The 60,981-nt window shown below is 51.6% G+C and overlaps 1 protein-coding gene across 1 annotated transcript; it reads left to right on the forward strand.

The window, feature by feature from the left end:
* Window positions 1-14,465: 14,465 nt before the first annotated feature.
* Window positions 14,466-45,277, forward strand: COL2A1 (collagen type II alpha 1 chain). Its single transcript, XM_032646645.1, has 54 exons — window positions 14,466-14,707; window positions 18,580-18,786; window positions 20,265-20,281; window positions 20,491-20,523; window positions 20,625-20,657; window positions 20,756-20,809; window positions 20,974-21,075; window positions 22,104-22,181; window positions 22,818-22,862; window positions 22,969-23,022; window positions 23,586-23,639; window positions 24,420-24,473; window positions 24,851-24,904; window positions 25,033-25,086; window positions 25,372-25,416; window positions 25,967-26,020; window positions 28,707-28,751; window positions 29,222-29,275; window positions 30,681-30,779; window positions 31,092-31,136; window positions 31,233-31,331; window positions 31,496-31,549; window positions 31,911-32,018; window positions 32,420-32,473; window positions 32,555-32,653; window positions 32,805-32,858; window positions 33,304-33,402; window positions 33,797-33,850; window positions 34,240-34,293; window positions 34,634-34,687; window positions 34,873-34,926; window positions 35,148-35,192; window positions 35,352-35,450; window positions 35,652-35,759; window positions 36,098-36,151; window positions 36,454-36,507; window positions 36,932-36,985; window positions 37,334-37,387; window positions 37,664-37,771; window positions 38,371-38,424; window positions 38,859-38,912; window positions 39,606-39,767; window positions 40,010-40,117; window positions 40,324-40,431; window positions 40,719-40,772; window positions 40,917-41,024; window positions 41,173-41,226; window positions 41,368-41,475; window positions 41,753-41,806; window positions 42,262-42,369; window positions 42,751-43,039; window positions 43,492-43,679; window positions 43,997-44,239; window positions 44,696-45,277. Exons 1-54 carry the CDS (start codon window positions 14,623-14,625, stop codon window positions 44,840-44,842), a joined length of 4,464 nt encoding a protein of 1,487 aa, XP_032502536.1. The 5' UTR covers window positions 14,466-14,622; the 3' UTR covers window positions 44,843-45,277.
* The last annotated feature ends 15,704 nt before the right edge of the window (window positions 45,278-60,981 follow it).

A 60,981-nucleotide genomic window follows, 5' to 3' on the forward strand; every position in this document is an offset into this window, starting at 1 on the left:
AGATATCTAGATTTTTTTTCCTTTAAGTATTGGACTCTGACGAACACCAAGAACCCTCCTTCCCCTAGGCCTATGTATACATTTGCAAATCACTGCAGGGGTTCAGGGAACATCTGTAAATTGAAAACCTCTGTTATATAGGATAATCTCCATCTCCAAAGGAAAACTTTCCTTTTGATATCTTGGAACTCTCAGCTGTTCCTTCTAAGGAGATGTACTTACTTGTTTTATTTGCAATGGCTGTTTATTGAGTGCAGGGGAGCATGCTGGGTAATTGTGGGGAGAGGTGAAAGAAGCCAGGGCGGGGCAGCTGCCTTCCAGGTGCTTTCAGTCCAGTGGTGGGGTGGAGAGGGGGAGCCGCGGGAAGGAGCCCCCAGGCTGAGGGAGCAAGAACTCTGCCTTGAGAGGAGGAGGAACCTCTTCTGCATAATCTCTCCTGGGGGGTTGTTTGTTGGCCAGCATCAGTTAGGTCTCTTAGTGGCTGTTAATGTGTTTGTTTAGGGTCTGTTGTAATGTCTCTGAGATAAGGACCAGCTCAGTTTACACTCCACCTTCAGGAACTGGGCTTGGGGCCTAGGGTACCTGTGAGGGAAGCGAGGCGGTGACCAAAGGCCTTCCTGGGCTCCTGAAATTGGCAAGGAAGACACTGAGAGGATCAGCCAGTGCACAGGGGAGAAGGGCTTCCCTCTGGGCTGGACACATAGCCAGGTTTTTTAATGAGGAAACAAACTTTGTTCTCTTTTTGATTTTCTTTTGAGAGGAGGTATGGGAGCAAAGACATTTTTGATGCGGGGTTCTTTGGAGAGCGCTTAGAATCTTTCTGATCTTTTTTTTTTTTTTTTTTTTTGTGGTACGTGGGCCTCTCACTCTTGTGGCCTCTCCCGTTGCAGAGCACAGGCTCCGGACGCACAGGCTCAGCGGCCATGGCTCACGGGCCCAGCCGCTCCGCGGCATGTGGGATCCTCCCGGACCGGGGCACGAACCCCTGTCCCCTGCATCGGCAGGCAGACTCCCAACCACTGCACCACCAGGAAAACCCTTTCTGATCTTAATAGCCAACTTTTTGCTATTCCCCCACCCCCATCCCATCCCACCCCAGTGTCTGCGAACCCAGACACCTGCAGTCAAGTCCAAGTGGCACCTAAAGAAAAGACAGGCTGTGGTGCTGGTGTACGGGGACCTAGGCCAGTGGGGCAGCAGGTGAAGCACTGAGACAGGCACAAACATGCTCTGGAAGTGACAATATAGTAAAGATGGCATTTGCACCAGTGAGGAAAGATAGACTTCTCAATAAATGTCCTGGAACAACTGGGTACACACTCGGGTAAAAAAGTTAAAGTCAGATTTATACCTCACACCTTAAAATGAAATAAGTTGCGTATGGATGAAAAGTTTAAATGTAAAAATTAAACTCTGAAAAAAACTCAAAGAAACCATGAGGAAAAATTTAAATCTATGAATTAAGCCAGAAATCAAAATAAAAATAATTTTGACCATAAAAAATAAAAGGTTTTTGCATGGCAAAACAAAAAAATCACCATAGGCAAACTCAAAAGACAAAATGTTAAACCGTGAGAAAATACTTACCACTATTACTGCAGCATCATTTCATCAAAAGACTAGAAATGGCCCAAATGTCCACCAAAAGAGGATTGGTTAAATAAATTACGGTTTATCCACACAGTTGAATGCTTAGCAACCAATAAAATAATGAGGCCATTTTTAATGTGTTGATATGAAACCATCTCCAAGATACACACAAAAAAAATGAAGTCCCATGTAGACCAGTGTGTAGAGTATGTTACTATTTGTGTTAAAATGATACTTACCATTTGTAATGCGAGGGGTGGGGGAACAGTTGCTGAGCTATGCTTGGAATCTCTGGGGAAGGAGACCTGAGAACTTGTCATGTTGGTCTCTTCTGGGAGGGGAAGTAGCTGACTGGGAGGGAGACTTCACTTTTTGTAACTTTGGAATCTTGAATCATGTGAATGAATTACCTATTAAAAATAATAGTAAAGTTATGATAGTTTTTCTTTAAAAAAAAAAAAAAGAAGAGAAAAGAAAGAAGAAAAACCAAGAGTACTTTCCTTTCTTTGTAGATGATGCAAAGCTGACCCAACCTGGTTCATGGTGAGATGGCACCTCACTGCATTCTCCTCTCCTTCTTTATGGGCTCTCCCAGCAGCCACGCTCACAGAGATTTTTAGGGAACAGTTGTCTGTAAAAGCTTACCACCAAACCACGATTTCCATAAACTTGGGTTTCCAAGCCTTTCTTTTGAGTGGGGGACAGTTGATCCTATAGCTAGAGGATGTGACTCACAAGCAGCACTGATTCTGGGCAGGGACCATGTACTCTTTCTAAGAAAACTGTGTGCTTTACATGACTGCAATGGAGAACCCTGGAGAAAAAAAAGTGCGTTATCCCCAGTCAAAAAGTTAGAGGGGAGAGAGAAAGAGAGATTGAGAGAGAGAGGACGGGAGGGGAAGGAGAGAGAAAACAAAAGGAAGCAACTGAGTGTCCATCGACCTGTGACCGGTGCTCCATGGTGCATCCGTGCAGAGGAACGCCGTGTCACATGACCACACAGCGAAAGAGGAGGTGCTTCATCTGTGCCCAGCTGTTGCATGTTGTTCACGCTTTACGTGCCTAAGGCTGTGCTTTATGCCGTGAGCGTGGGGTGAGGAAAAGAACCACAGGTATGGTGAAGCTTTATCGAAGAAACAAAACTATTCTGAAGAATGTCAGCCTGGGTTTGGAAAGGATGGAAGGGGCTTCCTCACTTCCAAAGTAGTACAGGTGAGAGAGGGTTGGGCAGGGGAACTGGCCCACATTTTAGCCCGTGTTTCTACATCTCTTGTTACCTCACTGCAGTATCACTATTCTGGTACTATCGTCAATAGCAATCTGTTATTTAGGGAATAATTTTGCCGTTTCTCAAATGTGCAAATACTGCTTCTCTGACTGGACAATAACAAAGCAAGGGTGTTATTATTCCGCAAGTTCAGCTCCCTGCCTGTTGAAGCGCTCCACGTACTTGGAGAAACAGGATCTCACACTTGAAGTCGACAGAGAAGAAGGGGGTAGACGTAGTTGGAAGGCCCAAGCTCTCCTTTTGCCTCTGGTCAAAACTAGCGCTGCTTTGGTCAAGTCCCTACCCTTCCTGCCAGGGCCAGCCAGGCCTAGGGTGAGAGGCACGTAAGGCACTTGCTTTGGGTGCAAACTTTTAAGGACACACACAAAAAGCCTTAATAATCAAGATAAAGAGTATTTTAAGGTAATATTTTAAAAATAAAAATTAATACCAAAAATCCATGATGAACAGAATGTCCACCTTTGACATTATGGCTCCCAGCTCTGCTCCCTAGGTCTCATTTCTCCACCTCTAAGTCAAGAGGGTTGGACCATTTGACCTTCCAGTAGCCTGCTGGGCCCTAACGATTTATGGCTCAGTAATGAAGTACCGTTGAAGAATTAGAGAGCATTTAGCAAAGTGCTAATTGTACAGCCTAGATAACAGTACAGGTGGGTGACAGGGAGTCTTTGTCAAGTCAGTGGGACAGCAATAAAGTTAAGACAGTTGGAGGAGATAACATTTAGCCAGCTTTCTTTCTCTGTTCTCACTGGGCATAACCTACCTACGCAGCCACGGAGGGAAGAAAAATCCTCCCACTGCCTCTTTTCCTGATTCTCCCCTTAGAATTAGGTTCACACCCAGTCGGAGCAAAGAGACAGCTTCATTCAGATGTGGCTTGCGTCCAGGGGCCTGCTGGCTAACAAAACCTCCTAAGGATGTCTGGATGTCTGCAGGATGCTTGGTAACCTGCAGGTGGAGGTGGATTTGGAGGAGGCAGCAGCAGATGTCCTTGCTCTGGCTGTCCTAGGACACTCCCAGTGTTGGCCCTTACTCTTCCCTTGCCCCAAATGGGCAAAGCATCATAGCTTGTTCCCTTGTTTCTGAGGTCACCCTTGTCTTAACAGAGTCTTCTAAGGTCGACATGGAGAAGAGTTATGGATAGAAAGCTTAAGAAATTCTCTGGACACGTCAAGACAAAGGGGCAAATAATCATATCGTTGTGGATCCCATTTCCACAGTGGATCACTTGCATCTCCAAATTACCCAAGTCAAGGATGAAATTCCTCAGTGAGACTCTGGAAATTGACGTTCCATACAGGGGCTGCAGCTGCATCCCTTGGGATAGCCATGCTGTTCACGGGACCCAGTTTTCTCAGAGCCTGATTTCAGATATGCTTTTCCCGAGTCTTTGCCAGCTGGAAGATGAAGACTCATCTCCTAAAATGTCATTCATCACTAGAAAGTGACTGGGGCCTTTGAGGTCCTGTTCGAATCAACAGGATGAGAGAGTCCAGCTCTTCAGGAAAATCCACCTTTTCTCTTTGGCTCCAGTGACCCTCGGACATTTGCTGAGCTACAGGGAAGGACAGCTGAAGAGAGTGGCATTGGAAAAACCAGCCGTCTCCACCCTGGATGGGAAGAATATCTCCCTTCATGGGCCTGCTCTGGGATGCCAGTGTTATCCAAGTCCCAGAGTAAGCAAGTGAATGAGCCCCTCCCGGCCCTCCAGTCATCAGGCCTGTTCAGTACCCTCTGGTGGTGTGGCATTTGGATGTGTTTTGTCAAAAACTTATGAACATCTCACTCAGGCGTTGGAAACAAATATAAGCCCCAGCCAGTTCTTTTACTTGCTGAGGATGAATAACTCCCTTTGGCTTCCCAGCCAGCCGGGCCCAACAAGTGAATTTCGAGGCTGAGAGATGAGGCACTGGCCCTCACACACACTCATCCATCAGAGTGTGACCCAGGCTGGCTGCGTGGCCCAGGAGCAGCCATTCTCAACCTTGGGAGCACACTGGAGTCACGTGAGGAGGGGGCTTAAAAAGCACTGGTGCCTGAAATTCGGATTTAACTTGTCTGGGGTGCAGTCACAGCTTTGGGAGTATTAAAAGCTCCCCTTATTAGGAATTTGAATACACAGTCAGGTTTGGGAAGCACTGGCCCTGGACTAGTACTTCTCCAACTTCATGTGCAAGCACATGACCCTGGGATATTGTTAAAATACAGATTCTGACTCAGTAGGTCTGGGGTGGAGCCTGACATTCTGCATTTCTAACAGTCTCCCAGGCGATGTGATGGTGCTGGTTTGTTTGCAGGCCACACTTTGAGTAGCAAGGTTGTGACATGTGGTCCAAGATGGTAGCTACTAGCCTCATGTAGCTAATTAATTAAAATTAAACCCAATTAAAACTTAAAAAGTCAGTTTCTCAATTGCATTAGCCACTTTTCAAGTGCTCAATCATCACATGTGGTTAGTGACTACCATCCTGGACAGCACAGATGTAGAATGTTTCCATCATCACAGAACTGTTAGGCAGTTCTGTCTCAGAGCATCTCTTTGTCTCTGAAGCTGTATTGGAGCAGCTTGAAATGTGGGTCATCTCTTGAAATGTGGGTCGAAGCTTTCCTGGTGCGAGGACTACAGAACACTTCTTTTGCACTCCTCACATCGCACCTGTGCACTGGGCTTGTGGAAGATGCTTGGTTAATGCTTGCTCAGGTTAACGCACTCAGGCTTTTGTCCACAGGCAAGCATCACATAAACACTGGCTGACTGACTGATGTCTACTTGGGCATCAATTAGCATTCTCATGGAGTTTTATCCAGGACAGCTCAATGGGCTTGTCAGAGGTTGATGACCACGTTGCACTGGGAATGCCTCCCCTACCTCTGGCCAGCCGCTGATTCAGGCAAGAAAATGCAGGGCTCCAGGTGATGGCCTCTCAGAGCTTCTGCTGTTGTCAGTCCTTATAGCCTGGAAGATGGACCAGGATACACTGGTGCAGCTGATAGGCACTTCATCTTGCAAGCCCAACTCAGAGGTGACAAATCTAGACATATTCTCTCTTCTCAAGGTATTTTTTTCTGGGTCTTGGGGAAAGGGAAGTACTGGAGGCGGCCTGCCTCCTGTGTCTGAGTAACCGCTCTGCTCCTCCTTGGGTGACTAGCATGGACCCAGGTGGAGCTGGGAGAGGGGTGCTGAGCCCAAAGGCAGAGGAAGTGCCATCTGACTTAGTCACACTGGATGGGAAAATTAAACCCTCCAGCCAGTTGATCCCTTACCTTCACAGTGGTTGATTTTCAGATTCAACTGATGGATCATTGATAGTGAAACTAGAATTAGGGTGAAGTGATAGAGGAAAAGAAACTGGAGCTGGTGCCTCTCATTGTAAAACCACACGCAGCTACCTCGTTTTACAGATGAAGCCTCTGAGGCTCACCGAGTAAAGCAATTGGATCAAGATCACGAGGCAAGTTAGACGCATGGGTAGGCGTAAAAATTAGGTTTCCCGACTCCAAGGCCAGTGTTCTTTCCATTGCTCCGTGCCCAAGAGATCTGCAACGATGCATAAGCCATTCAAGAGAAGAAATAAAATATTACATAAATTTTTATCTCTAGTACAATACATGTGTACGTAGGTGTTCGTTAAATGTTTGCTAGTAGGATGATAACGAAATTGCTTTTTTCTCGTCTTCTCACTCCCAGCCACCACATCCTACTGCTGGATTCACCTTGCACACACTGCTTCTGGGATAACTAAACCTCCCCCCCACCCGTTTACTTTTTCAATAGTAAATATTACAGACTACACAATGCGCAGTTGTTGAAACCTCAGAGGCGGGACTGTATATATGGAGGAACCGTAGATACAGAGCGTCGGGGTAAATTATAGGCCGATTTTCGACTGCCAGAGGGTCGGCGCCCCTAATGCCTCTCCCCGTCAACTGTAGAGCATGGGTGCTACTGTGACCTGAGAAGAACCAGCTCCACTCTCTCCCATCTTTGAGTTAGATCCTCTGGAGCTTCTCATCAAACTGGATCAAAAAGACTTACAGGGTAATTTCCCCCCAAATCTTGGCCTTTCCACGGTTATGTTTTTGTTTAAACTGATAGGTATTGAGAAGGTTAACCACTATCCTACCTTCTTAGGGAGAAGTTGTGCCCAAGTATCGGGCCCATGTATCCCTAGTGCCAAGTTTCCTTTTCAGGTAATACTGAATGTTTGTGAATCCCGAGTTTGTGTTACTGACTTCAAAACAATGAAAACACTTTCAATTCTATACCTCAGATCCCAGGATCTTCAACAATCAACCTAGATACTATCAGTTGTCATCCAAACTCATGGAAACATAACTGGTAAGACAAAACTGTTAACCGGACTAGACTAAATTAAAAGCAGAGAAGTGAGATTGTTTCTTTATGGTATGGTAGGCAAGTGGGGCAAGGGTAAATACGTAGGGTGGGGACAATGAATGCGGCTCTGAACCTCCTCTGTGGAGTGCGCTGCCAAGGCTCCACATCTGTATTTCATTTATCCTCACAATAAGCCCAGGAGAAAATGGCTATTATCCCTGTTTTATGGATGAAGTTCAGAGAAACCAAGTAACTCGCCCAAGGGGACAGAGCTGGGAAGCGCAGTTGCCTTGTCTAGCCTGGGCAGTGAAAGGGCGACAGTTAGGGCATGTGTGTTTCTAAGAACTTTTAGGATAAAACCAGACAGGCATCTTGAGGGGCTGGCACAGGAGGGAACTAGGGTGTAAGTGGGATTCTTTACTCTTGTTTCCGTGAGAACGGAGCTCCTGTACTGAGGATTCCCGGGCAGGGTCCCCAAGTGACAATGAACAAAGCCACCGTCGGGGCCTTGCTGGTGGTGTCTTAATTAAGCTGCCCGAGGAAGAAACTTACAGCTGGGGATGTGGAGGTGGGGTTGATGGCAGATCTCTGGAGATTCTAACGATTAGGAAGTAACACTTTGGCACAGGTACGACGAAGCTGCCTTCGCTACCCAAAGCTGTGCGAAGAAGAGCTATTCTCAGTTAAACGCCAGGCCAGAGGGCTTCCACGTGCGGCATTGCACTCAGCTGCCTCACATCGTGATACGCTATGTTGCAACCTGTGGACCTCGTAGGTTGCCTCTCTATGTGACTATCTCCCCCGAGATGGTGGTCTCCCTAAGGACAGGATCCACGTCAAACAGATCTTTCTGGATTGGTGCTCAACACAAAACAGTGGAAGGAATGCCGGCTGAGGCATGGGAGAGGGAGACGGGCAGGAAGGGGGACAGAGTGAGGGGAGACAGTCAAAGAGAAGTCCCTGGCTCTGAGCCCAGGAGTCTGGGGGGCGGTGTCAGGGGTAGTGGGTGGGTGTCAGCAGAGGGCCTGGCCTGCAGGCTGGAATGGGGTGCAGGCGTGCAGAGCAGGGGGGTGTCCTGTCGGGCCCTAGACAGGTGCCTCTCTCAGCAGGACAGACGAGGCGCCTTCACTGGGTTTGTGGCTGGGGAAGGGCGCACATATGTCCTCTGCTCCCTCCTGAGGTTGTTTTTGGTAGAGGAACCCACCAGAAGCTTACCACACATTCCCTTGAGCTTTTCAAGGACTTCCTGGAAGGCAGGTCCACCCCACCCACGGGGGTAGAATAAACTTGGTTTCCAGGTGCCTGGTTTTCTTGAGGGGTGAGAGGGGGAGAGGCAGGGGTATGTGCCCTGCTAGGCCCAGGGGCTCCAGTCTAGCTCCCAGCTTTCCATGATAAATTCCTACCCAGGAAGAGTTCATGGGTCACGACCCTGAGTGGCAGGGCTGGTGGGAAAGAGGTAAGACATCAGCCTCCACTCCAGCCCCGACACTCTCTCCATGGAGCTCCGGACTCAAGTTCTAGAATGGGTCCATCTCTTCCTGGCACCGACCCCACTTCCTATCAGAGAAATGGAAGAAGAGTGACCTCCCACCTACCACAGAAGGAGATGTTAACACGCTCACAACCCCAGCAGCACGCTTTCCAAAGTCCTGCATCTGTCTCCTCCTCGGCAAACCCTCCGTCCATCCCTCTCCCTCAACTCACTTCTCCTTTCTGCCGCCCCTTAACTCAGGCCCCCTCCTTGCCACGCCGGCAGACGCAGTGCACACACGATCGCAGCTGTCTGGAACTGAAGACAACACCCGCTCTATTAGCCAGGGCCGCAAAGAGCTATCCTCCAACCAACATGTAGACCAGCACTCCTCCAGCCTTAATGGGCGCATGAGTTATCTGGAGATTCGGCAAGATGCCAAATCTGATTGAATGGATTCTGTGGACCACTCTTCCTGTAGCAAGAACTTAGAACACTTACTACGTGACAGCACTGTGCTAGACAGACTTTGTGGGGAAAACCGTAAATGTAAAAATTACGGCCCCCGCTCTCAAGATGTGTGAATAGACCCAAGTAGGAGTTTTCTACATGGTTGAGGGATAGACGAACGAATGAACGAATGAATGAGGGCACAACGGTATGGGCTATATATTCGTGCAAAGAGTTCAAGGGAAGGAGAGAGATAGGAGATAGAAGCCACCCACTTTCACATGTCTGGCAGGTTGTCGGTCCCTCGAAGGGTGTCCCCTGGAGCCACCATGCTGTGCTTGCCTCACGAGTGCCCGGAGCAAAGGCTCCCTGGCTCTTGCAGACAGATGTGGCTGGACGACCGTGACTGCTTCACAGCTCACGCAGCTCCAGCATCGCTGCATCGAGGCAATGATATTTTTCCCTTCACCCCATAACCAGCAAGAGCTGATGAGAGACACACGTGTTCCGTTAAGCCAGAAAGCCACGTACTTCAAGAAAATGCAAGATATTGCGTGAAAGGGATTTGTTTTTTTAAAAAAAGTGAAATGGGAAGGTATTTCCGTGTAAAAGTACAGCTATTTCTTCAAAAAGTAAGCCTTTAGAAAACCCAGACATCTTTTTCTTTTGCCCCAAAGGCCTACCTAGTAGGAGATAAGTAGAAAAGGCAAAAATGAGAAGTTAAAAAGGCAGGTCTGAGCCAGACCCAGTGACAACTAGTGGCACTCATGGAGTCCTCTGTGTCTGGCCTTTATCTCATCCCTGGTTCTATGTCTTATTCCCACTGGCCCCCGTGGCTGACTCCACACTGCTCTGGGCCCCCTACCATGTCTTCTGGTTCATCTACCCTCCTTTGCTTTCTTATAGGTGCCTCCTGTCCTCTCACTATACCTCCACATTTCAAAACCCCACCCACCCTTGGAGACTCACTTCTCCTAGGAAACCTTCCCCAGATTGCTGTATGGCTTCCAGAATGCTGTTCTTTCTGTTTTTGTTTGGTTTGCTTTTTAGGAGGAAGGAGGGTACCTTGCTTGCGGCATTTTTCACAGTCTTTTTTTCTCATTTCCCCTGCAGATTCAAAGACAGTCTCTTAATCCTCACTGTATCTCCATTTCATACAGAAGTGGGTGTTCTGTATGAGTGCTAAACTGAACGCGTATGGCGCTGGGATAGGACCGAAGAGACAGAGTTGGATTCTTTATGCTGTTTACGCTGAGACTACATAGTAACACATTTATGCTCCCATGAAATGGAATGTACGCCACGAATCTAGAAACCCTACCCTGGACAGTCCTGATCCTGTTATTCTGCCCCAAAAATGCCAAAGGAAAACATAAACACATCTTGAAAAGGTGTCTGAACTGAGCCCAACCAACAGAAGCTGAATGTCGCTGAGCAAGTTGGCCCGGCTCTCCCTCCACCCACCGTGGCTGGCTGTGTGAAGTGCGTGCATTCATCATCTGCCATATTTGGGGCTTACCTCTTCGGAATGTGGATCCTTCCTCACTTTATCACTATTTTTAAATGGGATTTGTGTAGAGGGAGAGAAAGCGAGCTTTTCTTTACAGTTTACCTACAGATATCTTTCCCAATAAGGCTGTGTCCACTATAAGTCTAAATTTAATATCCCCGTAAAAGAGAGAAAAATAGTGAAACAGTTATTTCGTTTATGCAACACAAAATGGTTTAATCCACCTGTCTCACTAAGTTGGTCTGATTTGGGGTAGATACTCTGATTGTGTCTGTTTAATTTCTAACTGTTCTACCAAGCCTGCCGTACTTAAAGATGTAAGTGAACAGTGAAGGCCACGTGGGACCTTCATCCTTAGCCATCGATGCCTTTCTTCCACTAAGTGGGGGGAAATAGCAGCTCTTTGATTCCACTTCAACAGTTCTAGACATTGCAGTGCTTCACATCTATTTAACACTGCTAGAATATAAGGTTTTCCACATTAAGTGAACAAACATTTACTTTCATTATGTTTAATGGAAACCTTTCTAAAATGGAATACAAGTTTCCCTGTCTCCCCGAAGAGACCATATGCAACTTGAGTTAACATTTTTTTGGACGTTTAAGTTCATCATATGAACCACAGGGACAGCAGCCAATGCTATAAACCAGGATACTCCTCGGAACTAATGAGGGCTTTAGGACTATTGACCCCTACCCTACTGGCCCTAGGCAACCGTGGTTTTCATTGGTTCCTTTTCTATCTCCTGTCTTATTGTCCCTTCTTGCTGTTGTTCTTCCTGTGTTTCATCAACTGCTCTCCTGTCTTACCTCGATTTTTCTGCATCGAATTGGTGAGGTCAGATGACTGTCTGTTAAGGCAGTATCTAAACTATGAATTAATAGACACGGGATAAGAGGGACTCTGCTATGCATAAAATGCATAAGGTTTAGCACATAACACAAATTCTGGCTGCCCAGAATTCTGAGCACTACTTCTCCCCCCAGATCACAGGTTTCTCTCTCCTTCTTTACAGTTTGTTGGCTATGTTCTGGATAGCGAGATTGCTGGGTAAGTAATCTCCAAATCAGTGATTTTTTTGCCTCCCACATATAGGTTCAGTCCCAGTCTGAGTCACAAATTAGGGGTTTTTAAATTGTAGATGTTTGGATTCATGGATGGGTAAAATATTAATACTGGTATTTAGTTGACTTTAGAATTTAAATAATTTCCATAGTTTATTGTGGCTCTGTCGATTTAAATTTTATTTTGCATCTGTCAATTCTCATCTCTGATGAAAAAACTTCCCCCCCGCCATGGGGAGTAGAGAACTAAATTTTGTATTTACAGATGAACCATTATTACTGGGAAGACTCCAGAGCTCTTACGTGTAGACACAGTTCACTGCGAAGGTGAATCACAGAGTTAGAGGATGAAATCAAGAGTAACTTACCAACAGAAATAGGTATAATTTTTGTCCACTGATCCAGATCACTTTGAAATAGGCTTCAATTTTTTTCATCTATTTTAGTGTTTTCACCCAAACTCTTTTTTTTTTTTGGTTGAACTTTTATGGCCACTTGTATTTGAGGTCAGTTGTATAAATGCCTAGATTTGCTTGTATTGTATTGCTTGTATCAGAAAATATGTATTGCTTGTATCAGAAAATAAATCATATTTTGCATCTAAATGCAGTAGTCCACACGGGTTTTCTTAAATCCTCCTATGTCCTAAAATTGTGCTAGGCAACTGTGCTTGTCCCCAAGGAGCTTCTAGGCTCGTTAGTAAGATAAGGCCAATGAATACGGGGGGGGGGGGGGGGGGGGCGGGGGAGGGAATGAAAACCACACAGAAAATTATGTAGCTTAGAATACAGTCGTGGATACAGGCTATAAGTGCCAGAGGGATTCAGAAAGGCAGGGAGACATTGCATTCTAGAGATATCAGAGAAGGCTCTCAGAGGGGCGTAAACGTAGGGGGTCTTGAATAATGTGTGAGATTTGGTCATTCTACCTTCCAGGTGGAGAAGATAGGACCCATGGCTCCAAGCAGGGCATGGGACACCTCAGGGGGTGAGACTGGCCTTCTCCCAGCTGGGGCTAGGGAAAGGCTCAGAGCTTAAGGCAAGGTCTTGAACAGGAGGATGGGAAAATAGCCAAGGAAGGCCCATGGCAGGTAGAGGAGAAGTTGGAACCAGTGCTTTAATCCTTCACCCACCTCCATCCAGACTAGACAAAGCGTGGAGGTTATTTCTTTAAACAATGCAAGTTCCTTCACTCTCGAGCCAGCACACTTGCACTGAAGTTAAACTCTGCACACTTGGAATTCAGGGCTCTACTCTGAGAAGCTTCAAAGCCCAAGGGTGGGGTGGAGAGAGGGAGGAAAACCCCAGAGCCTCCTGTGAAGACTGAGGCCTGGGTGGAGAAGCAGCTTCTAAGCTCCTTCAGCTTCAAGGAGGAAAGCGCTGCAGAAACCCCACCACTGGGGAGGGGATTTCTGGTTAAGTCAAACTCCAAATTCTGAGTTGCATTAAAGTTTGCCTTTTTGCCTAAAGTTCTTTGTTGGGTGGGGGGCGCTTACAATCCTCAGGGATAGAAAACCGTCCAGAGGAAGAAGGCCTGCTTGGGGGCTTTTCCTCCCTGGTATTAATGGAGACACCTGGAGCCAAGAGACAAGCACAGCTGAGCCCTTCTCCAAGGCGGCATTTGGGCCAAGGTGGCAGAAGGGCGCTCACCGGGGAAGGTGAGATGAGGTGGGAAGTGAGGGCCAGGGGGCCACCTAGGGAATTCTGGCTTCTCCTCTGGCTCACAGAACTCGGTCCAGCTGGAGCAGCCTCCTCCCTCCCTGGCCAGAGCTGCTCAATCCCGGCCGGCAGCGCCCACTCCCCCCGCCCCGCCCCCCAGGACTCCCAGACCCCGGCCAGGAAGAGCAGACACCGAGTTTGAGCCTGGAACTAGACAGTCCCCCACCTCGGCCGCGCGCACGGTTTAGTCTCGCCTCCCTCGGTGCTCTATGTCTCCTCGAGCCCCCTCCCCAGGATCGCACGCCGCCCTCCACACCTTCACACAGGTCTCCCTCTGTGCTGTAACACACCGGCCCCTTTCCTGGCGTTCGGCTCGGGTCAACGCCTGCTGAGGTTCCAGACGAGGCTCATTCATCGCATAGTTGGATGGGGGAGGGGCTGGGGGGCTGTCGTTCTGAACCTCCAGGTGGGAGCCCAGGGGCCAGGTGCCCCGAGAAGCTGCTAGAAGATAGGTCAGGACGACGCCCCCAAACTTGGCCCTGCTTGCCAGCCTCCAAGGTTTAGAGCTCCAGTTACTTCGTGGGCTCCCCCTGCGCCCTTCTCCTCGCCTCCCGCCCAAGGTCCCAACGCGATGCCCCCTCTCTCCCTCCCCCGCTGCTCCTTTCTACGCTTCCCCTCCTCCCTCCCAAGTCTTTTCCGTCCACGGTCTAGGGCTCGCAGCCTGCGCCTCTGCAAACACCCCCCGCCCCTCCAATCCGGGCAGAACTCCGAGGGGAGGGGCCGGAGGCCCCCCTTCCCGCCTGTGGTCGGAGAGGGCAGCGCCGCAGCCCCGGGTGGAGGGGAGTACAGGGGCCGTCTCTGCGCCCCGCCCGATCAGGCCACTCGGCACACTAGGGGTGGGGGGCGGGAAGCAGGGCTAGCGGAGAGGGGGGTCCGGCCCGGGCAGGTGCGGGCTCTGGCTGGGCCCGGGCGGGCTCCGGGGGCGGGGTCTCAGGTTACAACCCCGCGGGGGGCCGGGGGCGGCCCGCGGTTTGGGCGAGTTCTCCAGCCTCGAGTAGAGCCGGGCGCATATAACGGGCGCCGCGGCGCAGAGAAGACGCAGAGCGCTGCTGGGCTGCCGGGTCTCCTGCCTCCTCCTCCTGCTCCGAGGGGCCTCCTGCATGAGGGCGCGGTAGAGACCCGGACCTACGCCGTGCTCCTGCCGCCTCGCTGCGCTCCGCCCGGGCCCGGCTCCGCCAGGCCCCGCGGTGAGCCATGATCCGCCTCGGGGCTCCCCAGACGCTGGTGCTGCTGACGCTGCTCGTCGCCGCTGTCCTTCGGTGTCACGGCCAGGATGTCCGTAAGTTGCCCACAGCCCCTGCCTGCCACCCTTCTGTGCCGTCCCGCCGCATCCTCTTGCCTGGCCCTCTCGCGCTCTGGAGCCTGCGGACGCGCAGAAGCTCATCGAGCGGAGCTCTGCAAGTCAGGGGCTCTGTCCGAGCGTCCTCCGTGCCGGTCGTGGTTGGAGGCATTTGCAGGTCCCTGCGTTGCAAAGGAATACTAAACAAGCAAAGCGTCGGGTCCGAGGTTTGCGCACAGATTTTAAGCGCGTTCTTTCCCACCAGCTTTGATAATTAGGCGCACACGCACACAACGTGGCTTCCCGAAGCACTCAGAGTTCAGCAAAACAGGTGGCGGCCCATCGAGCTTAGGAGAAGTAGGAGAGAAAGAGCGCGAGCAAAGGAGCGAGCGAGCGCCAAGGGGTTGACGGCCCAGTAGTGTCCAGGGGTTGGTGCCGGGGGTTTCAAAGGGAAGTTAGACAAAGGAGGTGCTCGGAAACTGGTGGGCTGAAATCCGAGGCCACAAAGAAGGGCTTCGGAGAGACACTCTGCGACCTCATCGCCTCTCGCGGGTTTCCTCCCCCTCGCGGCTGGCCCAGGAGCAAAGTGCAGCCCTCTTCGCATCTCGGCTTTCCCCTTGCCTCTGAAGGATACAGAAACTTCCCGTAGGAGAGGCCATCTGAAAGGCGATAACATTCCAACCAGCCTGTGCTTTTCAAACGCCCAGGAAAATAGCGCCCCCTCCCCGCCGTCTTCCCCCCTAACATCCCCACCCCCGCCCAGGTACTACAATGAGTTACTTTTCTAAAAGTTTCTGGAACTAACCGAGGCTCTGCCAGGTGTGTGTGTGCGCGTGCGTGCGTGTGCGTGCGTGTGTGTGTGTGTGTGTGTGTAGCAGAGGAAGGAGACACGGTTGGTCGATTGCTGTAACAATTTCAACCGAATATAGTTAGAGACGGCAGTTTTACAGTCTGGTCCAAAGGCGGTTGGAACCGCACCTTTCTATCGCCTCCTTTGGTGAAGTCTCACTGTCTGGGATTATATTTAGGACAAATGAAGCCTGGAAAGTGTATTAGGTAGAGAAGTTATTTTTTTTCCCACGTGTTTGGGCACGTTTCCGACGGCTGGGATTCCAGCCCTGTCTTTGTATGTTACAAATTGTAAATCAATCGCAGGGGAAATTTTTTGGCGGGGGGGAGAAATGGAAGTCAAAGTCCGTCTGCCGACGAGGCTGTCTGCAGTCTCGTCTGCCACTAGGCTATCTCCAGACACAGTTTAGAAGGCTGCGGACCCAGAAGGACTTACCATTCATTAGGGTGGTTGACCGGGACAGGGTCAGGACTGGGGCCCGCGGTGCAGCTGCAAGAAGCCCCGGGCAGGAGATTTTGGTCAGGCTGTCGGATGGTGCGCTAAGCTGGAGGCCCGCTCCCGGGTACTTGTTGGAATACGGTGCGTCTATAAGTGGCCCCAGCTCGGACTGACTATATATTTGTCCTAAATTTGCATGTACACACTCACAAAACTGTCTTCTTGACTGACCTCTGCCTCAGTTCGCAGTGGAATTAGCTAGGTGACTCTAAAATAACTCCCCAATTCTCCATCTGGTATTAGAGGCTCTCACTTAAGTGGCAGTGTCTCAGCGCCGCAGTCTTCCTAGGAGGTAGTGAATTCCAGTTTCTTGGGCCCAAATCTTCCAGTCGATTCTCCTCCTCCCCAGGGGGAGTGCTTTGGAGCCGCTGACTTCGCACCCTGGCGCATCCCGGCTCCGTACCCCCCTCCCCTGGGTCAGCGGACCCAAAGACGTGACGTGGGGAAAGACGCAGTCTGCGTGGACATCAGGAATGTCAGAAACCTAGAACTCTGGCACGACCCTCCTCCCCATCTTTCCACAAGTTTGAGAAACTTATTGGCTGCGGCGTCTTTGACCCACATCTGCACTTCACAGCCCTCTCCTCTGAATGTGCCCCTCGGCTCAGGGGAGAGACCTCAATCCTCCATTGTGAGGCTTGTTTGCGTTGGGAGATTGGCAGCGATGGCTTCCAGATGGGGCTGAAACGCTGCCCGTATTTATTTAAACTGGTTCCTTGCGGAGACCTGTGAATCGGGCTCTGTGTGCACTCGAGAAAAGCCGCATTCATGAGAGACGAGGTCCGGTGGGTTCCCCAGGACTCCCCGACCCCCTCTCCCACAATACTCCCCTGTGCCCGCCCGCGGACACCTCCCGGGCTCCAGCCCTGCGCAAAGCGGCTGCGAAGCAAAACAGTTCCCCGAAAGAGGTAACTTTTTAATTGGCCTGCTACAAAGAATCACTTATGTGGCGCTGCGGTAATGAGGGGAACCCGATCAGGCGCGCCGGGATGCTATCGGCAGCCGTTTCGAACAGCAATTATGGTGGCGCTGGGCTCCTCCGTCCACACCTAGGGGATCCGGTTACGGCGCTGGCTCCTTTCTGGGGCAGTCATTTTATCCCACTTTTCACCCTCCCAGTGTCTGTGGGCGAGCCGTGTCCAGAGCCGCAGCCACAAAGAGTCACCCGACGGCTCTCACGCCCAGCGCTGCGGCCCCGCCCTTGCGCCCGCTCATCCCCGGCCACCCTTCCGAGGGAAATCTGATACGCCTTCAGGGTGCACCCCGCTCTCCCAGCACTTTACTCTCTTCCCTCATGGCCCCTCTTGGGTTTTCTTCCAGTCGCTCTCCCGCAGCTCGTTTTCTACAGCTCCACCTATATATAGCGGTGCGTGCGCCCCGGCAACAACTGTATATACCCTAGGCTCCCTCCCCCGCCCCCGCTCCCCTCCCCGTGATTACTCGCCTAAAGGCTGGGTGGAGTGGTTCTAGTGGAAAAAAAAAAAAAAGACAGAAAGAAAGATTTATCTTTCAGTCTCCTTAAAGAGCACAGGGCGGGCCGTTTCTCTCTCCGCCCACCTGGTTTGTGGCCCTTTCCTATTATTCAACCCCCGCAGTCGCCAGGGCTTTGGGGATTTTGATGAGAAAAACAGCACTGGGCGCTCCCCGGCACGTGGCGCGGGCTCGGCCGCGCTTGGCGCTCTCCGGAGCGCTCTTGTCAGCGCAGGCTTCGTTTGCAGGGCGAATTCCGGAAGGCAGGTCGCTTGTGGAGAGGGACTAGTGCATGCCGTTCTTGGTCTGCGTTCCTGGAGGAGGCCAGGCCTGAACTGGCTAATCTTAGCCCGGACCAGGCATTCAAAGCCCCCTCCACACACCCCCTTCCTCCAAGCTGGGCTGTTGTCTTCAGATGGAAGCAAGGTCTCTCCAGAGAGGGCTACAGCTGGAGGTCAGCACCGGCAGCGGGGGCGGGGTTCTTTGGCCCTGCTTGCCTCCCAGGGCATTTTGTTATACCCTTGGGTCCCAGGTGTATTGTTTAACTGGGCCTATGCTCCTCCCCAAATTGGTCCTAATCCTGATATGATTTAAAGAATGGAAGAAGGTCCTAATTGTCACAGCTCCTCCTCTCACACACCCCCCACCCCCATACATCACTTTGGGAGCCTGGCTCTTTGCAGAGTCTAAATTTTGTGGGTAGAATTTTCTGCACGCCTTCTAAATTTTAGCTGTCAGTTGTATTTAGCTAGATGCACGAAGACAGTAGGCATAGTCAGTCCCCCTCGCCTTCCCTGCTGGGTCAGGATTTCCACTGGTGAATAGACAGCAGAGTGCAAGGCACACAGCAAATGTTTGTTGACTCCACGGAAGAATGAATGATGTCTTAGAAAAATCATTTTCAAGTTCTCTGTGTTCGAGTGGCCCGAGCCCACCTTCTTCAGCATTTGAATTATGTCGAGTTGACCTGCAAACTCTTTCTCTCTTTCCCTTCTGACTCCTCACCCCCTCCTTCCCTTGGCTGTCTGCTTCCCCTGCCCCACCCCCGGTGCAGAGAAGGCTGGCAGCTGTGTGCAGGACGGGCAGAGGTATAACGATAAGGATGTGTGGAAGCCCGAGCCCTGCCGGATCTGTGTCTGTGACACTGGGACTGTCCTCTGCGACGACATAATCTGTGAAGACATGAAAGACTGCCTCAGCCCCGAGACTCCCTTCGGAGAGTGCTGCCCCGTCTGCTCAACTGACCTCACCACTGCCAGTGGTCGTAATTTATTTATTTCCTGTTCCACATAAATAAATTACTTGCAAGGGCAGCAAATGCCCTGCCATGGATGCCGGTCATCTCTGCGAAGCAGAGGGGCTGGTTATCCATGGGACCCCAGCAGCTGAGGCTGAAAGGAAAGGCCATTTCTCGCTTGCAGGTTGACACTGAGTGAGCCTGACACACTAGAGGGGTCCTTCCTCACCCAACACCTCCAAAAACTACGCTTCCGAGACACGGAGGACAGAGGTGATCCCACACAAGTAACCTCACTGGAGTCACCTCTGCAGATCCCTAGAGCCGCCGCGGAGATGCAGTGCTCCTTCCGGCCAAACCGCAGACTGACTCCTCCTCCAGTACCCACACCTCGGCTTCTCTGTAGAAGGCCTCAGATGTATGGTCTTCAGTGTGGAGCGAGCTCTGCTGGCCAGCGCGCAGACAGAGAGGGCAGGGCCCCCTTCTTGAAATACGGGGCACTCGTGGCCGTTTCCATTTGGTTTTGCCTCTGTTGGCGTTGACTGCCAGTTAAGAAGCAAGTTCCTAGGAGAAGGGCGGAGATGGGGCTGGGACAGAGCCCCGTGTGCCTGCACCCTGGTGGGTTGTTAACTCCCAGGGGGAGCCAGGGCTGGTGGGTGTGCAGGTGACCCCTCCTCAGCTCTGGAACACATGCCCTATCTCCCTGTAGGGTGGCTGGGGACACACATGTAGGCCTCTTGGGTGGCCCTCACTTTTCCCTTCCCGCTCAAGTAGAGAAGACAATTGAAAGGGAAGCGAGCAGTTGCCTTTCCTTAACACTTCACCCACCCTGGAAAGCTGCTTGGGGAAGCTGCTTTGATGGTCCAGATTCCCAGATCATTTCTGAGGGGACCTGTGTGAGTGAAGCGTTGATCACCTTTACGACTTCGCTGCTGCAAAGGGGGAAGGGGTTATTGACTCGGGGTGGCACTGGCTCCAATGCCCTCTGTAACTCCTGTGCTCTGCTGTTTTTTTGTGCTTGCTTCACGGAGATCCAGCTTGAATGTAAGACCTTTCCAACTACCTAACTCTTCTTCTGGGGTGGAGGAGGTTGGTGGGGGGGTGGGGTGGCGCTTGGGCTACGGAGGGGCTTCTTACCCTGTGAGGAAGAGAAGAGACTGAACCTCCCAGTTTCGGGAGCTTGCTTTCTTGGCGGCTGATTAGATCTTGAATTCTTCCTTTTCTCTTTGTACCACCCCTGCTCCGTGCTTGTGCATGCTGACTGCCTTTTGAATAACAAAGTCTGCATCATCTCCATTCCTCACGGGACCTCAGCAACTGCAGGACCCCAGTGACCCTAACACCCCAACAGAGGGGTTCAGTGGAGTGACAGGAAGCTGCCTCCTTCCCTGGTTGTGTCCCTTTCTTTGTTTGATCCGTTCAAGAGTGTCTAAGTGACAAGAAGTTGTACGTAACCATCTCATGAATCTTACATTTTCCTTCTCTATTTTTTCCATTTGCAGGGCAACCAGGACCAAAGGTGAGGATTTTTGCTGTTTTTTGCGCTTTCCTTTGCCTTTACAGTTCCTTCTTTAGAAGCAGTGCTATGCTTATTCAGCCTGCGGTCTTTAGACATCAACAGGGATCTGTTTCAGAGGGCATCTCGATGCAAGGGCTCCTGGGCAAGGTTGTGTGCTTGGGGCTTGGTGGGCTTGCTTGGCTCAATCCTGACAGTGTTTCGTGTTTCAGGGACAGAAAGGAGAACCTGGAGACATCAAGGATGTAAGTACGGTTTATACTCCCACGTTGCATCTGCTGCTCTAACTGGGTCATGTCCTTGAGGTTCCCTCTAACTTGCCATCCTGTGGGTCTCTCTGTCACAGATTGTAGGACCCAAAGGACCTCCTGGGCCTCAGGTAAGAAAGGGAGAAACCCCTTCCTCCGTGTCTTCCTTGAGTTACTGAACTGCAGGCCCCTGGTCTGGCTGTCATCTCAATATTTTCTTCACTTTCAGGGACCTGCAGGTGAACAAGGACCCAGAGGTGATCGTGGTGACAAAGGTGAAAAAGTGAGTAGAGAAACAATGCTGTCTGACCCTTGTGGGCTGCCAAGGTTCTCTAATCTCCCCCTCCCCAAATGACTGACTACCTACCTCCTCAAGGGCAGCCTGTAGACAGATGGTTCTTGCATAAACACTGCTTCTCATTGGGGCCTTTTTCTCTTTCTGCCAAGGGTGCTCCTGGACCTCGTGGCAGAGATGGAGAGCCTGGGACCCCTGGAAACCCTGGCCCCCCTGGCCCTCCTGGCCCCCCTGGCCCCCCTGGTCTTGGTGGAGTAAGTATCCTTATGTCCCCTTCCTTCAGGCTGTCCCTCCAGAAGCGTGGCTTCTAAATCGCTAGTCACACTCACCTGGCTGGCTCCTAGGGCTGCCAGCAGTGTGTACACAGCCTGTCCATGGGCTTCTCCCCCAGGCCTATAATTTAGTGGAATCACATAGTAGGCGTGAGACTGTGACGCTAAGGGATGACTTTTTTCACTCACTGGGTTTCTGCAAAGCAAGTCTTCAGTTACCTGGCTTCCTGGCGTCTGTACTGTGTGGCTGATTCTTGGGAGTGGGTGTGGGGCTTGGGGGAGAGGATGACTGGGCACTTGTAGTTCCCTGGAAGAAGAGTGACCGCTGTCCTTGGAAGACATTGAATCTTCATCTTTGCCAAGTACATTCCAAGCGATCATTTATTCTCATGAAAGAGCCCCACTGAGCGAAGGTGTGTGGCTAAAGTCATTTTTGGAATCAAACCAATCAGCAAATTATATTATTGCCCAGTTTTTGCAGGTTTGCCATTTTGATGTTTGCTATGATTTAAATTTTTAAACTTGAATGGCTCATAGATGCCTACTACATCCCCTATTAAAATATTTCAAGACTGTTCATTTTAGTCTTTTGCTGGGCATTAAAGTCTTGGAAAAGAAAAACAGAAACTTTCAAAGTGATATTTTTAGTTATATTTCTCAATTTATGTTAAATAACGTATTTAATATTTTAGAATTTTTTTAAAAAACTTATGAAATGAAATGCAAGTAATGGATACTCTTCCAAATAACACTTCATCTCCCAGGGAAATGACTATGCCACTGTCATCTAATAACCCATTTCCAAAACAATTTTTCAGGAATCATTAGTAATTCAGATCAATGCTAGGTTAGTCTCCAACAATTAGAATTTATCTAAATAGAGTATTTTCTATCCAGATATAGCTTACCTAGCCAAGTAGGGAAAGCACAGGGCCTCCCAAGCTTTTTTTTTTTTTTTTTTTTTTTTTTTTTCTCCCAAGCTTTTAATGTTGTTGGGTTTATATTTGCAGAACTTTGCTGCTCAGATGGCTGGAGGATTTGATGAGAAGGCTGGTGGCGCCCAGATGGGAGTAATGCAGGGACCAATGGTAAGAAAAAAAAAAACACCAGTTCTTTGCAGCCAAAATGGCAGGAGGTGGCCCTTATTAGAGCCAGGGACTCTGACAACCTCACTTTACAGGTAGTTGCTTAGAGCAGCTCTTCCCCAACAGTTACGTAACCTCCCATTTAGCTAGCCCAAAGCATTTGGGTTTTAACGGCGATGGATGCCAGTTTTAATGATGCGCTGGAGTGACTAAGAAGAATGAGGATGGAGAGAGGCATATAGGCTGATCTGTCAGAAGGCCAGTTGCTATTGCTCTTGGAATGAGAACTGAAGAATGCAGACAGCAGCCACTGTTCTCCGGCATCCACAAGACTTCCAGCAGGAACTCTCAGCCCTGCAGCTCCCGCTTGGCACAGGCTAAATGAAACTCAGACTTTAGTAAACATGGCTGCCGTCCAGGGGAAAGCAAGGCCAGCTTCTCTGTCCAAATGGTACCTATAAATAAAAATAGATTGTTGCGAGGGGAGTGGGAAACAAGAGGGGGTGGCCACTGCAGGCCCCCTGCTCACAGAGTAACTCCTTGTCCTTTGTCTGGGCTGTTGGCTGGGAGGAGGTGGCACCCTGGAGGCTGTGGGTGAAGCATTTCCAGTAAAGCTCCTCATTTTCTGTTCCAATGCAGGGCCCCATGGGACCTCGGGGACCTCCAGGCCCTGCTGGTGCTCCCGTAAGTACTGGGCCTTTCCTTTTGGAAGGTGGAGACACAGACGCTTTCAAGCTCTCTGATGTCAGTTTGCGGGGGGCCAACCTGGTGTCCTCACCTTACTTTTTAGGGACCTCAAGGATTTCAAGGCAACCCTGGTGAACCTGGGGAACCCGGCGTTGCTGTGAGTACCTCCGTGGGCCCTGCCCTCCTTGGGGGGAGCTTCCAGTGATGTGCCACTCCGACCCCGATCCTGTCGCCTCCCGGGCTCTGCCCAGCACTTTCCACAGTGGAGGGCTCAAAGGAAACCCAGATGTCCCCTCTTAGCTCTGGGGGAACAGAGAGCCAGATGTGGCAAGAACCACCCAGGACTCTGTCATCTCAGTCCTTTCTCTGGGTCACCCCTGGCCTGTGCTGTCCACTGCCTCCCACTATGATCTGCTCTCTCTCAGCACAAAGTGGGTTCTTCCATCTTTTTTTTAATTGGAGTGTGGTTGAGTATTTTGGCCAAGCCGCACGGCCTGCCCACATGCAGGATCTTAGTCCCCTGACCAGGGAGCAAAGCCGCAACCCCTGCATTGGAAGCACGGAGTCTGAACCACTGGACTGCCAGGGAAGTCCCAGGGTTCTTCCATCATTTTTTCCTCATAGAGGAACTAGCTTCCAAAAGCTACAATCCCCAAATTTTGTCCGATTAGGTGTCTTCCCCCTCCAACCATCTCTTAAACGCTCCTATTTCGTTCGTAGGGTCCCATGGGTCCCCGTGGCCCTTCTGGCCCCCCTGGAAAACCTGGTGACGACGTGAGTATACCTGAGGAGTCAAACAAGTGGCCGCCTCACTTGAAAGGGCCCAGAGAGGGGGTGCTACGCAGTGATACAGAGGCACCCTCGGCTTGACCCAAGGGGGAGGCAACCTGAGAGACAGAGCTGGTCTGTTGGAGACTCGGACTCCGCCTACTGTCCACATTTCCACTGGCAACTTAGCTTGCAATTGCCTTGGGGACTTCTTTGGACCCACTGGGAAGGGAACTAATTAAAACATCATTAACTCCTGGAAGGGAAATTGAGAAGTGAGAGAAGGGAGAGGGAAAACACAAGGGGAAAGATGTAAGGAAGGAAAAACAAAGAAAGAAACACTCAACAGCCCAACATTATCTTAATTGTAAATGAGTTAGGAAAAGCTCAGCCTGAGTCAGGATGTCTGCAAGGGATGCAAACAAAGGGAAGAGACAAGAGTTGGCACTCGTGAATCCCATTAGGCAGTGAAAGTCTCTGAGGTTAGGGGGCCCTAGGCCAGTCAGCAGCGCCTATGAGAGGAGGCAGGGAGCCCACCAGGGGAGGCTGGAGGCCGTGGGGTTGGGGACGGAGGAGCTTGCCCAGGGCACAGGCAGCTGTGTGAGACAAGACACGGTGAGCCAGGGAAGGCATTCGGGGAAGTCTGGGACCTGAAGGAGGGGGGTGGAGATGAGGAAGCAGGTGGGCAAAGGCATGGCGGGCTGGGAGGAGAGACGGTGCTCCGAAGTGCGCCAGCTGTGCTAACGTGTCTTCTGAGGAAGCTGAGGTTCATCTCTCTCCCTTCAGGGTGAAGCTGGAAAGGCTGGAAAACCTGGCGAGAGAGGCCTTCCTGGTCCTCAGGTAAAGCCCCACCTTCCCCAGCCTCCAACATCATTCCCAGAGTCTCCCTCCTTGCAGCCAAGGCAGTGGCCTCCCGCCCAGCTCATCCAGTTCCGTTAGCTCACTCCTAAAGTTCCAGCAGTCTCCACGTACATCACACCTTCATGCTGATGACCGTGTCTCTGATCCTAGCATGGGCCCTGGGGGTCTGGCTGTTGTTCATACCCACTTTGCATAAGATGGGGTGAGGCACAGTGAAGGGGATTCTGGGATTGACTGAAAGATGGTCTCAGTACTGGGCTTCCACTGCTCCCTGGCTCCGAGGGCTCTGTAGCAGCCCAGGGCGGTCTTGACCCGGTTCTGCTCGGTGCCCTGAGAATCTCTTCTTTGGATTGCAGGGTGCTCGCGGCTTCCCAGGAACCCCAGGCCTTCCTGGTGTCAAAGGTCACAGAGTAAGTATCGTGGATTGAGGGTGTTGGAAGGAAGGGATTGACCAAGGGAGAAAAAAGCTTTTGAGGACATGAATCTTCCTATTTGGCTTCCCCAGAAGTGCGATTGGATATCTTCTCTCGTCCCATAGGGTTACCCAGGTCTAGATGGTGCTAAGGGAGAAGCTGGTGCTCCAGGTGTGAAGGTAAGGACCAAGAAGCACACGAGGACGGGGGACAGACAATGGGGAGATGCTACTGACCTCAGTGGAGTTAGGACATCTGAACAGCTTGGGTTAGGACAGCCAGTCCTACGTCCTAATGTACGAACGGCAGTTCTGGAAAGCTCTGGGAATTGTCCCTCACAGAACTAAAGTTTGGGGGTGTCAGTGCTAGCTGAGATGACCAGAGCTTTCAGCTTCTTCCATGGGAGTTGTGTGGGGGGCTAGCACTGGGGTCCCAGTCACTGACCCTCTGCCTCTTTTTTCCAGGGTGAGAGTGGTTCCCCAGGAGAGAACGGTTCTCCGGGCCCAATGGTGAGTATATGAGCATTCCCCCCCCCCCGGGAGGGCCTCTCTAGACACTCTTCAGGTACCTTCTAAAGCCTGGCAGGTGGCTTCACCGTAAACGCCATGGCTCCCTTTATGCAAAGTAGATACTCAGTTTTGTAGACTGATCTGATTATGAGCAAAAGGCAAAATGTATCAAGTAGTTGATTTGGTCAAGGTTTCACCAACATTTCCTTGAAGTAGCCCTGTTAGCACACTTGAGGCGTGCCTTCAATTTTTACAAATTTCGTTTATTTTCAACATTTTGGGGAGCTCATCTATTGCCAGAAGCAAGATGTGCCTCGAACAGGGCCCCCAGTAGGTAACCACAGGCGCACCTGTGCGCTCTGCCGTGGCAGAAGAACCTTTGGTGTGATAGGAGCGTCCTGAATCAGGAAGGTGAGGTCAGGGGCATCCACACCTTTGCCTCCTGGGCACTGCACGCTCCCTCCCCTCAGGTGTCCAGGAAGGGCCTGCAGGTTAAGTGATGGTGTCCTTGAGTCAACTCATGCTTGTGCTGTCCTGGTGTGTGTTCCAGGGTCCCCGTGGCCTGCCTGGTGAGAGAGGACGGACTGGCCCTGCTGGCTCTGCGGTGAGTAATTGACGAGACCGAGAGCCACCATTTTGTCCAGCACTGTCAAGTTGACGAGGCACTTGCATTTGGGGTTATTCTGCCTGACCCTCAAAACAAGCCTGCGGGGTGTAGAGAGTATCATCCTCCCGTGAGGATTCACTCTAGTGTACCCGTCACAAATTCCCAGGCGGGGTCTGCAGTCGGGGGACTGGGCGTGGGCCATGGGAGGGCTGGGTGGTAAGGGCAGGAGTATCCTTAACCAGCCTCGATTATTCAGGTAATCCCCTCAACAGCCCCACCTGCTCCCCATCAACCCCGTTCGAATTTATGGACAGACTTCAGTTGGCTAGAGTACTGTGCTCCTCTTTGTTCTTTCTGGTTGCTCAGATGCTGCCCTAGAAAAGTATTAACAGTCCAGGGTCAGCTCACATACTTATCGTTGGTGCACGGCTGGTGACACTATGATATACCAGTGGCCACCACTTCACGGGCACTCCCTCTGTTTAATACCTGAGATGCTTAGTCTCATCCAATCTTCCCTCAAATCCTGTGAGGTAGATTCTATTGTCCTCCCCATTTTAGAGAAGAAACTGAGGCACTGAACGGTTAAATAGCTTAAGACAAACTATACTTTGCAGCCTCGGACTCTGGTGGCCTCTTGTTCGTGGGGGAAGTTAAGAGCACGGGGATTTGCCATGGTGGAGGGTGCAGGTGTTTAGCTCTGATCCCTTAGCAATCGAGAGCCCTTGTGGGCGCCTGGTCAGGCGAGTGATGCGATGAAAGCTGTGTTTAAGAAAGATTATGCTCTCTTGTTGATTTCACACCCAGCCACCCAAGCCCTGAGGCCCCTCCTCACCGGTCCTTGCAGGACCGGCCAAAGTAAATCAGCTTCACTGGGTTTTACTGCTTTCCAGATAATGTATCTGTTTTGGCAGAAATTTCCCTCAAAAGCAGGTCAGTGAAATACCAAGCAGCTTCGACCCCCATTTGTCAGCCAGAGCTGTTGAAGTGGCTTGTCCCCGGGTCGCTTTGTGTGAGGGGATTAGAGAGCGCTGGACCTGCCGAGAAACACTGCGATTTCGGCAGGTTGTCAAGACCTGGCTTGTGGGGGCCATGGTGGCCACACTCCGTGAGGGGCACAGATGAGCTGCATCCCCGTTTTCCCTCCTTCCCGGGCACAGTAGACCCTGCTTCTCGCTCCTTCTCGCTGATTCCTGTCCCCGTGGTAGTCAGGCTGGCAGGGTGTGCACGGGACTAGGCACAGAAGATGGACAATGTCACGTAGTTCCAAGCGCAGGTCGGGGTTCAAGGCCTGGCTAGGGACTGGGCTGGGTTGGCCTCTGCCTGCTGTGGTCACGTGCCCCCCACCTTGGGCCAGACGGCGCCCACTCCCCAGCCTTGCTGCAGGAGGAGCCCTGGATGCCCGCCCAGCTCTGGCCTCCCGGGCGGCACTGCAGCTCCCCCTCACTCATGGCCAGCCCAGGCCTCTCCTCTGGCTGACCCCTGGAGGGTGGGTGCTTCTCGAAGCGGCCAGGCTAGTCCAGAAGGGGCTCTGGCCAGTGCTGAGGCTTTATGTTCCCCGTGACACTTTCTTCGGTTAAGTCTTCTCTTCCCTGTTTAATGCCAGTGGGGAGAGTCTCAGGAGAAATGGACCATGGCCAGGAGGAAGAGTTGAGTCTTCTTTAAAACAGGAGCTCCCCCTAAAGCATCCTTCTTCAGCTTCCAAGGAGAGGCAGAGGCAGGCAGACAGGGCTCAGCCGAGGTCCTCCAAGGACCAGGTGCCAGGCCCAGCTCCACCTAGCCTAACGGTCCCCTGGGCCTTGAGGGGCCTTGAGAGAGGCACTAGGGGTGCTCACCACAAACCCAGGAGAAAACCCTCAAAGGGCAAGGCCTGTAGAGGAAATGCCGGCAGCCTTGCCTTCCTGTGAAGGAAGTCTTGGGGCAGATGTGGTCCTCGGGCTCTGCCTGGTGTCCTGTCCCCATCACAGAGCTTCTTCCTGGGCTGCTGGCAGATGTCCTGCAGCTTCTCTGTTTTCCATAGAAGCAGGTGGTTTTCTGGGTTGGAGGATGGTGGGGCACAGATCCTGGAGTTAACCAAGCCTTAACCAGGGAGGTTACCCGAGTCCGGACGGTGCTTCCTGCTGTGACAGGCAGGTGGCACTCAGTCAGGGTCGATGCTTGGCCGTTTTGCTCTCCTTTGGCCCAGTTCACGGAATCTTTAAACGAAAACTCAGCCTTGAAGTTGGGGATACTTGGGGTCTAAACGGAAGTTTAAGAAATGATGAAACAGGGATTCCCTGGTGGCGCAGTGGCTGAGAGTCCGCCTGCCGATGCTAGGGGACACGGGTTCGTGCCCCGGTCCGGGAAGATCCCACATGCCGCGGAGCGGCTGGGCCTGTGAGCCATGGCCGCTGAGCCTGCGTGTCCGGAGCCTGTGCTCTGCAGCGGGAGAGGCCACAGCAGTGAGAGGCCCGCGTACCGCAAAAAAAAAAAAAAAAAAAAAAAGAAATGATGAAATAGCTGGAGAATTACCCAGGCTTTGTTAAGCTGAGAATAAGCCCGCTGCCCTCCTGGTTCTCCCAGCCGCCCTGGAGGACCTGCCAGCCTCGTGCTCAGCCCTGGGGTACCATGGGGGTGGGCTGAGGCAGGGAGGGACTGGACGTGCGCGCGCCTCTAACGGTGGCTGCTTCCTTCTCGCTCGCAGGGTGCTCGGGGCAACGATGGCCAACCCGGCCCCGCAGGGCCTCCGGTAAGTTCACTTCAGCCCAGGCAGGTCTGCCTGCGTCCCAGTCAGCAGCCCAGTGAAGTTGTAGTGTTTACTCGGTACGCAGGCCATGCTCTGGCTTCTACTGGAAAGGAGGAGAAATAATTTTTCATTACTGCAAGAGCACGTTGAAGAAGCTTTGAAGCAGCGGGTCATTTTTCTCAGCCACCCTTTTGGTAGTTTTCTTGAGGAGGGATAGAGAGGGAGGTGAAATAATCGCCCGCTTCTCACCATGTATTTAGTCAGAAACCTGCTTTGCCTTGTGAAGCCAGGCTTGGGGACACTGGCAGTGGGGACAGTTTTCACCCAGGGACTTTCGGCCACAGGGATGTAGGGCAATATTGGTACAAAGGTGGGACGGCATGTGAGGCGTGGGGGGCGGGGTCTCACTCTGGAGGCTGGAGAGAGTCTGCCGCGAATCAGCATTCACCTCTCCATCCACTTGCTTCCTCCAGGGTCCTGTGGGTCCTGCTGGCGGTCCTGGCTTCCCCGGTGCTCCTGGTGCCAAGGTGCGTGTCCTGCCCGTTGTGTCAGGAAGCCCGCTTTCCCCGTAACCCTTGCTGACTGCCCCCTGGATGACCCCCTTCCCTGTGGAGGCGTGTCCCCCACCCCCTCCCCACCTCCACTCTCCACGGAAAACGAGGAAAAAGCCAGGCACTTGGCAGAGTCACCAGCTGGAAGGGAAAGTAAGATGGAATGATAAAAAGCTGGAGATACAGTTACAGCTTCAGAGTGGGGCAAGGCAGAAAAAGGTGGGGAGACACCTGAGACCTGGGAGGGAGCAGAAGACCAGGAACCAAAGGGAAGAAGGCAAAGCTCAGCCGACTTAGACCCGGAAGAGAGTCGGAGGGAAATGGGCTCAGAGATGGTTCCACGCTCTCGCCGCTGCTTCATTTGGGGGCCTTGGCTCTCCCAAGCCGTGTTAATAGAGTTCTTCCAAGGATTAACAGAGGCCAGTGGGAGGCCAGCCAGTTCAGGGAAAGGCCCCTGTGGCCCAGGAGGGATTCCAATGCGCGTGTGTCCCTGGGAATTCTCTCCTGGTGCCCGCCAGGAGATGAATAAGGAGCCTCCATGCGGTCACTGGCATCAGGTTGCTTTTTCCCTCCTGGGGGTTTCCATGGCAACCAGACAGTGTCTGAGGCCCCAGGAGCCGGGTGAAGGAGACCCATTGTGAAGAGGGACAGCGGAAGGTGAGGGGGCCTGACCTTTAGAAAATAATAATTACAGAAGTAAAGCAAGAATGTTCTGAGAAGAAACCTGAGGAGGCTCTGCCCTCCCTCCAGGTCATCCGTCCTCCCCAGGGACTCCGCTGTCCAGAGAGCCTAGATCGCAGCCAGTTGTAACTTTCAGGAAAAAATGAAAGTAAAAGCAGAGGCCGTTTTGGGAAAAGTAGTGTTGGGGTGCTGGACCCAGCTTGCTTCTGGCTCCCTTCAAACAGGCTTGGCCCAGAGCCTGGGTCACACATCAGCCAGATACAAGCCAAGTGGTGCCCCGAGCTGAGCTGTTTGAGAGCCTCAGTAAAAGAGAAAATAGGTAGGGAAGGGGAGGTAGAGGTGCCTGCCCGTCTCAGCCATCTGTCCATCATCCCCACGACACTGGGCTGGCAGGGTCCCCCAGCTTGGGCTTTTCTGAACGGTGCTGATGGAACGAGCACGATGCCCAGGCTGTGGCATGAAACTGTGTGCTTGCTATTGGTGGTCACCGTATAGGGCGCAGATGGAGAGTAGAGTGGGTGGGGTAGGAAGTCATCAGGGCAGCGAGCTCAGCCCCGCGGCCCACGTGGGAACCCGGGTGCTCCGGAGCAGGGCTCAGCTTTTTGGTGCGTGTGTACAGCTTGCCCTGAACTGTTGCCGGCCCACGAGGTCTCTGTCCCCCTGACTTGCCCTCACTCCATCCCTCCCTATCTCTTCCCAGGGTGAAGCTGGCCCCACCGGTGCTCGAGGTCCTGAAGGTGCGCAAGGTCCTCGCGGTGAAGCTGGTACTCCTGGGTCCCCCGGGCCGGCTGGTGCCTCTGTAAGTGTAGCTTCTCTTTCGCCTGAAGGGTCTGGGGTCTGAGGCCTTGGCACACTTGACTCTGTGCTTAGCTATGAGGGAAGTGGCATCTCAATCATGAAACCTTCATTCTGGCTGAATGCCTGCCACCCCCCGCCCATCTCTAGAGACATGTCTCCCTCCATCGCCCATCCTCCCCCTGAAATGTCCAGCAGGGCCATGCCTGGAATGGACAGCTGCTGCTGCAGCCCCTGGACCTGGGGCCTGGAGGGCTAGAGATGGCTGGGGTTTATTCTTCGCTGCTTATTTTATAATGACAGTCTCCTTTTTCAGGGTAACCCTGGATCTGATGGAATTCCTGGAGCTAAAGGATCTGCTGTGAGTGCTGCCCTTGGACTTGGCACCTCCCCGTGGGGTCAGTCCCTCCATGCCCCCCCCACCTCCTGATGCCTCTCTCTCTGCTCACGCTGATAGGGTGCCCCCGGCATTGCTGGTGCTCCCGGCTTCCCTGGGCCCCGTGGTCCACCCGGCCCTCAAGGTGCAACTGGTCCTCTGGGCCCGAAAGGTCAAACGGTAAGATCCAGGATGAAGCCAAGGGCCCCAGAGTCAAAACCGCCATCCCTCCTTCCTGCGCTCACACCATGTCCTTTGGTGGGGCGCCTTTAAGGGTTTCGGGAGGTAGGGACAGGGCCGTGGAGAGAACCGAGTGTGAGAACCTGCCTTTCTCCTTTGTTAAGGGTGAGCCTGGTATTGCCGGCTTCAAAGGCGAACAAGGCCCCAAGGGAGAACCGGTGAGTATCTGGCCACCACGCCTGGCCCACTGCCCACCTCTGCAGGAGCTCTGTCCCCTAATCCGGGTCGTCTCAGGCCATGTCAGAGACGAGATATGACAAGGTTGAGAAGCTGTTGCAGCTTCAGCTCCCATCAGTTGGCCTGACCAGCTTGACCAGTTTGAACTTTATACTCTCTCTCTTCCCCCTGGGGCACTTCTGCTCTCGCCCACCCCCCGACGCTGATCCTTTGTGGCCTCACTTCCCCAGGTCCCCCAGCCCTGAAACAATAGTCACAGCCACTTCCTCCACACACCAGGCCGGTGCTCGCCCCAGGGCCTGGCGAAGACTCACCCTATTTCTCTTTTGTGCTGGTTCTCAGGGCCCTACTGGTCCCCAAGGAGCCCCCGGTCCTGCTGGTGAAGAAGGCAAGAGAGGGGCCCGTGGAGAGCCTGGTGGTGCTGGGCCCGCTGGGCCCCCTGGAGAAAGAGTAAGTGGGCCAGGAGTCGCCACGCTCATTGGGGTGTGACCTGGAGATGCAAGTCCGGTCCCTGTGGCTCTGGGTCTTTGCGGAGTCTGTGGCCTCCTAGACGTCCTACTTCTCTTTTCTCCACCCACCACCATGGGGATAGGAAACCTTCTCCTTCTTTGTATCTCTCCACCCCCACCTCCCCGGGATGGCATGAAATAGTTGTAGCTCCTTCCCAGAAAGGTGGGGACAGGCCCGAGAAGTTAATCGCTCAGAATCTTGCAGGTCGTAGCTACTGCACCACAGAAATTATGGTTGGCGGGTTCGTAGGATGGACCCCCTGGGGTCCGGCGAGGCTCTCTGCAGCCGCGGTTGGGTCAGGGGCCACCCTAACTCAGTCTCTCCTCTCCACTTCTCCCTAGGGTGCTCCTGGCAACCGTGGGTTCCCAGGTCAGGATGGTCTGGCAGGTCCCAAGGTGAGTCGGGGCACAGGGGCTGGGGCCCCCACATCACTGGTCAAATGGCTTTCTGCTGACCCCCTGCCTCCTCTTGTGTAGGGAGCCCCTGGAGAGCGAGGGCCCAGTGGTCTTGCTGGTCCCAAGGGAGCCAATGGTGACCCTGGTCGTCCTGGAGAGCCTGGCCTCCCTGGAGCCCGGGTAAGTAGCAGAGCTGCTTTTGTCCTCGGCTTCTGACTTTGAGCAGACCCCTCATGCCCTGCCCCACCTGGTCCCTCCGCCCCTGTACTGCCGGGTTTGGGCGGTCCTGAGGCTGCCCTGACACCCATCCTCTTCTCTCTCCTACACAAAGGGTCTCACTGGTCGCCCTGGTGATGCTGGTCCTCAAGGCAAAGTTGGTCCTTCTGTAAGTCCATCATCTGGGGTCGTTGGGAGGGGTTGGGGAAATCCTTGGGGAGGCAGATGGGAAAAGAGACAGGAGTTGGGTAGGGGCAGCCCGTGAATTTTGAGAATTGGGGTGGGGGACAGACGGTAGGTACTAGGGCCAGGTGTGGCCTGTGCAGTGGCTGTTGAGTTCTGGAAATGCCACCCCCTCGTGCATTTGGGCCTCTTCTGTTGGAGGAAGACAAAGCATGATGTGCAGTTTCAGGGACAAAACTTATAAGCGAAGGAGGTGCCTTGCCGCCGATGGGGCCTGTGTGGGCTGCTGTTTGCGAACTCGGTCAATCCCACGTGCTGTCTGGCTGGCCAGTGCCCAGCCCTGAGCCTGCTACGTAGTAGCACTTAGTAGATACTGGATGGACAAATGTGGTCGAGCGTCCGTGTTCTGAGAATGGTGTCCTCTCTTTCAGGGAGCCGCTGGTGAAGATGGTCGCCCTGGACCTCCAGGTCCTCAGGGGACTCGTGGGCAGCCTGGTGTCATGGGTTTCCCTGGCCCCAAAGGTGCCAATGTAAGTAACCACCTGCCCTTCCATTTCCTTCCCTATGGTGCTACTACCTCCCTGCCCCTGGGGAAAGGGCTGGCCCTGAATAGAGTTATCCCGAGGGCCATGATGAGCAGAATCCATGGTACCCTGGGCAGCTTGGACCTCCACGCCCCGTAGGAGTGAATGTGATCGGGGGAAACGCAGGGCTCTTTAGAGCCCTTGGGACATCTCAGCCATGACGTTGATCCATGGGGCAGCGCTATCAGTTCACACCTCTGAGCATAAGAGAGGTGCTGACACTTGGCTTTGGCCTTTGCTCTCCGCGAGGCCGTGACCTCAAGCCCCAATCTCCCAAGCTGGCCGTACCTTCGCTCCCACCAGAGCCCTCCACCTTATGGCCCCGCACTCTTTCTTCCAGGGTGAGCCTGGCAAAGCTGGTGAGAAAGGACTGCCTGGTGCTCCTGGTCTGAGAGTAAGTACCCTCCCCACTGCCCATGCCTTAGCGTTTGCTGCACCCCTGCAAGGAGAGAGCATCCCTATGGCATGCTTCTGGGACCCCTAGTTGGCAGTGTGGATTCCTGTGGCTGAGCCCATGCTGCTCTGGGGCCCTGCTCTGGGAGTCCGCACGGGGAGACTTCTGATCGCTGACAGCAGCCCAGAGAGATGGAGGAGGCTCCCATGCTGAGAAGGACCGAGGGAAAGAAGGGGGCCGGGGAAGGACAGGAAGGGAAGGTGTGGAAATGGAGTTCAGCCAGGGGATCATCTAGAAACTCTGGGCCACACAGTACACCCGCCTGGTCCTGGGGTCTGTAGAACTGAAGAAGAGTGTATCGGTACATCACCCCTTTCTCTCCCCTCTAGGGTCTCCCTGGCAAAGATGGTGAGACAGGAGCTGCAGGCCCCCCTGGCCCTGCTGTAAGTACCTGCCCAGCCTCTCCAGGTGGCCTGTGGGCAGGAGCTTTGTGGGTAGAGGTGGGGAGTAATGGAGCTGACAGGTGTGGATCTGGGCTGATCCAGGACACCTGGCCCAGCCTGAGCTGAGGCAGGGCATCCCAGGAGGCAGCCTGGACCCCATCGGGGTTGTCAGGGGTGCGGGTCACTGGTGGGAGGACAGCGAGGCATGCACACCTTGCTTGGGCAGTGGGGCAAGGTGTCGCCTGCCCTCCTGCAGGCCGGCCCCAGGCCCCTCTAGGCCTAGATGAGGCTCCCAGACTCTCTGGAGGTTGGCTCAGCTCGCCTTTGTCTTCCTCTGCAGGGACCTGCCGGTGAACGAGGCGAGCAGGGTGCTCCTGGGCCATCTGGGTTCCAGGTAGGCGTCTGGATCCCGTCCACACGCAGGGCTCTGGGGCAGCAGCAGTGCCCCCTTGAGGGGGACCCAGGGATGAGTCTTCCCTGAACCCCCTCCCCTACACCTGCTCTCGCACTGTGCTGGCCTCCCTTCAGGGCGCGGCAGCAAACACACTCCTTTCCTAACCAAGTCACTTTGGCTTCTAGGGACTTCCTGGCCCGCCCGGTCCCCCAGGTGAAGGTGGAAAACCAGGTGACCAGGTGAGTTTGGGGCTCTTTGAACCTGTAGCCTGTTTAGGTGGGAAGATCTATTCTCATGCCCAGGAGGCAAGGGTAGGAGGGGGCACAAGGAGCCCCATGAGGCCAGGGAATGTCCAGGACCTGCTGCCCAGGTCTGAGCTCAGCCCCCAGCCGGAGGGCAGCTCAGCCAAGGATCTGGGACAGAAAAGCCTCTGCTCTCTCACACATCCTTTGTTCTTCAGGGCGTTCCTGGTGAAGCTGGAGCTCCCGGCCTCGTGGGTCCCAGGGTGAGTGTCCCGTCCACTGTTTCCGCGCGGCCTCCTTGGGCCTGCTCCCTCCCGTGTGGTTCTGCCGTGCATCCCAGCACAGCCGCCCTGGGTCTCCTTTCTCTCTGGGCCTCCGCCCCATCTCTCTTGCCTGACTCCTCCTTGGTGTCTCTGTCACAGGGTGAACGAGGTTTCCCAGGGGAACGTGGCTCTCCCGGGTCCCAGGGCCTCCAGGGGCCCCGCGGCCTCCCTGGTACTCCTGGCACTGATGGTCCCAAAGTGAGTGAGGCGGGTCCTGCTGGCGGGGGTCCTCTGGGCTGGAAGGGGAGCGGGCTCAGGGGGGATGAAGATGGAAGGAGGGAGGGATGGAGGATGAGACAGAAAGGGGTCTGGGCAGAGGAGGAAGGGAAGGAAAGGGGGCTTGGGGCCTGGGGGGCCCAGGGGAAGTGCTGCCCTCCACAGACTCCTCTCCCACCGCAGGGCGCAGCTGGCCCAGGTGGCCCCCCTGGGGCTCAGGGCCCTCCAGGTCTGCAGGGGATGCCCGGTGAGAGAGGAGCAGCTGGCATCGCTGGGCCCAAGGGAGACAGGGTGAGTACCAGGCTGAGCGCGCTTCCGCCACAGCTGGGCTTCCCCACACTCCCTCCCGCTCCCCACGGCACCAGGCAGTGAGGGTGGGTCCCCGTTACCCTCTTGAGGAACTTGGAGACCCCTCCCAGGCTCTCCATTTGACCTTGAGTGACATCCTGCCCTGACACTTCCCTCCGTCTCACTTCTGTTACTCCTCGTCACCCACCCTGAGACTGCAGCAAATCCCTCTTGGCCAGGCTCTGAGCTCTGCCTGGAGCCCCATTCAGGGGGGGCACTGAGCTGGCAAAGGGGATCTTGGAGTGCCTCCCTAAGGTGGCCCGTTTTTCTCTATCCCACAGGGTGATGTTGGTGAGAAAGGCCCCGAGGGAGCCCCCGGGAAGGACGGTGGACGGGTAAGTGGATGCTGGTTGCAGGCTCCCTGGGGTTGGGATGGGGACGGATGCAGGGGACCTCATGCACTCAGGGGACAGAGGGGCAGCGTGTGGGCATGGTCTCTGCTCCTATCTCAGTTTTGTGGGCTGGGCAACTACAAGGACTTCCCTGTCAAAAGTGGGGGCCCCAGGGTGAGAGGGAGCTCTGGGGGCCACGCGAGGGTACACCAAGGTCCGTTGGGTGCAGCGTCTCCAGGATCCCTGTTGGACTCCGTGTCCCTGGCTGCCTCTCCCTGCCCCTCACTCCGCCTTCTCTCCCCCAGGGTCTGACTGGCCCCATTGGCCCCCCTGGCCCGGCTGGTGCCAACGGTGAGAAGGTGAGTTGTGGATCCCTTTCCTCGCTCTGCCTCACCTCCCCCATCGAATCTCCTTCTCACCTCCTGCCAAAGACTGCTCTCTCTTCCCCTCGCTCGATACCTGTCGGCCTCCTGCCTTGCAGCGGCCACAAGGAGTGGAGGGTGGGGGCTCTTCTTAGAGGCAAAGTCATGGCTGTGTGCACCACCGAGGAGAGCAGTTGGATGGGGGTATGGGTGTCTTCAGCAAAGACCCCGAGTAGGTGCAGGTATGGCCAAAGCAACAAGGGGAGAACATGCCACGGGTCGGAGGGGAGACCAGAGCCCCCGTCCCCCCCGTCAGGGCTCTCTGGATGCACTTTGCTCTGGAAGGGCCCCCTCTCACCCTACATCCCTCATCCTTGGCTTTTGTCCACCCCCCCCCCCCCCACCCGCTGACCCACTTTAGGGCGAAGTTGGACCTCCTGGTCCTTCAGGAACTGCTGGTGCTCGCGGTGCCCCGGTGAGTATCTGCCCCTGAGCCTGGCCCTGCAGGCCCCCCGGGCACGGCTCCCACCCTGCCCTCTGGGCCTGGGGGGGTGGGAGGAGAGATGAGAAAGGAAGGGAGAAGGCACATCCCCCCCCATGATGTGATTAGGGTGGAGGGCCTTCGGGTCCCCAGATCCTCTGACCGCGAGAGGCTTTCTGACCTGGGTCCCTTTATTTAGGATGGAGAGCTTCCCGACCCCCTTCTCTCTGAGGGTTACTGTACAGTAGGCTAGGCTGGGCCAGAGCGGGCTCTGGGCTCACAGGAGGGAACAGAGCAGGCCGGCAGCTGAGCCTCACCCCTCCCGGCCCTCTTCTCTCACAGGGTGAACGTGGAGAGACTGGACCCCCCGGGCCCGCTGGATTTGCCGGTCCTCCTGTGAGTATCTCTGTCCACCCTCCCATGCCCTCCACTCTGGCCAGCTCGAGTCATTCCCAAAGGACACCTTCCCGCCTGCGGGGGAGGGAAGGACAGGATTTAAAGAAGAGGGAAGCGGCTCCTCTGCGTCCACATCTCCACAGCGATGTGACAGTCCTACCCGAGACTCGGTGTCCAGGCCTAGGGTGGACGCACACACTCACACAGTCTCTGGCCCCTTTGGAGGAACCTCGAGTGTTTTGCCCGCACTCACTGGCCTCCTCCTTCCCGGAACAGGGTGCTGACGGCCAGCCCGGTGCCAAAGGCGAGCAAGGAGAGGCTGGCCAGAAAGGTGACGCCGGTGCCCCGGGTCCTCAGGGCCCCTCTGGAGCTCCCGGGCCTCAGGTGGGTAACGCTGAGCTCCCCCTGGCAACCGATCCCACAGGGTAGGCGGTGCTGGGTGCCGGGAGAGGGGCCTGGGCAGGCAGAGGTGGCTAGGAGGCCTGGGGACGCCCGCCTGTGTTTAGGGCCCTCCACCCAGCAGACTCCGGCGCCTGCTGCCGCAGCCACAGGACGCGGAGGCTGCAGGGAGGAGGAATTTGTGCTCAGGGGTAAAGGTTCAAGGAGCCAAGCTGGCTTTCAGGGTGTGGGTGTGGGTGTGTGGCTGGGGGCCGACACAGGGTACCAGCCGCTGGGTCTCCCTGAGCACAGAAGGCCTGGGGCAGAGCGGCCAGTCTCCTGGGAGACCTTGGACTGGCTCTGAGGACACCTGATGGGCCTGCCCTCCCCAAGGGCTCCTAGAACACGAGTCTCCTAGGGGTCGGGGTGGCAGGCCCACCTGTGACAGCCTCTCCAGGCTGGGATTTTAGTGCTGATAAAGCTGCGTCATTGAGAACCGAGCTCTCAGGAGTCCCCGGTGCGGGCTCAGAAGGGACCCGCGCCCAGAAGCCCACAGCCCTCCCCCGGGGCGACGGGGCCTCACCGTCTCCCTCCTTCCTCCCCAGGGTCCTACTGGTGTGACTGGTCCTAAAGGAGCCCGAGGTGCTCAAGGCCCCCCGGTGAGTGAGGCCCCCATTCCCACCGTCGCTGGGCCAGGTGGAGGGCACTGTAGGGGCAGTGGCTTCTCTCGCACCCACCCCCCAGGCCTCAGGAAGGAGGCCTGGCCTCAGAGACCCCACCCCGCCTCCTCCCCTCTCAGCCCGAGCCCCTCCCACACAGAGCCCATCCCGCAGCCGGGTGGGAGAGAGGGCGCCCCTACAGCGCTGACTGCCCCAGCCTCATCCTCCCCCTGCAGGGGCTGGAGGCTGAGAAGCTGCAGCTGTCTGAGGCAGTGGCCAGACCTGGGGGGCCCTTTCTCCCTCTCTAGCTCTCCTCTTGCTGCCGTGCGCCCCTCGCCCCTTTCCAAACCAGCCTATGAGACCCCCGCCCCCAAATTTGATTCTTGGACCTCCTGAGGGTCTGAGGTACTCAGGGTCCTCCTCTCGTCACATAGGGAGCCACCGGATTCCCCGGAGCTGCAGGCCGCGTCGGACCGCCAGGTTCCAATGTAAGTGCTGCCCCCGGCTGTTTCCTCCCTAACTCCAGGCATGGGAGGCACAGGCAGGGGTCGAAGAGTCTGGCCCAGTCCCCCACACGTCTTTGTGCCCATCCCCACTCCTGGGAACAGCAGTTAACTGACCACAGGGACCCGCCCTCCTTGTAGACAGCTGGGAGCAGGGCGGGGGGCCCTCTTGCTGGCCACGGTCTTCTGGCTCCGTGGGCAGCACAGGGCTGGTACAGTTGCTTTCATCGTGGACGCACACTTCTTGAGCACACTGTGCTTTGTAAGAATGTCTGCATCTTGCTCCTGGGGAAAGTCCCCCAGCTCACCACCACCGCCAAGTGCAGAGGGAGTGGGCGCAGAGGCTTAGCGGCCAGGGGTGAAGCTGGAGCTGTTCCTTGAGGACCAGTGGTGGGACTGAGGCCACAGAGGACCAGTGGTGGGACTGAGGCCACAGGAAAGGAGGCAGGAGGGAGTCCAGGTAGATCAGAAAAAGGAAAGTGTGCAGAGGCTGGAGAAGCCAGGCTGGCTTGAAGCCAGAGCTCACTGGGGGAGAGAAGATGGAAGAGGTAGCCCGGGGTGGGGGTCAAGCTGCCCTTAGGGTGGAGTAAGCCCCCAGAGGGTCACCGTGGCTTTGGCAGCCTGGAAGGATGGTGAAGGGTGAGATGAGTTCTCACGTCCTGCATTTGCTCCTTCTAGGGCAACCCTGGACCCCCCGGCCCCCCTGGTCCTTCTGGAAAAGATGGTCCCAAAGGTGCTCGAGGAGACAGCGGCCCCCCTGGCCGAGCTGGTGACCCTGGCCTCCAAGGTCCTTCCGGACCCCCTGGCGAGAAGGGAGAGCCTGGAGATGACGGTCCTTCTGTAAGTCCCACCCCAGGCTGGGGAGCCCAGGGCCAAGGTCCCTGGAGCAGAAGTGTGAAGGGCACGTGGGCTCGCAGAGCCCAGAGTGGGGGGAGCACGACTGTGCGGCTGCCGGGGAGGGGCGGGCGCTGCAGAGAGAAGTGCCCTGACCCCTGCAGTGGGCAGCTGGCCACCTCACGGATGGGCGGGGGGCGGCTCCGTGTCACTTCTCAAGTTCTCACCTCCCTCCTCTCCTCCCTCAGGGTCCCGACGGTCCTCCAGGTCCCCAGGGCCTGGCTGGTCAGAGGGGCATCGTTGGTCTGCCAGGGCAGCGTGGTGAGCGAGGATTCCCCGGCCTGCCCGGCCCATCGGTGAGTGGGGATGCCCCTTCCTCCGGGCGAGCTGGGCCCAGCCTGGCTCAGGTGGAGGCCCTTCACCCGGCGCTCTCGGTGGCCTGGCCACCCCGAGGCTGCCACCACTCCATACCGTCTGAACTGACCCCCGGTCAGCGCTCTCCCCAGAAGGGCTCAGAGGGGCCTCGGAGCGCGCACTCCTTCTCCTTGTTGCTGTCCCCCAGGGTGAGCCTGGCAAGCAGGGAGCTCCTGGAGCATCTGGAGACCGAGGTCCCCCTGGCCCCGTGGGTCCTCCTGGCCTGACTGGTCCTGCGGGTGAACCTGGACGCGAGGTGTGCAGTGGGATCCACTGTGGGGTAGCCCGTTCTAGGGAGAGGGGAGTCCTGGAGAAGGGGGTGACAGATGGGCCGAGCCCAAGCGCCCAGATGTGATGGGAGGGTGGTGATGGGAGAGAGAGGGCACAGAGACTAAGAGCTGGGCCCACGGCGGGTAGGCAGGAGGAGGCTGGTTGAGAAAGCCTTGGCTGGAGGGGAGGGCACAAACCTGGGCTCCTGAGGGAGGATGGGAAGCAGAGGCGGGGATGGTGGGCAGCTCTGATGGCGTGTTTCCCTTTGCGCAGGGAAGCCCTGGTGCTGACGGCCCCCCTGGCAGAGACGGTGCAGCTGGAGTCAAGGTGAGTATCGGGGTCTCACTCAAGGTGAGTACGGTGGGGCCGGGAGGACATTCCATTGGCCTGGCAGGGCTGGGGTCAGAATCACATCTCTCCTTGCCTCTTCCGGAACGTTCCTCTCTGAGCCGGAGACCTCTCTCCTGACAGGGTGATCGTGGCGAGACCGGTCCCTTGGGTGCCCCCGGAGCCCCAGGGCCCCCTGGCTCTCCTGGCCCCGCCGGCCCAGTCGGCAAGCAGGGAGACCGAGGAGAAGCTGTGAGTATCTTCGAGTCAGTAAAAGCCACGGTGGAGGAGGGTGGCTGCGTGGGTAGGGAGCTTTCCACCACCCGCCCTCCCCCACCCCAGGCCCCGGGCGCGTCCCTGTCCTGACTGTGCTCTGACGCTGCCCCCACTCTCCCCACAGGGTGCACAAGGCCCCATGGGACCCTCAGGACCAGCTGGAGCCCGGGGAATGCCAGTGAGTATCTGAGCATGCTGTGCTGGGTCCCCGACAGGCAGGTCCAGGGGGCAGCAGGGACCTGGGGCTCCTCGGCTCGGGGGAGGCTGGCAGAGGCTGGCCTGAGCTGACCAAACCTGTGTCTCTGTGTCTTGTTCCCAGGGCCCTCAAGGCCCCCGAGGTGACAAAGGAGAAACGGGAGAGGCTGGCGAGAGGGGACTGAAGGGACACCGTGGCTTCACTGGTCTGCAGGGTCTGCCCGGCCCCCCTGTGAGTGCCGCAGGCTGCGCTTGGTTCCCCAAGGCGTCCCACTTCACAGAGCCCACTGGAGTTTCCCATGCTGCAAAGACGACTGGGGATCATCCTGAGAAATGTGCCGGGCCTCCTCAGGGTTGGAGGGAGAAGCACATGGAAGGGGCGCAGGGGCGGGACGTGTATGCGCTCCCCCAGCTCCCAGGATATATACGTATTCAAGAAGGCCTCCTGACGTGGAAGACGGGGCCCTGTCCGTGCTGACCTCTGACCTTTGCCTCTTCCTGCTGCACAGGGTCCCGCTGGAGACCAAGGGACTTCTGGTCCTGCCGGCCCTTCTGGCCCCAGAGTAAGTGAGACGGAGTGAACCCTTCCTCCGGGGTGGGACCAGGGTGCTGGTCCGGTGTTTGGTGAGGAGGGAGATGTGACAGCTTCTGGGGAAGCCTCGGGCTCAGACGCCTCACTCAGCAGCAGAAGTGGGACTGGCTTGGTGACACTGTGGCCAGAGAAGTACCTGAGGTCATAGGACGACCACGAGAGCAGCTCTCGGCTGTCAGACAGACTCCCTGGGAATAGGATTTTACAAAGAGGATTGTAGGGAGTGAGAGAGCCGTGAAGCCGTCCTGCCGGTTCTTGGCCACAGGGAGACCAGCGTGGGGTTCCATGACTGAGAAATGGGAAAACTTGGGAAGAGAGCAGCTATGAGTGCTGCCAAGACGGCCGCCTCACCAGCCCCGGCTTCTCCGGGACCTTCCCTTCGTCGATGGCTCTCTTCTCACTGCCTTTCTCCCTCCCGGCCTGCAGGGTCCTCCTGGCCCCGTCGGTCCCTCTGGCAAAGATGGCGCTAATGGAATCCCCGGCCCCATTGGACCTCCTGGACCCCGTGGACGTTCAGGCGAAACTGGCCCTGCTGTGAGTGACCTTCCTGCTGTCTGGGGTGTTCCCGGCACCGGGAGGCTTGAGCTCTCTGACGTGAAGGGCTTCTTTCGGTGCATCAGCCTGCAGCTAATGTGACAGCATCCTTTATCCTGGGAGCTCCCTGGAAGTTCAGAGTCCATGAGACATAGAAGAGGGGGGCTAATGAAAAAACAGGGAGGATTCTATGGTTTTCTTGGTCTTGGCCTGCTGCGCACGCGCGTACACACACACACACACACACACACGCACACACACACACACCCAGCCTCATGGAACTGGGAAGAAGACATCCTAGTACGTTTTAGCAGGTGGGGATGGACACAGGAGGGGCGTCTCCCTGTAATCCCTGGCTGATTTCTCTGTTTCCTGCTGCAGGGTCCTCCTGGAAATCCTGGACCCCCTGGCCCTCCAGGTCCCCCTGGCCCTGGCATTGACATGTCCGCCTTTGCTGGCCTAGGCCAGAGAGAGAAGGGCCCAGACCCCCTGCAGTACATGCGGGCCGATGAAGCAGCCGGCAACCTGAGACAGCACGACGCCGAGGTGGACGCCACACTCAAGTCCCTCAACAACCAGATCGAGAGCATCCGCAGCCCCGAGGGGTCCCGCAAGAACCCCGCTCGCACCTGCCGGGACCTGAAACTCTGCCACCCTGAGTGGAAGAGCGGTGAGCCCGGAGGGCAGGATCCCCGCCCCGGAGAATAGGAAGTCAGCCCGCTGGGCACGGCCCCCTTCAGAAGGAGGGGCAGAGTCGGGCCTGGAAGGGTCTATCGCTGGTGGTGGCTCCCCCACTTCACAGCAGAGAAACTGCAGCCCTGGTCCCGTCCTGCCATGGCCACATGGTGGAAGTGACTTCAGGGTAGAGTTCCATCCACCAGGCAGGCCCTGCCCCTGTCCCTTTGCCTGCCCCCCTGTTTAGCCCTGGACCTTCCCATCCGGGTCTCCTCGCCCGGATCCCTCCCTCTCCCCTCCCTTTGGCCGCAAGTGGCCCTCACACCCTGCTCCTCTGCTCCTGGTGTCCCCGTAGGCCTTTCTGTCACCCCAGGCAGGCCTGGCCCTCTCGGGAGCGTGTGTCTGTGCCTGTCTGAGCCCTGATGGGGTGTTGCCTCTCCGCTGCAGGAGATTACTGGATCGACCCGAACCAGGGCTGCACCCTGGACGCCATGAAGGTTTTCTGCAACATGGACACTGGCGAGACCTGCGTCTACCCCAGCCCAGCCAGCGTTCCCAAGAAGAACTGGTGGAACAGCAAGAGCAAGGACAAGAAACACATCTGGTTTGGAGAAACCATCAACGGTGGCTTCCACGTGAGTCCCCGCTTGCTCTAGGCGAGGGACGGTGCCTCAGAATCCCCCTCTGCTTTCTCCACGGCAGTCTTTAGCGCCTTGCTCACATTCTCACTGGATGGGGGCGGGGGGAGAGTTAAGGGGAAGAAGGAAAGAGGAGGAGGGGGATGTTTTCCCACTTCGAGGTGGAGGAAGAGTCCTCGGAGGCTTGCTCCACTCCCCGGAAGCAAACATGTCTTCCCAGTGACCCCTCCTCAGCCCCCTTCAGCTCCTGCGAACCCCGCTCGGAGGGCCCTGTCCCCCCGGGGCCTCACGCCACGGCTCTCTGCCCCTCCCAGTTCAGCTATGGAGATGACAACCTGGCTCCCAACACCGCCAACGTCCAGATGACCTTCCTGCGCCTGCTGTCCACCGAGGGCTCCCAGAACATCACCTACCACTGCAAGAACAGCATTGCCTACCTGGACGAAGCCGCTGGCAACCTCAAGAAGGCCCTGCTCATCCAGGGCTCCAATGACGTGGAGATCCGGGCCGAGGGCAACAGCAGGTTCACATATACGGTTCTGAAGGATGGCTGCACGGTGAGTCAGGCCGGCTGGGCCGCCAGAGAGATGAGCCACCCGGGGCCCCGGGCTACAGCAGGCAGAGGGCTGGTCCACAGCAGGCATCGTGGCCCTAAAGGGGCACGAGCGTGACGGGCTATGTGGGGACGACACGCAGAGCGACAGGTGAGGGAGAGGGGCGTGTTGTTCTGTCCCGTCCCCTCCCTTGGCTCAGCGTGTCCGGTGACCTGGAGGAACATTCATGCGATGTGTGTGGGCCTCTGCCCTCGCAGGCTGGGTCACTGTGGACAGTGGGGAGGAGAAGGGCTGGGGGAGGAGGCCCTGCTGCTGAGGACTGGAGTCGAGGCGGAGGCCAATCCAAGAGAGGTCTAGGCCCCCCGTGTGTGTTCTGTGCCTTGTGTTCAGTTTTGGGGTCCAGGGCAGCTGGCACCGGATCGTAAGGCATCCACCGACTCTCCTCTCTTTCTCCCCTAGAAACACACCGGTAAGTGGGGCAAGACTATGATCGAGTACCGGTCGCAGAAGACCTCACGCCTCCCCATCATTGACATTGCACCCATGGACATAGGAGGGCCCGAGCAGGAATTCGGTGTGGACATAGGGCCTGTCTGCTTCTTGTAAAAACCCGAACCCAGAAACAACACAATCCATTGCAAACCCAAAGGACCCAAGTACTTTCCAATCCCAGTCACTCTAGGACTCTGCACTGAATGGCTGACCTGACCTGACGTCCATTCATCCCACCCTCTCACAGTTTGGACTTTTCTCCCTTCTCTAAGAGACCTGAACTGGGCAGACTGCAAAATAAAATCTCGGTGTTCTATTTATTTATTGTCTTCCTGTAAGACCTTTGGGTCAAGGCAGAGGCAGGAAACTAACTGGTGTGAGTCAAACGCCCCCTGAGTGACTGCCCCCCAGCCCAGGCAAGAGAACCCCCCCTTCGGGTGCCGGGCGCAGGAACTGTGTGTGTCCTACACAATGGTGCTATTCTGTGTCAAACACCTCTGTATTTTTTGAAATGTCAATTGATATTAAAAACAAAAAAATTATTGGAAAGTACATATTGGCTTGTGCTTTGTTCTTTATTTTTCGTTAGTCCTGGAGTCCGTGGGCAGGACAGAATCCTCTTTCGTAAACTTTGGCACCAAGTGGAACCCAGGGGTGAACTAGGAACAGAGACCAAGGTTTGGGAAGGGAGGCATACGAGAGGGGGCGGCCTTGTTCCTGAGCATAAGCCCAGACACACCTCTAGGCGGATTAGTGCAAGAGAAAAGATGCTCTCTGAACTCCGACGGGGAGGTGGGGCCTGCGTCGTGCCACTCAGGAGAGACCAGAGACGCCCCGAGGGAGGGGGGCGGTGCATGGTGCCAGGGGGAGGGCAGGGGAGGGAATCCACAGAGGCCCACAATAAGTGCACACAGTCAGACAATCTATTTATCTGTATCTTTCCCTCAGACTTCAGTTCAAGGAGAAGTGTTAGTGCTGAACACTCGCCCCACCCCTTATTCCTTTTTCCTGGCCCCCGTTCCTCACTTGCTGGGCTGGCACCTAAAGCTTCAATGGATGTCTTCTCAACACACGGAGGGACAGCCGATCCCTTCTTGCCTTCCAAAGACTTGTGTTATGTGGGGCAAAAATGAGGAAGTGGTCACCTTTTCCACTAGAGGGGGCCAGTTCCCGACAAACTAAAAGAGTGAATCGCAAACATAAGAACACACAATTAGAAGAGCTATCTCATAATTTAAAATAAACAACCCTTCCATATACCAAGAGAGCTAGTGGGGGCAAGGGGGAGAGGTCTGCGGACGCTTATGGAAGCCTCTCAGACCACATATGGAGCTGAACAGTGGAGTCTGGTTCCAACCTGTCAGCCACACTCAGCGCCTATCCTGCTTCCTAGCTCACTTCACTGCCCACAGTGGTGTCAGAGCGACTTATTCCAAAGCAGCTCAACAGATCGTGAGCATCAGCTCAGTCCCTGGTAAGAGGAGTCCCATTTGCATCAGGATATAAAGCTGATCCCTCGTAGCCCACCCATTTCCCGGGTACCCAGTCAAACCTAGAAATAAGAGCAACTACTGCATTGGTAACTGATGAATGAACCAGAAGGGAAGAGAAGCAGCGGGACAGAAAGCCCTGCATCTGTGGTCAGATCAAAACGCACCACCCTGGGTGACAGTACTGCACTGCAGTATTACTGCCCCCTTGTCCCGACCTGGGCCAGAGGCTCACCACTAATTCCCATGATCCCTGATGCCCCAGGAAAGGCAGAAGGTCTCTCGAGGCACAATAACCTCTCATAACATTCTGACCCCGGCGGGACTGAGTGGATAGACCTGGCTTACTAGCTGTAGGCCTCAGTCAGGCTACTGTTCCTTTCTTGAGCTTCCTCGTCTCTACGAAAGTGTCCTGCCTCCAAGGGCTTTTGCTTTTTGCACTGAGTGGAACCCAGGAGTCTGACCCCAGTGAAGACTTGCTCAGGACCCTGGATCCTGGGTAAATCACAGACCAACTTCTGAAATAGTTTCCCCTTCTAAACAAGAGAAGAAACACAGAATGCACAGAATGAATCTCGAGGTGATGAAGAAGCTTACTTATAAAGGCAAAGAATAAGGATTATTTTGCCCAGAGAAATACTTAGGACCCCTTAGATTCACGTAGAGCTTTTACAAACAGGCTGATTCTTTTTTTTTTTTTTAATGTGGACCGTTTTTAAAGTCTTTATTGAATTTGTTACAAAATTGCTTCTGTTTCGTTTTGGTTTTTTGGCCCTGAGGCATGTGGGATCTTAGCTCCCTGACCAGGGATCGAACCCATACCCCTTGCATTGGAAGGCGAAGTCTCAACCACTGGACCACCAGGGAAGTCCCCAGGCTGATTCTTTTAATAGTTTCACATCTGGGGCTAAAATCCCTAGAAGGACAGGTGACCCAGCGGTCTCAGGGATCCTGCTTTGGGGTAACTAGTGTCGCAGAACAGACGGTGGAAGTATATTGTGGCCTATATGGGACCCAGTGAGTATCAGAGGCTTATTATGGCATATGAAACATCTACCTATGACTCTGGACAAAAACGCATAGAAAATGCAACCCTTAGCATATAGCAGGTGCTCAATAAATACTTTTTTTGGAACGAGTAAATGAATAAATGGAGATTTCAACCAGGGGACATGGTGTAAGTACTTTGAGAGTTAAGAAAGAGGTCACAGCAGAGGCCAACCCAGAAGCTACAGAGAAAGATCTCTGGTGAAACTTCATCTCCAAGAAACACATTCCTGCACTCCAGTCAAGATGGTGGAATAGAATGATGTGGAACTCACCTCCTCCCACAAATACATCAAAAAATACCAAAGGAAAAATTCTCACAGAATACCTACCCATCACTGGCAGGAGACCTCAAACACCTGAAAGGACAAGAAGGATCTCCACGTAACCGGGCAGGATGAAAGAAAAAAAAAAAAAAAGAGGAAGTGGGATGGGACCTGCTCTCCTGGGAAGGAACTGAAGGAGTGGCGAGGTTCCTGCACCCTGGGAAGCCGCCTCACTGGTGGGGAGATCAGCCAGGACAGAAAGGGAGCTCCAGAGGCTCAGAGGAGAGCACAATTGGTTTGTGGCAGGCAGAACAGAGAGAGACGTACACAGGTGGTCCATGCCACTTCTCTGTGCACCCCAGCCAGAGATGCGCAGCTGCTGGTATGGGTGGGGGCTGGGTGCTGGAACGCAGGGTTTAGAGAACAGACCTGGGGAGAGGACTGCTGTTGGCTGCACGGAGACAGCCGGAAGGGGCTGGAGTGCGGTACAGCCGCAACTGGGGGTGTTTGCAGAAGCTTGAGCCCGCCATAGAAGTGAAGCGCCATTAAGTGGTGTACAAAGGGTGGGGTGGAGCCGCCATAGCAGCCTCTACAGGCTCTGGGAGCACGCACCCAAGCCACCACCTCAGTGGGCCGCCGCCTGGGTGGGCTCCCGCCTGGGCTGGGCTCCCACGCCCCAGCCACCAGCGGGTTGCCCACGTGCAGAGGAGGGGCTGAAATCACAGCTGAGCCCAGGGGCCACGCAACTTACGAGGCAGGGCTGAAATCTCTCCCTGCGCGGCTGCCTCGCTCAACATGTAGTGCAGGCTCTGATCACCACAACGCCAGTCACACCTAGCAAGGGGATAACGGCCAGCGTACACTAAGGACAGATGTGACAGGCATCCATACTAAAAACAGCCCTTGCACCAAAAATATTAAACCTAAGCAGGCTACACGGGGATGTTCCCCCATATAAATAGCCCTCCAAGACCACAGTAGATAATTGTTTCTCCTAAACTCATAAAGCAACAGAAATATAAGTAAAATGAAGAAGCAGAGGAACCGCTCCCAGTTAAAAAATCAGAGGAGAATTCCCCTGAAAGAACAAGTGAAACAGATCTCACCAGTCTAACAGACACAGCGTTCAAAACGGAGATAATGAAAATACTGACGGAATTAAGAAGGGCTATTGACAGAAATGCAGATTACTGTAAAAAGGAACTAGAAACTATAAAAAAGGAACCAAGAAAAATTAGAGAACTCATTCGCCAAGAGGAAAGCTGAGCTAAAGGCAATGAATAGAATGAATAATGCAGAGGAGCAAATAAGTGACCTGGAAGACAGAATAATGGAAAGCACCCAATCAGAGCAGCAGACAGAAAGCCAAATTTTAAAAAATGAAAGCAATATAAGAGACTTATGGGATAATATAAAGCATGTCAATCTATGCATAATAGGGATCCCAGAAGGAGAAGAAAGAGAAAAGGGAATTGAAAACGTATTTGAAGAAACTATGGCTGAAAACTTCCCAAACCTAGAGAAGGAAACAGATAACCAGTTACAGGAAGCACAGAGGATCCCAAACAAGATGAACCCAAACAGACCTACACCAAGACATACTATAATTAAAATGGCAAAAGTTAAAGAGAGGATTCTGAAGGCAGCAAGAGAAAAACAAAGAGCTAACTACAAGGTAACCCCCATAAGGCTATCAGCTGATTTCTCTACTGAAACGTTGCAGGCCAGAAAGGAGTGGCAAGATATATTCAAAGTCCTGAAAGGGAAAAGTTTGCAACCTAGGATACTCTACCCAGCAAGATTATCATTTAGAATAGAAGAAGAGATAAAGAATTTCTCACACAGGCAAAAACTAAAAGAATACAGCAATACTAAACCTATCCTAAAGGAAATATTGAAAGGTCTTCTCTAAATAGAAAAGAAGAATCTACAGGGAAGAGAAAATCACAATTGGAAAGTAAATCACTTAAATAAGCCAGTACACAGATTTAAAGAAAGACAAAACAAAAAATTTCTGTGAAAGTGATGGTAACGACAATGAACAGCAAAAGGATGAACGTGAAGATGTAATAGAGGACATCAAAATCATAAAATGTGGGGGAGGACAGTAAGAAAATGTAGATTTTTTTCCTAGAGTGTGTTTAAGCCTGTATGACTACCAGTCTAAAGCAAGTAGATATAGGAAGGGGTTAATATACTTCAAAAACAGGGTATCCAAAAATCAAAAACATACAATAGATTCACAAAAACCAAAAAGAAAAGAACATAAGCATACCACAAAAAAAATCATCAAACCACAAAAGACACAATAATAAACAAAAGGAAAAACAAAAAAAGAAAGGGACAAAGAAGAAATATAAAATCAACAGGAAAACAAGGTTTAAAATGGCAATAAATAACATATCTATCAGTAATTACCTTAAATGTCAATGGACTAAATGCTCCAATCAAAAGACACAGAGTGGCAGACTGGATAAAAAGGACAAGAGCCTACAATATGCTGCCTACAAGAGACCCACTTTAGGGCAAAGGACACACATAGATTGAAAGTGAGGGGATGGGGCTTCCCTGGTGGCACAGTGGTTAAGAATCCACCTGCCAATGCAGGGGACACAGGTTCGAGCCCTGGTCCGGGAAGATCCCATATGCCGTGGAGCAACTAAGCCCATGCACCGCAACTACTGAGCCTGTGCTCTAGAACCCACGAGCCACAGCTACTGAGCCTGTGTGCCACAACTACTGAAGCCTGTGTGCCTAGAGCCCGTGCTCCACAACAAGAGAAGCCACTGCAATGAGAAGCCCGTGCACCGCAAAGAAGAGTAGGCCCTGCTCGCCACAACCAGAGAAAAGCCTGCGTGCAGCAACGAAGACCCAACACAGTCGAAAATAAAATAAATAAAAATTTTTAAAAAACCACTTTATTTAAAAAAAAAAGAAAGTGAGAGGATGGAAAAAGACATTTCATGCAAACGGAAATGACAAGAAAGCGGGGGTGGCAATACTCACATCAGACAAAATAGACTTTAAAACAAAGGCTATAAAGAAAGATAAAGAAGGATACTATATAATGATAAAAGGATCAACACAAGAAAAGGATATTACACTTGTCTATATATATGCACCCAATATAGGAGCACCCAAATACATAAAACAAATACTAACAGACATAAAGGGAGAAATTGATGGAATACAATAATAGGAGATTTTAACACCCAACTCACATCAATGGACAGATCTTTGAGACAGAAGATCAATAAGGCAACAGAGATCCTAAATGATACAATAGAACTGTTATACTTAATTGATATTTTCAAGATATTACAGCCAAAAAAGCAGAATACACCTTCTTTTCAAGTGCACATGGAACACTCTCTAGGATTGGCCACGTACTAGGGCACAAGTCTCAACAAGCCTCAACAAATTTAAGAGGATAGAAATTATTTCAAGCATCTTTTCTGACGATGATGGCATGAAACTAGAAATCAACCAAAGAAAAAGAAACGAGAAAAAAAAAAAAACAATACATGGACTAAACAACATGCTACTAAAAAACCAATAGGTCAATGATGAAATCAAAGAAGAAATTTAAAAGTACCTTGAGGGGGCTTCCCTGGTGGCGCAGTGGTTGAAAGTCCACCTGCCGATGCAGGGGACATGGGTTCGTGCCCTGGTCCGGGAAGATCCCACATGCCGCGGGGCGGCTGCGCCCGTGAGCCATGGCCGCTGAGCCTGTGTGTCCGGAGCCTGTTGCTCCGCAATGGGAGAGGCCACAACAGTGAGAGGCCTGCGTACCGCAAAAAACCCCCCAAAAAACCTTGAGGTAAATGACAGTGAAAGCACAACCATATGAAATCTATGGAATGCAGCAAAAGCAGTTCTTAGAGAGAAGTTCATAGTGATACAGGTCTTCTTTAAGAAACAAGAAAAACCTCAAATAAACAACCGAACCCACCACCTAAAAGAATTAGAAAAAGAAGAACAAAACCCCCTAAAATTAGCAGGAGGAAGGAGATAATAAAGATCAGAGAGGAAATAAATAAAATAGAGATTTAAAAAAACAATTAAAAAAATCAATAAAACCAAGAGCCAGTTCTTTGAAAGGGTAAACAAAATTGACAAACCTCTGGCCAGGCTCACCAAGAAGAAGAGAAGACCCAAATAAAAAAATAAGAAATGAAAGAGGAGAAAGCACAGCTGATACCAGAGAAATACCACAAACCACGAGGATACTATGCACAATTATATGCCAACAAATTTGATAACCTGGAAGAAATGGACAAGTTTCTACAAACATACAGCCCACCAAAACTGGAGCAAGAAGAAACAGAGGGACTTCCCTGGTGGCTCAGTGGTTAAGAATCCGCCTGCCAAAGCAGGGGACATGGGTTCAATCCCTGGTCTGGGAAGATCCCACATACCGCGGAGCAACTAAGCCTGTGAGCCACAACCACTGAGCCCATGTGCCACAGCTACTGAAGCCCGCATGCCTAGAGCCTGTGCTTTGCAACAAGAGAATCCACCACAATGAGAAGCCCGTGCACCACAATGAAGAGTAGCCCCTGCTCACCGAAACTAGAGAAAGTTTGTGCGCAGCAACGAAGACCCAACGCAGTCAAAAATAAATACATTAATAAATTAAAAAAAAGAAGAAATAGATAACTTGAACAGAATGATCACTAGAAGTGAAATGGAATGTGTAATTTTTTTTTTTTTTCAGTACGCAGGCCTCTCACTGTTGTGGCCTCTCCTGTTGCAGAGCACCGGCTCCGGACGCGCAGGCTCAGTGGCCATGGCTCACGGGCCCAGCCGCTCTGTGGCATGTGGGATCTTCCCGGACCGGGATACGAACCCGTGTCCCCTGCATCGGCAGGCAGACTCCCAACCACTGCACCACCAGGGAAGCCCCCTAGAATGTGTAATTTAAAAAACTCCCTACAAACTAAAGTCCAGGACCATATGGCTTCACAGGTGAATTCTACCAAATATACAAAGAAGAGTTTATACTGATCCTTCTCAAACTCTTCCAAAAGACTGAAGAAAAAGGAACACTCCCAAAGACATTCTATGAAGCCACCAACACCCTGATACCAAAGACAGACAAAGACACTACCAAAAACGAAAATTACAGGCCAGTATCTTTGATGAATATAGATGCAAAAATTCTCAGCAAAATATTAGCAAACCAAATCCAACAACACATAAAAAAGGTCATACACCATGACCAAGTTAGATTCATCCCAGGGTCACAAGGATCATCACAGGGTCAAAATACACAAATGAATATGATACACCACATCAACAAAAGAAAAGACAAAAACCATATGATGATCTCAAAAGATGCAGAAAAAGCATCCAATAAAATTCAACATCCATTCATGATAAAAACTCTTACAAAAGTGGGTATAGATGGAACACATCTCAACATAATAAAAGTTATTTATGACAAACCCACAGCCAATATAATACTCAATGGTGAAAAGCTGAAAGCCTTCCTGTTAAAATCTGGCACAAGACAAGAATGCCTACTCTCACCACTTTCATTCAACATAGTATTGGAAGTCCTAGCCACAGCAATCAGACAAGAAATAAAAGGTACTCAGATTGGCAGGGAAGAGGTAAAACTGCCATTATATGCAGATGGCATGATACTATATATAGAAAACCCTAAAGACTCCACACCAAAACTACTAGAACTGATAAATGAATTCAGCAAGGTAGCAGCATACAAGATTAAGATACAGAAATTGGTTGCATTTCTTTACACTAACAGTGAAATATCAGAAAGGGAATGTAAACAATCTCTCTTAAAATCACATCAAAAAAATTAAAATACTTAGGAATAAACCTCACCAAGGAGGTGAAAGACTTATATGCTGAAAACTAGAAAACATTAATAAAGGAAACTGAAGATGATTCAAAGAAATGGAAAGATATCCCATGCTCTTGGACTGGAAAAACTAATATTGTTAAAATGGCCACACTACCCAAAGCAATCTACAGATTTAATGTGACCACTACCTTCTGCCATTTTTCAGGCAACTTCATAGTTCCATCTTCCCAAAACTTTTTATCTTTTTAAGCAAAGAACTGTTCCAGGTGCCTTTTACAGTCTTCCAGGGAATTGAAACTTTTTCCATTAAGAGAATTTTATAAAGACTGAAATAAATGGAAATCCGAAGGTGCAATGTCTAGTAAATATGGCGGATGAATCAGAACTTCCCAGCCAAGCTGTAACAGTTTTTGCCTGGTCATCAAAGAAACATGCAGTCTTGAATTATCCTGATGGAAGATGATGCATTTTCTGTTCACTAATTCTGGATGCTTTTAGTCGAATGCCATTTTCAGTTGGTCTGGCTGGGAGCAGTGCTTGCTGGAATTAATTGTTTGGTTTTCTGGAAGGAGCTCATAATAGAGGACTCCCTTCCAATCCCACCATAAACACAACATCACCTTCTTTGGATGAAGACCGGCCTTTGGTGTGGTTGGTGGTGGTTCATTTCGCTTGCCCCATGATCTCTTCTGTTCCACACTGCTGTACAGTATCCAGTCTTCATTGCCTGCCACAATTTGTTTTAAAAATGGAACATTTTCATTAGGTTTCAGTAGAGAATCACACGCAGAAGTATGGTCAACAAGGTTTTTTTTTTTTTGCTTAACTTATGTGGAACCCAAACATCAAAGCGATTGGCATAACCAAGCTGGTGCAAATGATTTTCAACGCTTGATTTGGATATTTTGAGTATGTCAGCTATCTCCCGTATGGTATAAAGTTGATTGTTCTCAATTATTGTTTCAATTTGATCTGTATCAACTTCAACTGATCTACCCAACCGTGGAGCATCATCCAGCGAGAAGAAACTTCGCAAACCACTTCAGACGTGTTCAGTCAGTCACAGAACCTTCTCCATACACTGCACAAATCTTTTCTTTGCGTTTTAGTTGCGTTTTTACCTTTCTTGAAATAATAAAGCATAATATGCCTAAAATGTTGGGGTTTCCCCCCCCATCTCCAGTGTTAAAATGGCTACACAAAAATTCACCAACTTTGATGTCTTTTTTAAAATGCATGCTGATGTGACAGCTGTCGCATACAATCTAACAAAATTGTTTCAGATGAAGTTAAAGACAACTAAGTGCCACTAGAGCCATCTTACAGAAAAAACCAAATGAACCTTTTGGCCCACGCAATATATGTATAACTGAATCACTCTGCTGCATAGCAGGAATTAATACAAATTGTAAATCAACTATACTTTAGTAAAATTTAAAAAAGAAACACACTCCTTCAATCTCAATCCAGTACAAATACAACGGTGATAGCAATGACACCAGAGCCAACCACTTCCCCTTTCTATTTTGGTGCTGCCGAGAGCAAATTCTATGTATTTGTCCAAGAATTAACAGAGAGCATGATACAACTACGCAGAGCATCCGGAAGTGCAGTATGGGATGCTGAGAATATAAACAGGTATGAGAGTTCGTAGCATTATTAGATAAGACTTACTGCTGTATGTTTAAAAATTTTAACTGCTCTCATTTGAATACCATAGCTGCATTTAAAGATAACGTTGACTCCCTCTTGTGAGAGCACCAGAATCACAACTAACTGCTGAACAATCGTCAACAGGAAGACACTGGAACTCACCAGAAAAGATACCCCACATCCAAAGACAAAGAAGTCTCAGTGAAACGGCAGGAGGGATGCAATCATGATAAAACCAAATCCCATAACAGCTGGGTGGGCGACTCACAAACTGGAGAACAATTATACCACAGAAGCCCACCCAGTGGAGTGAAGGTTCTGAGCCCCATGTCAGCCTTCCCAACCTGGGGGTCCGGCAACAGGAGGAGGAATCCCCAGAGACTCAGACCTTGAAGGCCAGCAGGATTTGACTGCAGGACTTCAACAGGACTTGGGGAAAGACACTCCACTCCTGGAGGGCACACACAAAGTACTGTGCACACCAGGACACAGGGGGGAAGGAGTAGTGACCCCAGAGGAGACTGAACCAGACCTACCTGCTAGTGTTGGAGGGTCTCCTGCCGAGGCGGGGGATGGCTGTAGCTCACCACGGAGACAAGGACACTGGCAGAAGTTCTGGGAAGTACTCACTGGTGTGAGCCCTCCTGGAGTCCACCATTAGCTCCACCGGAAGAGCCTGCAGTCTCCAGTGCTGGGTCGCCTCAGGCCAAACAACCAACAGGGAGGGAACTCGGCCCCACCCATCAGCAGACAAGTGGATTAAAGTTTTACTGAGCTCTGCCCACCAGAGCAACACCCAGCTCTACACACCACCAGTCGCTCCCATCAGGAACTTTGCACAAACCTCTTAGATAGCATCATCCACCAGACGGCAGACAGCAGAAGCCAGAAGAACTACAAACCTGCAGCCTGCAGAACAAAAACCACAATCACAGGAAGATAGCAAAATGAAAAGGCAGAGGACTATATCCCAGATGAAGGAACAAGATAAAACCCCAGAAAAACGACTAAATGAAGTGGAGATAGGTAACCTTCCAGAAAAAGAATTCAGAATAACGATAGTGAAGATGATCCAGGACCTTGGAAAAAGAATGGAGGCAAAGATAGAGAAGATGCAAGAAATGTTTAACAAAGACCTAGAAGAATTAAAGAACAAACAGAGATGAACAACACAATAACTGAAATGAAAAATACACTAGAAGAAATCAATAGCAGAATCATTGAGGCAGAAGAACGGATAAGGGACCTGGAAGAATAGTGGAAATCACTGTCACGGAACAGAATAAAGAAAAAAGAATAAAAAGAAATGAAGACAGCCTAAGAGATCTCGGGGACAACATTAAACACACTAACATTCACATTCTAGGGGTCCCAGAAGAAGAGAGAGAAAGAAAGGACCTGAGAAAATATTTGAAGAGATTATAGTTGAAAATTTCCCTAACATGGGAAAGGAAATAGCCACCCAAGTCCAGGAATCACAGAGTCCCATACAGGATAAACCCAAGGAGAAACTTGCCGAGACACACAGTAATCAAATGGACAAAAATTAAAGACAAAGAAAAATTATTAAAAGCAATAAGGGAAAAACGACAAATAACATATAAGGGAACTCCCATAAGGTTAAAAGCTGATTTCTCAGCAGAAACTCTGCAAGGCAGAAGGGAGTGGCATGATATATTTAAAGTGATGAAAGGGAAGAACCTACAACCAAGATTACTCTACCCAGCAAGGATCACATTCAGATTCGATGGAGAAATCAAAAGCTTAACAGACAAGCAAAAGCTAAGAGACAACACCACCAAACCAGCTCTACGACAAATGCTAAAGGAAATTCTCTAAGTGGGAAACACAAGAGAAGCAAAGCACCTACAAAAACAAACCCAAAACAATTAAGAAAATGGTAATAGGAACATACATATCAATAAGTACTTTAAATGTGAATGGATTAAACACTCTAACCAAAAGACACAGACTCACTGAATGGATACAAAAACAAGACCCGTATATATGCTGTCTACAAGGACCCACTTCAGACCTAGGGACACATTCAGACTGAAAGTGAGGGGATGGAAAGAAATATTCCATGCAAATAGAAATCAAAAGAAAGCTGGAATAGCTATACTCATATCAGATAAAGTAGACTTTAAAATAAAGAATGTTACAAGAGACAAGGAAGGACACTACATAATGATCAAGGGATCAATCCAAGAAGATATAACAATTATAAATATATATGCACCCAACATAGAAGCACCTCAATATGTAAGGCAAATGCTAACAGCTATAAAAGAGGAAATCAACAGTAACATGATAATAGTGGGGGACTTTAATACCTCACTTATACCAATGGACAGATCATCTGGACAGAAAATTAATAAGGAAACATAAGCTTTAAACAACACAATAGACCAGATAGATTTAATTGATATTTATAGGACATTCCATCCAAAAAAGCAGATTACACTTTCTTCTCAAGTGCGCACAGAACGTTCTCCAGGATAGATCACATCTTGGGTCACAAATCAAGTCTTGGTAAATTTAAGAAAATTGAAATCATATCAAGCATCTTTTCCAACCACAATGCTTTAAGATTAGAAATCAATTACAATCAATTTGTAAAAAACACAAACACACGAAGGCTACACAATATGTTACTAAATAACCAAGAGATCACTGAAGAAATCAAAGAGGAAATCAAAAGATACCTAGAGACAAATGACAATGAAAACACAATGATCCAAAACCTATGGGATGCAGCAAAAGCAGTTCTAAGAGGGAAATTTATAGCAACACAATCCTACCTCAAGAAACAAGAAAAATCTCAAATAAACAATCTAACCTTACACCTAAAGGAATTAGAGGAAGAACAAAAAACAAAACCCAATGTTAGCAGAAAGAAAGAAATCATAAAGATCAGAGGAGAAATAAATGAAACAGAAACATAGAAAACATTAGCAAAGATCAATAAAACTAAAAGCTGTTTCTTTGAGTAGACTGGGATTGACATATCTACACTAATATGTATAAAATAGATAACTAATAAGAACCTGATGTATAGGACTTCCCTGATTGCGCAGTGGTTAAGAATCTGCCTGCCAATGCAGGAGACACGGGTTCGAGCCCTGGTCCGGGAAGATCCCACATGCCACGGAACTTAGCTTGCGCACCATGACTACTGAGCCTGTGTGCCACAACTACTGAAGCCCACGCGCCTAGAGCCCATGTTCCGCAACAAGAGAAGCCACCGCAGTGAGAAGCCCACACACCGCAATGAAGAGCAGCCCCCATTCACTGCAACTAGAGAAAGCCCATGTACAGCAACAAAGACCCAATGCAGACAAAAATAAATAAATAAATTTATTTAAAAGAAGCTGCTGTATAAAAAATAAAATAAAATTCAAAAAAATAAGTAAATAAAATTAAATTTAAAAATTGAGAAACCATTAGCCAGACTCATCAAGAAAAAGAGGGAGAGGACTCAAATCAGTAAAATTAGAAATGAAAAAGGGGAAGTTACAACGGACACTGCAGAAACACAAAGAATCATAAGGGAACTACTACAAGCAACTCTATGCCAATAAAATGGACAACCTAGAAGAAATGGACAAATCCTTCGAAAGGTATAACCTTCCAAGACTGAACCAGGAAGAAATAGAAAATATGAACATACCAACCACAAGTAATGAAATTGAAAGTGTGATAAAAAATCTCCCAACAAACAAAAGTCCAGGACCAGATGGCTTCATAGGTGAATTCTATCAAACATTTAGAGAAGAGCTAATACCCATCCTTCTCAAACTCTTGCAAAAAACTGCAGAGGAAGGAACACTCCCAAACTCCTTCTATGGTGGCACCATCACCGTGACCAAGACCAGACAAAGATACTACAAAAAAAGAGAAAATTACATACCACTATCACTGAAGAATATGGATGCAAAAATCCTCAACAAAATACTAGCAAACAGAATCCAACAACACTTTAAAAGTATCATACACCACAATCAAGTGGGATTTATCCCAGGGATGCAACGATTCTTCAATATACACAAATCAATGTGATACACCACATTAACAAATTGAAGAATAAAAACCATATGATCATCTAATAGATGCAGAAAAAGCTTTTGACTAAATTCAACAACATTTATGATAAGAACTCTCCAGAAAGTGGGCATAGAGGGAACCTACCTCAACATAATAAGGGCCATATATGACAAACCACAGCAAACATCATTCTCAATGGTGAAAAACTGAAAGCATTTCTTCTAAGATCAGGAACAAGACAAGGATGTCCACTCTTGCCACTATTATTCAATGTAGTTTTGGAAGTCCTAGCCACAGCAATCAGAGAAGAAAAAGAAATAAAAGGAATACAAATGGGAAAAGAAGTAAAACTGCCACTGTTTGCAGATGACATGATAGTATACATAGAGAATCCTAAAGATGCCACCAGAAAACTACTAGAGCTAATCAATGAATTGGTTAAAGTTGCAGGATACAAAATGCACAGAAATCTCTTGCATTCCTATACACTAATGATGAAAAATCTGAAAGAGAAATTAAGGAAACACTCCCATTTACCACTGCAACAAAAAGAATAAAATACCTAGGAATAAACCTACCTAGGGAGACAAAAGACCTGTATACAGAAAACTATAAGACACTGATGAAAGAAATTAAAGATGATACAAATAGATGGAGAGATATACCATGTTCTTGGATTGGAGGAATCAATATTGTGAAAATGATTATACTATCCAAAGCAATCTACAGATTCAATGCAATCCCTATCAAATTACCAATGGCATTTTTTTTTTACAGAACTAGAACAAAAAAATCTTAAAATATGTCTGGAGACACAAAAGACCCAGAATAGCCAAAGCAATCTTGAGGAGCTGGAGGAATCAGACTCCCTGACTTCAGACTATACTACAAAGCTACAGTAATCAAGACAGTATGGTATGGGCACAAAAACAGAAATATAGATCAATGGAACAGAATAGAAAGCCCAGAGATAAACCCACACACCTATGGTCAACTAATGTATGACAAAGGAGGCAAGGATATACAATGGAGAAAAGACAGCCTCTTCAATAAGTGGTACTGGAAAAACTGGACAGCTACATGTAAAAGAATGAAATTAGAACACCCCCAACAGCATACACAAAAATAAACTCAAAATGGATTAAAGACCTAAATGTAAGACCAGACACTATAAAACTCTTAGAGGAAAACATAGGAAGAACACTCTTTGACATAAATCACAGCAAGATCTTTTTTGACGCACCTCCTAGAGTAACGGAAATAAAAACAAAAATAAACAAATGGGACCTAATGAAATTTCAAAGCTTTTGCACAGCAAAGGAAACTATAAACAAAAAGACAACCCTCAGAATGGGAGAAAATATTTTCAAACAAATCAAAAGACAAAGGATTAATCTCCAAAATATATAAACAGCTCATGCAGCTCAATGTCAAAAAAACAACCCAATCAAAAAATGGGCAGAAGACCTAAATAGACGTTTCTCCAAAGAAAAGGCACATGAAAAGCTGCTCAACATCACTAATTATTAGAGAAACGCACATCAAAACTACAACGAGGTGTCACCTCACACCGTTTAGAATGGGCATCATCAGAAAATCTACAAACAATAAATGCTGGAGAGGATGTGGAGAAAAGGGAACCCTCTTGCACTGTTGGTGGGAAGGTAAATTGATACAGCCACTATGGAGAACAGTATGGAGGTTCCTTAGAAAAGTAAAAATTTAACTACCATACAACTCAGCAATCCCACTACTGGGCATATACCCAGAGAAAACCATAATTCAAAAGGACACATGCCACATGCACCCTAAGTTCACTGCAGCACTATTTAGAATAGTCAAGTCATGGAAGCAACCTAAATTACCACCGACAGATGAATGGATAAAGATGTGGTACATATATACAATGGAATACTACTCAGC

This window comes from Phocoena sinus, chromosome 10 (assembly GCF_008692025.1).
Source record: "Phocoena sinus isolate mPhoSin1 chromosome 10, mPhoSin1.pri, whole genome shotgun sequence".
NCBI classification, from domain to species: domain Eukaryota; kingdom Metazoa; phylum Chordata; class Mammalia; order Artiodactyla; family Phocoenidae; genus Phocoena; species Phocoena sinus.

Excerpts from the sequence above, each read along its gene's own strand:
- COL2A1 (XM_032646645.1), top strand. The coding sequence starts at position 14,623 with ATGATCCGCCTCGGGGCTCCCCAGACGCTGGTGCTGCTGACGCTGCTC. Across the intron at positions 36,508-36,931 it reads CTGGTGCCAACGGTGAGAAG|GGCGAAGTTGGACCTCCTGG; the intron begins GTGAGTTGTGGA and ends GACCCACTTTAG. Across the intron at positions 37,772-38,370 it reads CTGGAGCTCCCGGGCCTCAG|GGTCCTACTGGTGTGACTGG; the intron begins GTGGGTAACGCT and ends CTTCCTCCCCAG.